Source organism: Varanus komodoensis, unplaced genomic scaffold (assembly GCF_004798865.1).
Source record: "Varanus komodoensis strain SLA01 unplaced genomic scaffold, ASM479886v1 scaffold8, whole genome shotgun sequence".
Taxonomy (NCBI): Eukaryota; Metazoa; Chordata; class Lepidosauria; order Squamata; family Varanidae; genus Varanus; species Varanus komodoensis.
Genome location: NW_025336481.1, coordinates 21,602,057 through 21,674,145, shown reverse-complemented (window position 1 = coordinate 21,674,145; position 72,089 = coordinate 21,602,057). Strand labels below are relative to the sequence as shown.

Sequence of the window (72,089 nt, the reverse complement as noted above, 5' to 3'; positions counted from 1 at the left end):
CACTGGAAAGAAGCAGGTTGGCTACCACATCTTTCTGTGGTAAGTTCATTGGATTTGAGATTTTACAATGGATTTAATAAAACACCATGCTGACTTGAAAACATAGAGATCTTTAATTGCTCATCATTTCCTGACATTGGCCTACTTCAGGCATTGAGAGGCACGATCTCATTCTTAGAGGATTTCTCCTAAAATCTTTTTATTTGCCCTGTCATTAGTTTCTTTCAAAATGGAGTCAAGGGTAAAGTGCTCTCTGTCATATCTCATTTCAGTAGGTATTATTCCCACTTTCTTTCCCCTTATAATAGCAATTTTAATCATGAAATAAATTGGATCTAATTCTCTCTCTCTAGTTTAATATCTCTCAATTTTAATGTTCCATACTTCATTGCCAATTCACATTTTGCTGGGTGGATTTTTACTTATAAAACATATCACTAATCACATCCACATAAATATTACATCAAGCTTATATTGAAACATTTAGTTTCTGTCTTGTCTCTCTGTGTTTCAGTGCATTTCCATTCTGGATTACAGCAGAAAAGCTAGGAGCCTTCTGTCTGGAAACAGACCACATCCTCTCACATTTACCTCCCTCAGTCTCTCTTGGCAGCCTCTTCCTATAATATTTTCAGGCTTCTTTTGAGTTTGGATTGCTTGCCTCTTATAGTGCTTTCCTCACTTGCCCTTCAGTATATTCTAGAGCTCCAATTTGTTTGCATGCAGACTGAATATTAGACTGGATGTAGGGTCTTTTTCTTCATTAACACATGTACAGTGTAACATTTGGCTAATGTCTTTAGGCCACACTACATTCCTGAAGCATGGGTAATCACAAGTTGCTGATGAATTATTCCAAGGGCAGCCAAGAGTGAACTGTTCTCAGCATGCTCAGTGGTGGTTCATGCATAGGTTAACTGTTCATTAACAAAGTATGAACTGATGTCAAATGAGGAAAAGAAGAACACCTGAGTCTGGTCATCTCTCAGAATAATTCATCAGCAACAACTGCTAGATGCCATACTAGAATTTCATGGTTTGTCTGCATGAGCTCTCAATAGGATCCAAACACCATTTATTTTCTCAAATCTTTTAGCGTGGGCATTCTTTTTCTTAATAACTGAGTTGAATAGTAGCCCCTGAATTGCATTTTCCTTACATTTTATGGTACTAGAGAGTAACCAACTTCAGGAAAGGAATTTTTCTATTTGAGAATAGAGAAGATGACATCTCACAGATGCAAGCTTGCTCATTCCAATACAGCAGTGAAGAACTGTGCCTGCTGAATGTCCTTGAGCCTCAACCATCTCAGAGAGAAACTCTTTTTCTTTTGGCATATGCTCACCCCATCTGCAGCACTAAAAAGTCATCTGAAGCACTAAACTCCTGAGACATTTGCTTTGGTTTTCACACTGCTGCTGATGTTGATAAAACCTCAGATATGTCTTGGATTATGTAAGCTTTTCCAACCTGGGACAGGGAAGTCTTCTGTGTAAAAACTGGAGGCTACTGGTTGATTGTTTAGAAGATAGTCAGCAGCTATAACTGGAAAGAACCAGCAATTTTCAGGTAGTGATTCAAGGAAGAGGTAAGAACATAAGAAGATCTGTACAGGAGATTACCAAGGATCCATCTATTCCAGAGATCTGTTCACACAGTGGCCAACCAGCTGCCCACTTGATCCCACAAGCAGGGCAGCAACAGCCTCTTCCCACCCAAGTTTCCCTGCAACTAGTGCTCACCTCTACACTGCCTTGAATACTGGAGGCAGCATGCAGCTTTTTGTGGAAATATCATGTCACCCTACCAAGTGAGGAAGGCTGCCATCAATGCTCCAGAACTCCGTTCTGAGAGATGCTAGTGCAGCTTCCTTATCATTCCAAAGATGTTTGGCAGCCTTTTCAGAAAGCATTTGAGACCTGACTACAATAATGTATTGTTCTGATCATCCTTTGCTGCTGCTGCTGCTTACTGTCATTTTGTGTGTGCTGACTAAATCAATTCATTAATTGGTTGGATGTGGTGGAACACAGTTGTTGACCCAAATACACTTGCTTTTATTCTGCAGGTTCTTATGCTGGGGCAGTGGTTGCCATGCCACTGGCAGGTATATTAGTGCAATACATAGGATGGTCATCTGTCTTTTATATATATGGTAAGTTGCCCAGTGAATAAAACTGAATACAGTCAAAGCAGTAAAACACAATTCTAAAAAAAAATATAATGTTCCCTCTTTGAACAAGGAAATTTCATTATTTTAGCTTTATGACAAATATTTTTATGGGTTATACCCAACGTTATGCGACCAAAAATGGACAGGAACTGATGCTGCTTGCAGTAGGGCTAGCCGAAAAAGCAGTTTTGCAGAAGAGCAGTTAGTCTAATGATGTTGTGATAAGATGTACAGCATCTTGTGCAATATGAGCTGGATTTAATAACCACTCAAGGATAACTAAGTGGTTTCCACAAATGATAGAAGCTTTGTGCAAGCTCAGTGACACTATTCGTACAACTCAATATTCCTATATGACTGGCTTTAAAATATTCAAAAAGTTCTATATTTCTGTATTCATATGATTTTATACTACGTTATTATACTGTATTTAAAGGGTTAAGGTTAGGGTTTTTGTGAATTTCCGGGACAGTGATTTATAAAACTTCCTTCTCTTCTATACCACTATTGAGGAGTATAGAGCAGTATTTATTTATTTAAAGTTTTTCTATGCTGTTCCATTACTAAAAAAAAGTCTTTGGATGGCTTACAATACAGTAATGAATTGAATGACTTTGTTGAAAGTATTGCCAAACACTTGCAGTTTTCCATGATTTGTTGAAAAATTTGGCATGATGTACTTTTGACAAGGCATGTCTTCCTGTCTCTACAGGAATGTTTGGGATTATCTGGTACGTGTTCTGGCTTTTGCATGCCTATGAGAGTCCTGCTGCTCATCCAACAATTACCACTGAGGAAAAAACATACATAGAAACAAGTATAGGAGGAGCTAATTTAGTCAGTGCCAGTGTAAGTAGAATTTACTGGAATCATAACTTCATGACTATCTCCTCTTTGATTCATTGCTCATATAAACATGTCAATTTACTGTTCATGGTAGGAACATATCAACATTGGAGGGGATTAAGAGAATTTGTCATAATATGTGACATTTTAAATGCAAGCTGATTATTACTGTCATAATAATATGCAACTTATAATGTGAAATTTGACACCCAGTGTGTTCAATTACTCCAGTTGTGCCAGTATGTCGTAATGCCCTTGTACCACTCGTGTGATGGTGATGCCATACTCTTACCTTGATGCAGATTACTCTTAACATCTCTGTAATTTTCCAGTCATTCTAAGGCTTTCTCATTCTCTCTTCTAGAGATTTAATACTCCATGGAAGCAGTTTTTCACTTCAATGCCAGTTTATGCAATCATTGTGGCAAACTTTTGCAGAAGCTGGACTTTCTACTTACTGCTGATAAGTCAGCCTGCATACTTTGAGGAGGTCTTTGGATTTGCAATAAGCAAGGTACATACATGAGCCCAGGGTCTTCCTCTTACAGCATGATGATTAAGGGCTGAGTGATTCCTTTGAGATGAGTGAGGCTGATGATTTCCAGATATAGGTATCTTTGACTTTTCCATTAGTATTATTGTTACTTGTAGATAATATAATTTATTTATTATATTTATATTCCATCCTTTTGACGTGTCAAGGCACTCAAGGCAGCTTACATAATCCTCCTCCCATCAATCTTATTCTTACAATAACAACAACCCTGTGAGGTAGGTTGGGCTCAGTTACTTCCATGGTAGAACGGGGACTAGAACCCAGATCTCTTGAGTTCAGCTCCCACATTCTTAACCACTGCACCACACTGGCTCTCATATCTGACATATAGCTAACAAAAAACTACCATCTAGATTAAAGAAAAAGAGGCAAAACTTCTTATCAACACAATTATAGTGAAAATGTCAATTCTATCATGTGTTCTATCGTTTCAGGTTGGCCTTTTGTCTGCTGTTCCTCATATGGTCATGACCATTATCGTGCCCATTGGAGGCCAGCTGGCTGATTGTTTACGCAGCAGAAGAATTTTAACCACCACTGCAGTAAGAAAAATCATGAATTGTGGAGGTATGATTAGATTTTCTGATAAAATATTTGAATTATGTGTTACTACCTAAAATAAAACTCTGCTTTGCTGGTAGCCAGGTGTGATTAATAGAACAAAATAAAATTAAACTTTTCATGCCATTTTGAAAGCTTTATTCTGAAATGCAGAATCTGCATTTGAGGTCATTCTCTGAGCCCCCTCTGAAGGAAACAAAGAGGGTATCTACCGGGAGAAGGACCTTCTTAGTCCTTCTTAGCACCCCAACTTTGGAACCAGCTTCTCAAAGAGGTTCACCTGGTGCTTTCTCTTTACTCCTTTTGGCATAAGGCAAATACCTTTTTAATTATCCAATATTTTAATACTAAATGTAATTTAAAGAGATTTTATGGTATTTCTAGTGGTTTAGTGTTATTGTGCCTTTGCCCTTGGTGTAATAAATGGAAGATATTAATCGTTGGGTTTTTTGTAGTTCTCTGTGTTTTTATTATTGATGTATATATGCCAATTTAATATTATTGTTTTTATTGTGTTTGTTGTTGTTATTATATTATATATTGTGTAGTCCACCCAGAGAGTCATCTTGGCTAATGGGTGAGATAGAAATTTAATAGATAAATACATGCAGGAGAGAAATATTTACATATTTAGAACCACAGGCCCCAGGTTCAGTATCTAGAATCTCCAGGTAAGGATAAGAAACCTTGGAAAGCTTCTGTCAGTCAGTGTAGACTGAAATGAACTAGATGGACCATTTATCTGATCTGGTATAAGTTGGAAGTGCTTCCCAAGTTGATACAGACTGAAATGCTCACATTAGTGTGTATGCGTTTAAAGATATAGAGCAAAGAAAAAGGAATCTCATTAATCAAAATAATTGAACTTGCAGTTTGGAGTTGCTGTCTTTCTTTTAAACCTCTTTCAAACAAAGATCCTAGGTTTACTTTCTTGAAAATGTTGTGCATTCTTGCTGAAAAAAGTCTATTTCGAATTCTTACACAAATAATATTTTTACTGTCTAAGAATGGTTATTCTGGTTTAAATCTGGCTTAAATTTAGGATGTGTGACTTAGTCAACATTCTTTATAAATCTGTGTTTTTAAAGGGGTTATCAAGCCAAGCAGGCACATTTTGTTTTCATTTGCTGCTTGGAATTGCCACTTTGCTGTAACTTTAACAGCACATTGAATTGCTTAAGAAAAGAGTCTCTACCATTTTAAAAGCTAAAGGAAAATGGCTATTCATGTGCATTTTTAAGAGGAGAGAGGAATCTGTTTTACAGTAACAAGTACCTATTGCCTAAAAACTGTTTGAATAATTCCTTAAGATATTTGTAAATTTTACTGTAAATTGAGGAATCAATTGCCAGCAAGGTCAACTGTGAAACTAATCTTTCAAAACATTCTTGATTGAGGCTGGACAGAATCTAGAGATGGTTTTGGTATCTCCTGAAGCAGTAAATTTTAAATAAGTGACTTTCAACTTGTATTTCACTTGCAGGTTTTGGTATGGAAGCAACTTTACTTTTGGTGGTTGGCTACTCTCAAACAAGAGGTGTGGCAATATCTTTCTTGGTTTTGGCAGTGGGCTTTAGTGGATTTGCTATTTCAGGTAGGCTTAAACATTACTTTGATGCAGGTTGGGGAAACTGTTTATAAGGTTGGTAGTCTTGTTATGATTGTTGAATCAGATAGTTCTGCATTCTGTGGGAAGTATGACAAACATGAGAGAACCACACAGTAGAATGAACCCATGAGAGAACTATTTTGCAAATATAAAAGGGTCCAGCCCAAATGATATCAGACCCTACCACTTTGTTACTGAACAACAATAAAGGGGTTAGCTTTAAAAGTTGAATTTGCTGGTCTACATGTATTGGGATGCAGAAATTTCATCCAGAAGAAAAGAAAATGTAGCTAGTTATCCAGTGCAGATTTTAAGGTCTCCTATTTAAATAGTCCAGAGAAAGGAAAATACTACAACTTCTCCCAGATTTATAGTGAGAAAAGCCGCATCTTGTAAGCCGTCCTGAGGCTTTTGCAAAGGACGGTATATAAATATCCTAAATAAATAAATAAAACTTATGCAACTTCTACTCAGGAGCCACCACAAGGCTACAGGGTTGAAGCTCTGGTGCTCCAGGAGATTAGATACCTTTTGCAACTGGAATCCAGGTCCAGCTCAGGAGCATATGTCATCCTGGTGTCTTACCCTTGACAGACAAGTTCTGTAAATGTTTGCACTTTTCTCAGTATTTACTTTTGCACTATCTTAGCCAAACTCTTCACCCTCTTCATGCTCTTGAACTTTGGTTGGCAACTGGAAGCATTGCCAAAGAACCTTTGTGCAAATTTTCCTTTGTCTTCCTATTATGAGCTTCTTCAAGACTGATCTTCAGATATTGTCCTTGATATTTCTTAGTGGTTCCAGTAAGAATCTGTATGTATGTGCCAGCTACACTAATCATAATGGTGGCAATCACAATTGTATATCATATAGAATTCTAAAAGCAATTCAGAAAAAATGTCCTACAATTCCGAGCATTCCCCAGTCAACTGGGAATTGCAGGACTCTTTTCTATCTAAACACCCTAAAGCTCTATCCTTATAAGTTCATTGTAAGTACAATGCAATTTAAAATTAATTTCTTCCTTCTGTGAATCTTGGATATATTTTCAGTATTCTTGCTTCTGAAATAAGTGGGCTTCCTCTGCTCTGCTTATCAGTCCGCTAGACCAGGGGGAATCAATTTCTGGCTCTCCAGACTTTATACCTTACACATTCAATGAAGTCTTAGCATTGGTTATCCTGGCTAGGGCTGATGGGAATTGTAGGCCAATAATCTGGAGTGATGTGAATTGCCCATCCTTGCTCTCAGAAGTATGTACTGGAGTGGAAAGCCAGATTTATTTGTATTTCCTTTGAATTTTGTTCTGCTTGAATCACTTTTACTATGATGAATAGTCCCACAAAAACCGTACTGCTAATGGATTTTGTGTGTTATAGGATTTAATGTCAACCATCTAGACATTGCACCCCGTTATGCCAGCATCCTCATGGGCATCTCTAACGGAGTGGGGACATTGTCAGGAATGGTGTGTCCTCTCATTGTAGGTGCGATGACTAAACATAAGGTAAAGTGTTTTTACCCTTGACAACTTTCGCATATATTGCAAACCGTTGTGATGGTTGCTGTTTTTTTTTAACCAGGTCATTCCCTTGCCAACACCAAACCAATCCCTAGTCACTTTGAAAGCTGGCAAGGGCTGAGTCTTTTTCTCAGCAAGTATAATTGGGCATTGGTGAAGAAAACAATATTAGATATGTTGCTTCTTGTAGAAGGCTGAAAAGGTCCTTCTTTAATCTTCACTCACATATTCTCCTGAGAAAAGATTGTAGTACGGATAATTCTGTAAATGTTTCTGGATACATATCTGGAACTAGAGGTAGACTGAGGACACTTGAAAAGATCTTTGCCTGCAGCACTGCTGTGGGCTGGTGCTATCCCCAAAGCAGCATCCCGGTGGCCCATCAGCAGCACAGTGCTGAGGACCTACTTGGTGCTGGCCCTGCACAGGGTGCAATTGCACCATTATAGGAATGTGATAATGTTGATGGAATATGCTAAATAGACAGAATTAGCTTGCATTTTGCTGCACAGAAGAAAATATATTCTTTAAAAAGAACCAAATTAGGAATCAGGATGGATCGCAATCAGTTCTGTTTCATAGTTTCTGATCTAGATGTTTTTATCTTCTTTTAGTACTGAAAGTATACCCTTTCCCCTATCATTCCTTTAGACCCGTGAAGAATGGCAAAATGTTTTCTTAATAGCTGCCCTAGTTCATTATAGTGGCGTGATATTTTATGCCATCTTTGCTTCTGGTGAGAAGCAACAATGGGCTGATCCAGAAAACCTGAATGAAGAAAAATGTGGAATAATTGGCCAAGATGAACTGGCTGAAGAGACTGAACTGAACAACGATAGTTTTGTTAGCTCAAAGAGAACATACGGTGCTACCATTCAAAATGACGAAGTACGAAGGAAAGAATTGCAGAAGCAAAAGGACGTGATACACAATGTAGAACAGACTTCCTACCAGTATGAAAATGGAAACTTTCAAGATTCATCATAAATTAAATCATGTGTAATTTGCGTGACCATTCCCATCCCTGTACAAAACCCAGCAGTATCTATATTTCTTAGTTATTATTTTTGTGGATAACCATGCCAAATGACTAATTGCAAGACACAGTCATTTTCAAATGGTTTAATAAAAACAAAACTGGGGTGTGTGTGTCTCTGTTCAACCTTTGGACTCAAATCTCTGTCTGAAGGCCATGATCCTTTATATCATGTTGCTTTCACTAACAGTAATGAAGTTCTGTACAACATCATTCTTTAGCAATATAATCATGGTTGTGGCATGAGCATTGTGGATGTGTACCCCTTTAGCAGACATTTCTGCTAAATGAATATTTATGAATATTTATAATATCCTGCAACAGGGAATGTACTGTGGTGGAGGCATGATGCAACCTATAACCAAAGACTAGATTGTTAACAATGAAGGCCATTAATTAGGTACAGTTTTTCTAACTCCACTGAACATTTTTGTTATTGCTAGCAGAGAGAGTATATAGATCCCCGAGACAGGGATCCTTCTTGGAGATTATCTCAGCATATTATACTCATAGTTATATTGCTGATACATAGCTGTGAGTGTATGGTTTTCTTTAGCAAATATCTATATGCCCCCTTTCTGTCAATATTTTATTTCATTGTATTTCTATGTTGCCCAATAGCTAAATATCCCTAAGGCTTCTGGCAATACTAAATCAGGCAATATTGAAACACAGCTTCAAAATAAGCAAGAACAGCACAGGAGCAAACACAGTTGGTCAAGAATCTTGCCAGTAGTCACCCTAAACATTAGTCACTCAGCCCCTGCCCTGGTCATCTCAAATATGTTGAATTTTCACCAGCCACTGAACGGTGAACAATGATCAGGACAGGGAGGGCTTATGGATAAACAGAGTCATAGGACACCTTAAAGGCTAATAAATTCATTTGGATGTATGGACTAGAGCCCACTTCATCAAAAGTGAATTACAGTCCAAGAAAACAGGTCAGAATAAACTTGTTAGTCTTTAAAGTTTTCATAAGACTCCTTGCTATAGGAGCTTTGCAGCTATAGGCTAACACAACTACCCTCAGGAAAGTGTTCCTTGGTAAAGCATTCCATATGTGCCATGGATGAAAAGGTCCTGTCACGTGACTATTCACCATACCTCAGACAGTAGCTGAATATGGAACAGTGCTTCTGATGCTGACCTGTGTGCTTGGGTGATGCCATATGGTCTCAGCTAATGTGGTCTTAAACTGTTTAGGGTGATGATGGCTCATATTTGGGTCTGCAAAAGTTGAGCAGAAGCAGTTCAGGCCGAATGGCTTTCCTTGCCTTTGAAGCTTCTGTTATACACTTGCTTGTAAGACAGCGACCTGGCTAATGGGAACAGGTGAAAACTCCATAAAAATTCCATTATAATTATCCCTTGGTTTAGGAGAACAGATGTAATCCTGTTCATCTCTCATTCATGTCAATGGGCCTTGCTTGAATGATTGTATCATTAGACTGAATTCTGCATATCTAATATAATGCAATCTGGGGAATTAGTAATTCATTATTTAAAAAGGAATGTGTTGGTTGTTGAAGCTCTTACAATAATTTTGTTACATCCAGCAATGCATGGAATATGACCTGTTCTCTGACAACCATGTAGGAATCATGCTGCGTCACTTTGCCACGGCTGGTGGCTTTGCAAAGCTCTCAGTGTTCTCCACGGGAAGAATTTCAGCAGATTATAGATGTGTTTTTACTTTGTTGCTATCTCAGTAAAATTCAAGTGAAATCTTATTGTTACATTGTGATTCTTACTGAGTCTGTCATATTGTGCACCTGCCTCGTTTTGGTTAAAAGTAGGAAATCAACCTGCATAGCAATATGAGAAATCTATAGCAGCAGAAGTCCGCAGGTTAGCTATTCCATTTTTTTGGGATCTTGCTTTCTAGTTTCTCCATGTTTTTTTCTACTTTTGCGTCTCTAGATTGCATCATATTAATTACATTTTTGTGCAACCTGTGTTATTAGCTACCCTAATTCAATAGACAGTACTATCCTTTAACCTTGATCTGCCAATTCATCCATAAACTCTTTGAGTGGCTTGGGCAAGTATCTTTTACCCTCAGTTTGCCATTTGTAAAATGGAAAGTATCTCACAGGCTTGATTGTCCTGTTTTGAGAGGACAAGCAAAATGAAGACAGCACAGCATTTGACACATTAAGAATCCCATATACATAAGAGATCATAGTGCCCTTTGAATATTTAACATTACTGTGCATGGATAAATACCAATTTTTTTCAGTTTCCCCTTTCTTAAAAAGACTGGAGTATCACAAAACTAATTATTTTTCATCTTTGGGCTGATAATAAGGCTTCGTCCCGACAAGGAGATCTGCTCTGGTTTTCATTAATCATAAGATTTCTGCCTTCTCTTCTCTGAAGTGTTTATATTATTCAGCATATGGTGTTTTAAAAATCTCCTTATCTTCCAGATTATACAAAAAAACAAAAAACCCCTTGAAACATCATTACTAGAAACATTGTTATAATTCTTTGGCTAGGTTTTCAGTACATGCACGCTTTTGAAGATACATCTTACACCAGTAGTTGTTTGGTGGGGGGGGGTGCATGCCTGCGTGTGTGTAATGAAGATTTATTAATTCCCTAATATGCAAATGTTGACCACAGATATTAGCGTGTGTGCACACGTGTGCATGTGTGCACACACACACTGTCCTTCAGTCCAAAACATGTTGCGTTGGACTAAGACAATTTTAGTGCTTGTTTCACTAGTGTCTTGAAGGCCAACCAAAAGGAGACATTAGAGCTCTCAACTGTCTCTTCAATGTAGCAGTGGGAGAGGGAATTGAACTGGAGAAAGACTCTGGGGAATAAATCCAGTTTTTCCTTCTTCATTCTTTTCCCAGTCTACTTCCACTCCACCCTACCAGCTGATATTTGCCCATTAGGGAAAAAGTATAGAAGGATGAAAAGTTCTCAGCAAAGAGAAAGCTGAGTGGAGGAAGTGTAGAATCGGGATTGACAGAGCTGGTGTAGCTCATGGATGTGTGTTATCCTTGATTAGCAAGGACAAAAGAAGAGAAAGAGAGAACAGAGTTGGCTTACTATTTTGTTCTCCCACTGGATGAGAACATGAATTAAGACAACAAATTAAAGTAATGTTCTAGGATTGCATAAAAGGGGAATAGTCAGTTGGGAGAGTGGATCAAACAGCTCTTGAGTTAAGGTAAGAAAAGAGATGATATAAAGGCTGTAATTGTACAAGAAACAACCAGGAAGAAAAAGCTGACAAACATGAGTAAGCTAATGTGGCAAGGGAAGAATTTAGGAAGACAAAAGGAGAGGCAGGTGGATTAGACAGTTAATTAACAAGAAACCTGGTTTGTATGTAACAGCAACCTTGAATATAGGCTGACATGTATGTTATCATACCACATGACTTGCACATAATGAGAACTGATTATCTGTAACTATCAGACAACCCAGGAAGAGAAATCATGGTTTGTTGCTTGGTTGGGACTCTCACTTGCTTGTTTTAAGAACAATCAGTTGGAGACACTACTGAGTTAGTATATAATGACAATGCAAGATTCAACAACAATCAACCTATGCTTAACCTGTAGTCTGGGTTGCCATTATATGCAAACCAGGTCAATATCACTAAGCAGCAAAATAGGGATGCCTGCTAAAGGTCTAAGATGCAAGGTGAGAAGGGAATACATTCTGCTCATCTCCTAGTACACATTTTCTGGGGTTCCCATTATTTGAATGCCATCTTCACTCTCAGGAGCACAAGGTTGCTCCTTGTAAACTGGATAACATTATCCAATTTTATCCTCCAAACAGGCCTACATTGCATTCTAGGACTCTACTGATCCTCAGATCTTGTTAAAGCTGAGTGATGCATCAAGTAATGGAGATACCACTCCCCCAAATATTCAGAGTCATTTTGGAATGAGGAAGGAGTGGAAATGAGCTCCAATGAGTCCATTTGATGCTCTCCTTCTCTGGAATATGAAGTGAAAGTCAACTAGAGTTTCAGAAAGTCCATGTGGACTGAAGGATGCAAGTGTCTTTGATCGTAAGAGGGCAATGAGTAATCTCATGATACTTGCTAATATAGGTGCACCTTATCAGGGAAAGAATCTAAAATACTGACACTTTTTTATCACGGCACAATAATTGATGGCAATTTTCATTTTATTGTTATATGGCCTTCAGTAAAGCTCTATTGTAAGTGATATGAGACATACATTTATTAGTAAGTTTTATTACCAATGATTCTTCAGTTAAGTGATAAATATGAATCTTTGGAAAGGCACCCAGGCCACCAGTACTGATGACAACTTCTCAAGGTCTTCCTACCTCTCCTCTTCTGGTAAGGGAGCAATAGACAGAGGAATAGAATGAGTCTTCGCTGAAGCAGTGGAAATTTTATGCACTGGAAATTCTATGTGTTGTTTCAGCTTAGGTGGCCAGATCTTCCCACCTTCTTGTTCCTTGGAAACACCCATCTGTTCCATTCTGTGGAGCTAAGGCACTATGCTGAACATACCCCTATCTTCAAATACTTCCAAAATAATCAGGGTAGCAGACCTCAATGAATTAGTTAGTTTGTTGGAGAGACCGTTTTTCTTTTAGATCAGTGGACACATTTGGAATGTTGTGAGTATTGTGGGCATTCTCTCAAAATGGCTGCCATGGAACAGGTTTGCCCATATACAAAACGGCTGTTATGATGGCCACCGCAGCTTACAAAAAACCCATTTCCCAGAAGGCAAACTAGTGAAACTAAGTTCACATGCCTCCAAACTGAAGCATAAGATTGGATGGGATTTGAGCTCCAAAACCACTGCTTTGAACCCCCAGTGCTCTGCTGCAACATTCATTTCACTGCAAACTGGTGTGGCTCAGAAATGTGGCATTCCTGGAATAAAAATGGGAGCTGATATTTCATGGTACAGCATGCTGGATATTAAAGTAATAAATATATGAAGACACAGGGAACCTTGAGACTCCAGAGTTAGATGTACTGGTTAATCTCTGCTTTCATCTACTTAAAAGGCACTCCTGATGAATTAGCAGGCAGTTCATTTAAAAAAAAGGTTGAATATTTTCAATCAAGTAAGCATAAAAAGTGTACAAGGTGGGCACCATGTAACAGTGAAGGAAGTGTTATTTTTTCAGATTGATTGGATTGGATCTGATATGTCCACATTTTGAGTAGAGTCTACTCAGTATGCAACTGAATATACAACTGAGTATACAACAGCATGCAATGAAGTATGCAACTTCAATGAATCTAACTGAAGTTCCATTGATTTCCATGGGTCTACTTTGACTAAATCAGATTCCAACCCAGCAGTCTAAACCATACAAAAATGCATACAAATTTACCTGATTAGCTCATTCAGGTCTTCTGCTTCCTCAGAAGACTTTACTCTTTCTTGTTGCCACACTGAGTGTTGAGAACTCTGTCTCAGAAAGTGAAACCATTTCTCTTCCTTCCTCCAAATCACTTATCAGAACTCTTTCAGGGAGCTTTTGGCACAATCCCTTATTTCCCATACCCCACTGTAAGTAAGCCTGTAACCAAACCTAAGTATCTGCCTCCACTTTGTCTACTGATTGCTTGGTGCTGAGTTTTGATTATAAAATCCCCACAGCAAGGTCCTGTTCTCTTATACTTTGTCAAGTGCCCTGCAAACCAACGGTGTTAGGTCAAGCCATAACTTTCAGTTAGTATTTGATTGTAAACTCATAAGCAGAGACTGTGGAGTGAGCACCATTGCCCTGTTGTTTCTCTTAACAGGTATACTAGCTCGGTAAATGGAATAAATTTAGCTGTTATACCTAATAAGCACAGGTTATTCCTGTCCCTCAGGAATGCATCTAATAAAAAAAAATATATCTGTGTGTCAAACCGTGTGCCACACCACTCAGCATTACATGTTCCTCCAAGCCAAAACAGGGAAGGGGGAGGCTGTAACTCAGGGGAAGGCAACTGCTTTAGGCCACTGGCACATCCAGCCATCTCTCCTAGGTACCACCACAAAATGTCTGCCATGGGAGGTGTGGCAAAGGGCAAGTAATCTGCCTGAAAGACTGAGTACAACAGCCTTACCACAAGACACTAAACACCTCTTTTGAACCCACAGTGTTCAGCACAGCAGTCCCAGCCACTGGTATCTTTTTTTCAAGGTGGAGTGATAGAGCCCCTTGGCAGGCAGCAGGAAAGGTGTGCAAGGAGGCATTGTTGTCTATGGGCACCATGTTATCTACTCCTCATTAGAAACCATTTACCTCCTCTGTGTTCCAATCGGAATTGTCCTGTCTGTGCCTGCTAGACTCAATAGGAGGAAAGCTCTTACAGGAGCTGATGGAAGCTTTGCACCATTGTAAACAGACAACCTGGTAGCAAGCTGATTCCAGTTGGGATATTAGTGGGGGGAAGGTTTAAGGCCCACCTTCTCCCTGGCATGGTCCTAATCTGACTTGCCATCCCTCACACCGATTATTGGTTTATCAAAAGTCATCACACAACACCAAATTACAAACTATACATCTAGTTTGAGCTTAAACTCACAAACAGCACTGCATCAACCAATGGTGAAACTGCGTCAGTTAAGAAGTAGGAAAATGGCTATAAAAATGCTATAACAAAGGCATTGAACTGGAATGCCTATGCACTAGGAAGAAAAAGGCAGCAAGGCAAGGTACAATAGGAATACTACTGAAATTAATCAACTCAGGAAGAAAAAAGATAAAGCACAGATCTATCAAAATTGGAAGACAGTAGAGGAAGCTGCTGTGTGGAACAAAGAAGCAGGACATGATATGAAATGAAACATATCCCTTGTAGAAGAGACTTCAATATCTGGTTAATTCCTAGAAGTAGCAATAATCTTCCAAATCAAACTCGATTAGCTTCTTGGCATATTACTGGTAGGCTGTTCAAAGGTTTCTCATTTAGGAAAGTTACGTAAAATCTTATGCAGCAGTGGGTGACAAAGGTTTTATTTATTTCACATTATTATCTGTTGACTTTAAAGGCCTAAGTACTAAAGAGATGAAGCAATGTTTAGTCAATGATCAAACTGACAAAATAAGCATATACTGTACAGCCTTAAAAAGAGGTTCTTGTACTAAATCTTTCTTTATAAATTCCTAAGTGTCCCTGTTCCATGGAGCATATAATTATAATTTACAGAATACTGTCCTGACAATACATTTTAATGCATATTTCCAGACTATCACTCTCATAATTAATTAACCCTAATAATTCTTTGTACAATTCTGGTTTGATTGTATGTAAAGAGTCTTCAAACTTTAGGTTTTGGTTATCTTTATATTATTGGGAAGTTAATTCCCCTGATCAGTTTCAGTTCTGGCATATAATGAGCACAGGAAATTATTAATTACAAGGAAATAAGATAGGTTCAGTAGTCCTTGGCATACTCTGAATGAAGATAGCCAAACAGCCATTTTTCAGTAAAGGGAATAGCTTGACAGGCACAGGAGAGTCAGTAGAGAACACTGAAGAAACAAATATGGTTACAGTGCTATTTCCAGGAACAGGAAGGAGGAAAACCATGGGAGCTATTGTTTGGCATGAGGAAAGAAGCAAATGGAGGCTTGAAAATGACAGGGGAAATGGTGACATCCAAGAAAAGGTGGGTTGTTTTCACTTGCTTGGGCATCTATCCTAACGAATGCTTCATCTTTAATGCAAATACCGGTGGGGATTGGGGGAAATGCTCTCTGAGTACATACCATCGTGTCTAGCCCGGCCCCTACAATTTCACTAGTTTGTGAATACCTATCTAATGGAATGCACCAGGCAAAGGTCTCTCTATCCTGAGTGTTATTTTGCTCATGCAGTAGATAAATTTTTGTCTGCATACAGCAAGGTACTTCATGATCAATTTTTGCTTATGACAAGAAACAACCTGTTCTATCCTTAATTGCTTAGAAACCTGGGGAAAGAATGGTTGAAGGGGAAAAAAACCCCTTCAGCCATTTATCATGACCATAATTCATTTAACTGGTTTAAATAGTTTTTTTTAAATGCTAATACACTGACTAACTTCACAAGAGGGATTAGACATTGTGTGACTCTTTTATGCTATCAAGTGGACTTTCACATGAGCCCTAATCAATGCAGGTTATGAAACTGATTTAGAAAAGAATGTGCATATATGCACAAAGTTCTCTGTATATATAATTATTGATAAATGTATTCCTTTATCAATATACATTTATTTGACTTATTAAGAATGGCTCATTGTTGTTTTAGTTATGTCCTGTCATCTTCAACTTACGGCAACCTTATGAATGAAAGCCCTCCAAAACGTCCTGTCCTTCATACCCTTGTAAACTCATGGCTGTAGCTTTCTTTATAGAGTTAATCCATTTCATAGTTGGTCTTCTCCTCCTTCTTCTGCTTTCAACTTTCCTAAGCATGATTGCCTTCTCCAATGAGTTTTGTCTTTTCATGATGTGCCCCCAAGTATGACAGCTTCATTTGTGTCCTTTTTGCCTGCAGGGAAAGTTTATTTATTTATTTATTGCATTTGTATGTTGCCCCATAGCCAGAGGCTCCAATCTAAGGCCCACTTGTTTGTCTTTCTGCCACTCCAATGTACTTGCAAAGCTGTCCCGCAGCACCATATTTTGAATTCATCAATTTTCTTCCTGTCAACACTCTTCAGTGTCCAGCTTTCACACCTATACATAAGATCAAGAAGACAATAGTGTGGATGATCATAGCTTGGGTCTCCACTAAAACGTCTTCACACTTGATTATCCTTACACTACTTCCTTCATTCCTGCCCTTCCAAGCCTCAGTCTTCCTTTGATTTCTTGGCTGTAGTTCCTGGCTGAATTGATGATTCAGCAAGATATGCAGATTTTCACAATTCCTATTTCTAGGAGAGTAAAGTTGTGGGATTCTTATGTAGTCATGATTTCTGTTTTCTTAAAATTCACCAGCAGTCTTGTTTTTGCTCTTTCTTCTTTCAGTTCATATTATTGACATATTCTCGCTAGGATTTGGAGCAATGAAGCCTCTGCAGTTTGAATTGTTCTATTGGGATCCTATCTACTTAGATGCCTGATTTAAAGTTTATTTTTTCTTCAGCAGCTGTTGTTGGAATGTAGACTTGAATCATGGTTATGTTGATAGGTTTTCTGAGAATTCCTATTGCTACTATTCAGTCTGACTTTGCATTAATTGTCTTACTGCCTGTACTCTATCTTGTCTCTGTATTAGAGCCACTTCATTTCTTCTGAGTTTGTCATTTCCAGAGTAAAGCACTTTGTGTTTCTCTGTTGTTCCAGCCAGACCACTTTAGTTTACCCAGACCAAATACTGAACATTTAACCTTTCCATTTCTTTCTTTATTGTTTCCAGTTTGCCTTCTTATGTCCATGTTCTACTTGTAAGTGTTGTGTAGAATCAGACTTTCCTTTTGCCTTTGTGTATGTCTGCCAGTGAACTTCCCTTTGGCTTTGATGTAGTTCTGTCCTTAGTAAAAGCTATTCACACTTGTCCTTCGGTCTTCCGCAGTTGCCAGGTAAGAGTCTTCTGATCTAAGCGTCTCATTTACTGGAACCATCTTTTGTTTAATTTTAGATTCTTTCAGCATAGGGTTTACAAAGTAATGTATATTCAGAAATGGGTTCACTTTGCCTTCTTCTGTGCAGTACTAACCAGGGTTTGCTTGAGTGCCATTGTCTGTAAGAGATTCTCCAACAGCGTCACCTTCAACCACTGCCGCTACCCAGAAACTGCCCTCTAGTAGCTTCTCTGCCTCCATCCTCCTCATGGCTCTTCTCATGTTCTTTGCAATATGACCAGACCAATATTTGCTACAACGTGTCTGAAGCTTTGTCATTCTTATCTTGAATAGTTTGTTTTGTATAGGAAACAGCTTTAGCTAGTAAAATTATGTCTCTATCTATGTTCAATGACGTTCATTGTTAATAGGCAACAATTTGTCTATAATACCAAATGTTAAAAATAGAATGCCTTTCTTTATAACAATGTTTCACAGGGTTACTCTCCTTGGTGTCCAATCTTTAATGAAGATTGTGGAAAAATCTTCTTAACAATGATGCAGCTAATAACTAATAACTTTTGTTCACCATTCCGTGAATAAATCCTAACAGAAGAGCATGAAGAAGAGAAGGAGACTGATAACTGTCTCAACTCAAGTGCCCATGTCAATATATCTGCTAGTTTATCTAAAGCTGTGTCACAGTAAGGGCTTTTGAGAGGCTGGGATTGGGAGCTGGCATTTCCCAAGGAACACATGTCTGATTTCTGACATTTCTGATTTCTGGTCATCCTAGTTTTGTATGGTTCTTTCAACAATAATCTAATAATAGACCAAAAAATTATACAAATAAAACAACAACAGCCTCCTGCTGACTCAGAGAAACTTAGGGTGCAACCCTATGCGTATTCAGACAATGCAAAGGACTGCAACTCCCAGTATTCCCAGCATAGCTAGCCAGTGAATACTGAGAGTTTTAGTATCTTTTTCTGACTAAACCTGCATAAGGTTGCACCCTCCGTGTGTTAAACTTTTAAATATACAGTGAATATTGGAAATGATGCAGTATAGGGCTGTGGGAGAATTTTGTCCGGTCTTCATTTTGAGCAGACTGATCCTACAGCCTCTAAACAGCATGTAGGGGACCACAGAATTCTTTGGATTCTCAGAACCAAGGCTGGGAATAGAGCTAGGGGTCCATACCGGGACCCTGCTCCTCCCCCAAGCCAGTGTGGAAAGCACCATGCTGGTTGCTTTTCTGAAACTGTAGGAGGGATCTCTGAGAAGGGAAAGGGGCACTCTGGAGGAGGAAGGGGGCTGATACTGCCAAGACACAGTGTATCTGGAGGCACACCCAACCTCTTCCCTTCCTCATCCAAAGTGCCATAGTTGAACAGCTGAACGCAACCATCTAGTTGAACTGTAGAAAAGGAGCACTGGGGAGGCAAAGCTCACCTCAGAGTTTCTCCTGCTTTGCGTGGGATGTCATAATCTCCAAGTTGGGAGGTATCTGGACATGCCCATTGGATTGTGTTCTAAGTGAGCCCTCCTAACTTGTACTTACTGCATCAATATACTGGTTGGAATACAGTTATCATTTGGAGTGCACACATGGTCATATACTTGCTATACTTCTATCAAGTTAAAAAAATATGTACAAAAATATGAAATTTACAAAATCCCACTCTGTGGTAAATGTGTTAAAACATTACACACTAATGTAGAAATTGCATGAAATGGATGTATGATTGAATGCAGGTGAATCTGACATGGACTGGAAACAGATGCTTGGTCCATCCTTAATTCAGAGTGAATGCATTGCTCATCTTAGTTCAGTGGCAGAGCAGATGCTTTGCTTGCAAATTTCCCAAGTGCAGTTCCTGATATCTCCAGGTAATATCCCATCTGATACCAGGCTTCAGTAGCTGCAAATAACACTGTGCTAAACTGATCAGCAGTCTTATTTGATATGAGCTTGCTTTCTGTATTCTTCTCACTATGCTCACACAAAGTAAATCCTCTATTAGAATGTCTTAATTTGGTTTTTAAAGATTGTTATTAGACTAAGAAGAAGATTCCACCAGACTAACTGGGTTTCATCCTGTGGCCTCGTGCCATGCAGTGCTCTAAGGTGAGACTTGTAAGCAAATAAATTTCCTGGGCAAGATTCAGAATTTCTGGCTAGGTATATGTGCCTGAAGTGTCAGTGATCATTCTTAGTTATATCAGGTCCTGTGTTAAGCCTCGGCTTTCAGCAATACTATTGTGATGACAAATTATGTAAGTTTTCAGAAGGCTAAGGGTACTTGATCACAGTTATGCCATGAAGAGATATTCTTCTTTTTCAGTACCCAGAATGCCTCTTGGTATTGGTCGCAGATGAGCAATGGCAACAAGCTGTTGATTGTCTCAATCAAAACTCAACAATATGCTTTTTAATTGCTGCTGCATAAAAACCTTGGATAGATTACAATAAAAAGTATTTCCTGTCCAGAAGGTTTGCTCTGTTTGGCTTTTATAGAGTTCCAGCACTTCAAGTCTGTTTAGATAGTTTAGTGAAGAAAAATTGTTAATGAGTAATCTTTGTCCACGATGGCCCCGAGCCAATGAAGTGAGAAGGATTATGCCTAAAGCCAGTGTGTTATCCCAGACGGCTTCTGCAAAAGTGAGAAAAGCAAAGCAAAATGTTCCTGTTAGACGATCATTAGGATTTTTAACTGAGTGAAGAACTACTGATTTACAGGACGACTGTCTACTAGAATGCAGCAATAAGACACTGACAGTAAGTTACTATTTTGTGGATATGTTTGAGCAGACTACAATAGAGTATATGGTTTCTCTGAAATATCCCATTGATTGTGCCGCAATGTATTCTATTTGCACTGAATTTAAGTGCTCCATTCAATGCAGAGGTACAAGAGTAAATGATAGAACAACTAAGGTTCTACAGTGTAATGTCTCATAATATGTAATCTCTTGAGGAATAGTACTTTTGGTGGCAAAATATATACAATAAGGTCAAGTAAAGGTAATTGCAGCTTTAGCGTGCCATTAAGTGGAATCTGACTTTTATGATTTCTGTAGGCATATCTGCAATGTGTGTCCTCACCAACTCATTTTAAAATTTTGATTCAATAATGGTTACCTTGGCAATTAATGGCTACAAATTAACTGATTTGCTGTAATTACTTTTTGCACTACAGTTAGTGATAACAAGCATCTAACTGCATGTTTCAAATCAGCATCTAGCTCAGCCTATCTATGCACTGAGGCTAGAGAATGTGCTCTTTTAACAGAGTTACGAATAAATATTTAATTATTAGCATTACTGAAGTACTGGATGTCCCAGCACAGAATCTGATGCCTCTGGTAATAAGTGCCGAGGTGGAGCAGGGAGAAAGAAGCAAGTTGTCCAAGTGTTAGCATTAAAATCCACTGACAAAACTGGACTAAATTTCCACTATACTCATACTTTTTAAAAAGAGAGAAATGAATAAGCACAAATCACTCCACTAAGAATTAGGCTTGAACAGGTTTGGGAATGTCATTACCAGACTGATGCATCTTTGTCATCTTTTTTGCCACATAAAACTTGGATTTAAAATGTTTACATTATTTTACTTTCCCATTATTGTAACTTGTGACTCTTGACAAGCACTGATGACAGCAGCAGTCACACTAGAGGTGACAACTACTATCCAAGAACACTTAGAACAGTATATCAAAATTATGGGAAAATAAAAGAACTTACCAATCATAACTCTTCATGTATCATAGACATGCTTATGGGACCACTAGAATAAAACAGCACAAAACAGAAGCCCACTATCTAATGAAATATTAGAAATATGTGATATACCATATAAACAGTGCGTGTTTGCATAATATATTGGTCAGAAAAAATATAAGCATCCATATTTAATTGGAATTTGAGAGCTTCAGCATAAGAAATAACTGGAAACTACTGCTCCTATATTTTATATATGTATGTGTGTTGTTGTTATTATGTGTTGCTAAGTCATCTCCAACTTATGGCAACCCCATGAATGAAAGTCCTCCAAAATGCCCTGTCCACAACAGCCCACGGAGCTCTTTTAACTTCAAGGATGTGGCTTCCTTACGGATTCATTCCATCTCATATTTGGTCTTCCATTTCTTCTTTCCCTAGCATGATTGTCTCCAGAGAGTCTTGCTTTCTCATGTTGTTATACGTACATACATACATACAAATATGAGATTCCTTCATGGATTTACTGAATATGATTGTACATAATCATAGCCTCCCAGATAACATCAGTGCACTGCTGTTTAGTTGGTTGCTTAAAAGATTTCTAGTTATCTGCTATTTTGTACCATGTGATGCAATTTCTTAAGCAGGTCTTTATGCAGGAATCCAGGGAAATTTGGTCTTCAAAATAATAAAGACCAAAACCAAATAAAGCCTCTCCTGCAGATCTTAAGAGGCGTGACGGCATGTAAGGAAAGAGGCGCTCCTTCAGATATCCTGGTCCCAAGCCATTCAGGGCTTTATAGGTTAAAACCAGCACCTTGAATTGGGCCTGGACTTCAACTGGGAGCCCGTGGAGCTGATAGAGGACCAGCATTATGTGAGAATAATGGCTGGTCCCCATCAGCAGCCTGGCAACTCTGTTCTGTACCAGCTGAAGTATCTGGACTGTTTTCAAGGGCAGCCCCACGTAGAGCACGTTGCAGTAATCCAAGTGGGAAGTAACCAGAGCATGTATCACTGTTGCTAGGGAGTGCTCATCCAGGTAAGGACGCAGCTGATGGATCAGTCAAAGTTGTAGGGAAGCACTGCTTGCTACTGCCGCCACCTGGAACTCCAATGACAGCTCTGGGTCAAGGAGTACCTCCAAGCTGTGGACCCTGTCCTTTACAGGGAGTGCTACCCCATGCAGAACTGGGTCAAAATCACCTAACTGGAGACCCACACCACCCACCAACAGGACCTCTGTCTTATCTGGATTGAGGCTCAGTTTATTGGTCCTCATCCAGCCCATTACCTCAGCCAGGCACCGGTTCAGTACAGCCACCGCCTCACCTGGAGCAGATGCAAATGAGAGGTAGAGCTGAGTGTCATCAGCATACTGATGACTCTGCAGCCCAAACCTCCTGATGACCTCTCCCAGCATTTTCATGTAGATGTTAAATAGCAAGGGGGACAAAATAGAGCCCTGCGGAACTCCATGGAAAAGCTGCCACGACATAGAGCTATAGTCCCCCAGCACCACCTTCTGGAATCGGCCATTGAGATAGGAGCAGAAGGCACTGCAAAGCAGTGCCTTCTACTCCCAATCCCGCTAGCCTATCCAGAAGGATACCATGGTTGATGGTATTGAAAGCCGCTGAGAGGTCCAGGAGGACCAACAGGGATGCACTCCCCCTGTCTCTGTCCCTGCATAGGTCATCATACAGGGCGACCAAGGCAGATTCAGTATCACACCCAGGTCTGAAGCTAGACTGAAATGGGTCCAGATAATCAGTCTCATCCAAGAGTGTTTGGAGTTGTCCCGCAACCACCTGCTCCAACACCTTGCCCAAAAACTGGATGTTGGCCACCGGTCTATAATTGGTGGCCATCTCTGGATCTAGGGATGCCTTCTTTAGGACTGGTTGGACTACCGCCTCCTTTAAAGGAGGAACCTCCAGGATCCAGGTCCCTATCCCATGCTTGGCATTGTTAAGTAGCCAAGATGAGTAAGGGTCCAATAGGCAGATGGTGGGACGTACTTGTCCAAGCACCTTGTCCACATCATCAGGCCGCAATAACTGAAACTCATCCAATAATGTCAGGCCAGATGGAGACATTGGCACCTCCCCTAAGGGCTCTGAATCACTAGTGGAGTCCAGCTCATGACGAATCTGAGCGATTTTCTCCTTAAAATGCTTGGCAAAGTCATCACAGTGGGCTAATGAGGGTGGTACGGGATCTTTCTTAGGGTCTGGATGTACCAGCCCCTGTACCACCCAAAAGAGCTCTGCTGGACGGCATTGTGAGGAGGCAATGGAAGCGGAGAAGAATTTCTTCTTCGCCGCCCTCACCGCCACAGCATAGGCTCGATAGTGAACTCGCAAGTGTGTTTGGTCTCAACATGGAGATTGAAGTTCCTCAGGACCAACATATATGTATATATATATATGCACATGCAACCCACAAGGCAGAATTCTAGAGTGTTTGCACAGATGTTGGACAGGAAATTGGAGCCCATGACAAGCCTTGGCTGGAACATCTAAACTATATTAATAGAAAATCATGAGATCATGCTTCGTAAAAATGTAATCTTTTCATACTTTTGTGAGCTTTAAGAGGCCTTACTGGAATGTAGTAAATGTGACATTCTGCAAGTATGTTTAAGGTTTTAAATAAATTGTTTATTTTATCTGTGCATGGATATCTTCAACCATATTTTAATTAAGGATCCTGGCATTACATTCAGAAAAAAAAAAAGATAATCTTGGAGGATGACTCATCTGTAGAAAAGCAAAACTAATGATTAAATTAGACATAAATTAGATCAAACTCGCAAAAAGGACAGTCTTGTGCAGTGGTTACAGTTGGCATGTTGGAAGTGGAAGACATAAGTTTATGGCCATTAAGATCATTGGGTGAGTTTTGGCCAATCACAGACTTTGCATAACCTACCTCACTCACTATGCCCTACTCAAGATTGTTTACACCTTCTTCAGATGATGCTGCGACCCTCCAGTTTCACTTCTGTTTTTAACAGCACTTTCTGTGAGGTTTTCAGAGCCAGGAAAAATGGTATTAGGCATGAAAGTGAAAGGAAACTGTTTTTCCACTTGTGTGTTTGCATTGTTCTGCTATACTGGAGAAAGGCCATTACAGTTGCTCAAGTAGAGTCACCTGGTTCTGAGGAGGAAGTAGAAGAGCAGAAGATGGGGTCATGGCAGTGATAGTTTCAAGGTTACCTTGTGAATTATGTCAGGCAGAGGGTAAGAAGCAGTATCCATATATTTAATAGATATTTCAGAACTGGAGTGGGACACGATAGAACACAACTGCTTGACTCAGCCAGAAGTTGACAGGTGAAGCTAGCAGACCAGTTACAGGCCCAAAGTTCCCGCCATCTAGCCCCATTTTAAAAAGGCTCTTAAGCTCACATGAATCAAAACTAAGAAGCAGTGCATCTCAACATGGGTTTGCTGCCCATAGAAGTCTGTGAGGAATTGGGAGAGGACTTGAGATATGGATACTTTCCCAAGCAGGCATACTAATGTTTTTATTTTTACTTTTCCTTGTCTTTTTTAGGTTTCCTCTGACATTTAGGTTAACTTGTCACAACTCCAATTGTATTAAAGACTCTATGGCTTCAGAGATGAATCTAGTAGGACATTCCCAGCTACCTCCAGCTGATGGATTTTCTCTTCTGGAAGGTCCTCATTTATTTGGTAAATCAGAAAATATACTAGAATCAAAATAACACAATATCCTACAGAGATATGCTGACATTTTCCTAACAATTTCCTGGAAGCTGTTTACTATTTCTAGAAAACACTCGGGCTTTCTGATCTCACACGAAACCTTGTGATCTCCACAATTAATTTTCTGTTAAATGTTATCACAAAATCCAAATTGTAAGTGGCACAATAACAGCAAAATGAGAAAGCAAAGGAAAGTCTCAGTGACAGAGCATGTGCATTGCAAGCAAAAGGTCTCCATTTCATTTTCAGCATCTTTTTGTAGGGATGAGAAAGATTTCTGTCGGAAACATGGAGGGATACTATAAAGTGTAGTGTAGGCATTATCACGATAAATGGATCAAGGGCCATATTGATCCATCCAATATAAAGCGGTGCCAGTTGTCTTTCATGCACACATCTAGTCATTGAAAATAAAGGGAACACATCCATTCATAAGTTTAAAACTTCCAGAAGTGTTCCTGTGTCCCACAAGGACTCTCCCTTCCTCTCCTCCCTAAGCCAAGACAAATATGCTCTGGAAGGTTCTCCAGCCCTACCAATCTGTTCCAAACTGGGCCCCAGGAGGGAGTAGGAATCAATGCTGCCTTCACTGCCTGTTGTGTTGGATGCCATCCTAAGTCTGTTGCAAGAAAAAAGTGACAATGTTTTTGCAGCATGATGCACTGGATGAATATACTCTGGGACATGAAAGCTCATGGCATAATAAATGTGTTAGATTTTAATGGCACATTCTTATGCACGTTTAGACAGAGAAAAGGCCTATAACTCTCAGTATGTCCCAGTCAGCCCCGCTGGGCACTCCTAGATTCTGCTTAATTTGGTCTCTATGTTCAGTCTTGGTGCATAAATAATGTTACTAAGGTGGCCTGGTGTCCAATTCTGTAAGTTTCTAGCTGTTTAGAAGTTTACGGCTTAGACGTTGCTTAGATGCCTACTGGACACCAGTATTAAATGTCAAGCTTAGTGGATTGTGGATTATATGTCAAGAGGCACAAAGCTGCACTCTTCAGTAGTTGCAGCTTCAACAGTTCAACAGTTGCATACAAAGCTGCCATGGGGAAATCGGCCTGAGTGCTTACAACATAACAACTCATTACAGGTAATGACATGGGTTGTTGTGCCATGCAAAACCAATCAACCTCCCTGGCTCTGTAGTGTCAGTTGTTTATTCAGTTGTCTTTATTGTTTGTTTTTATTCATTTTTTATTGTTTGCCTAATTGTAGTTGGACTCAGAATACACTGAGGATCAAATCACACAGGCAACAACTAGCCTGTTTCCTCATGCAGATCTTTTCTTGTGTATGGAAACTACGTATGACATACACAGGTAGTTTCTACAATCTCGCTTGCACCTTTTGGGCTACTATTTGGAAATATCAAAGGTAAAAAAGAAGACTCACAGAAAACAGATCACATATATTCTTATTCTCCGTATCCATCCCATTACTTTTATAAGAAGTTCTTTGAATGTTTTACCTTCACTTCACCGAATATAGCTGCATTATAACTGCATACTTTCCTGCATTCCTGTGGCAAAGCCAATATACTAATGAGCAGCTGTTGGACTATATAAAAACACATATGGCTAAATGTATGCATTCTTTTTCTGTTTTCAGAAACAATGTCATTCAGTGTCACTTAGCAGAACATAATTCTTTTCATTTTTAAAGGAGTGAGAAAACTTCTGTAATATCATAGTAACTTTACTACACACTATTGCTTGAAATGCATCCCCCTGTGGCTCCTTAGAATCTGGGCTGTCTTGGACTATGCCCTTCTTTCTTCTTTCAAGTAGCTTCTGTGCTTCATGATCGACTGCCTCTTCCCCCTCCTGATCAGGGTCCTCTTATCATGCATCTTGCTGGACATCAGTCCTTTTGGCTTCCACATCCCCTTCCAGGTCTTCTGCCTTACAGGCTCTATTTGAAGAAAAGTTGCACTGCTCGTTTACATTCAACCAAATGCCATGTCATAAGGGAGGTTCACAGCTGGTTCTCCCAATGCACTTTTGTTCTCCAAAAAGGTGTCATACAAGGATAGTGCAAATACTTTGGACTGGAGCCATGATATGTGGAAGAGTGGGAGTGTGACCTTTCAGACTATGGCTTGTCTGCTCTCATAATTGGCTGGAGTATGCTGGAAGTAGTGGTCCTTTTTCAGTCTAAAGGGCTGTGTCCTTAGTATAGGCTAATGTCTGGGATGTGGCAACATGAAGGCAACAACCAGTTTTTAGCCTATGCAAGGTTTTCTGAGATGGCATGTTGTATTAACTAGTAGTGCCCTCTAGTTAGAACTTTATGCTGCTTTTATTCTACCTGTGTTATACATCTGCAAGTGACCAAAAATCCAGCAAAGGAGAGCCAGCTCTATCATGAGGTAGTGTGTAGCAGGTATCTCAGGTAGCGGAGTTTGGCTATTGGTAAAAGACCGCCACTGGTCACAGGTCAGTCATGCAATATATAACAGTATATTTAACTGTTGTAGAGAAGGACTTTTGGAATTTTCCACTTCATGTATCTTGAGCAGGTCTAAGTGAGGACATGGTAAACATTGCTACACCACATGGGCAGACGCTGCAGATGACTGGGCTTTCATATGATGCAGACTGAGGAGTTTCTCTGCACTCCCTTTCTGTGGCTGAATCAGAGCTGAAGGCTTAGCAACTCATATAATGGACAAAAGTAGTTTTCAACAGAAAACTAAAATGATAAGGTGTCTACCACATGTGCGCAGCTTTTGAAAACTGACATATCCTTGGCTCTACAGAGAGGGACTGGAAATGCTGGATTGTTTTCTTAGTTGTACTGAGAAAGAGAGAAAAAATTCTCAAAGGTCAAAAATAATTAAACAATAAGATTATCAGATGAGTTATTTAACTGGTTGGTATCAAGTTGCATCTGGCTGTTTTCATAGTGCAGATAATAAACAAGCTAGAAAGGAAGTTGAAGATCAAAGGAATATAAACCAGCCATATTTCATGTAGCTGAACACTAAAAAAAAAAGCCTGAAAGAAAAGGGATAAACAGATTGCAGTCTCCACCTCCACCTCCACCTAATGAGAAAATACATAAAAAGTGAACGAACAGGGATATGAAGAGCATGTTTCATTGGAATTGGTGCAGTGTAGGGCCACAAAGATGGTGGCTGGATAGCAGGGGAAGACATATGAGGTGAGGCTGAGGGAACTGGGTCTTCATACATGAGGAGACTCTGAGGGGATCTGTTGGTGACATGTAGGTACATGAGGGGGTGTCATGCAGAGATGGACAGCACCATGTTTTCCCCTGTGGAGGAGGGTAGGACCTCCAATGGAGCAAAGCTCAGGGAACCAAGGTTCATCTGGATGCCAGGAAGTACTTCCTGACAGTTAGGACCCCCAGGGTATGGAATGGGCTTCTATAGGAGGTGGTTGAAGCTCCATTCGTGAGGGTGTTCAAGGACAGGTTGGACATGCACATGGTAGGCATGTCATGAGCATAGCTGACTGGAGCCAGGGGTCAGACTATATGACCCAGGAGCCCTCTTCTAACTCACTCTGTTTCTGTTTCTAACTCACAAATATGAAAATTGTCTGTAAGCACAGTCTTTCATTTCAGCTGAAATGGGTTGTGTTGTGTGTTTTTCCCCAGGGCATAAGAGTGTGACACACAAAAGTATTTTGCTGTACAGCTGAGCCCTGGCAGGAATTGAAGGGCTGCATACTGAACGGTTCTTGGGTTTTGCACATTGTCTGCTGGGACACTTTCACCCCCCGCCCCCGGTGTTGATGTCATGGCCAGCCTTTCTGCCTTTTCTCTCAGGCACTCTCTGCCCTCTCCCCCATATGCCCACTTCCTTGCCAGCTGATGCTTTTGGATAGGGGCCCATCTACCCTTTGGCTTCCATTTGCAGAAAGCAGCCACCATCTTAGATCCCCTACATGGGAGCGGCCACTTCATGTGAAATCCAAGCAGCACCCAGAGTAGGCCAAGGGGCAGCACTAATGTACAGCACCGCCCTCCTCTTGCAACAGTTCAGGGCATAGCCCCCTAAGACCCACCTCTACTTACAAACCTTCTTGTATAAAATTATTCGGTGGTAGCATGGAGTGCTTCTACATATTGATCTTCTGTGTTATAGCCCAGGAATCTTCCTATGCCTGCTTTCTACTTGGATTCTGGCTGGCTTGGTTTTAGTGATGCAGCAAAGATCCAGGAAGTACCCAAAACCTACCATATGGTTGTTCTCATAGCAAACTGACCTTTGCTCAGCTGGGGAGACCCTTGGCCCCACCACCCGTGTCAGTGGCCGCTCCAGCTATCCTGGCCACAATGATGCAGCTAAGGATTTCAGCAGGATCACCACTGAGGATTACAGGATGCTGGACCACTGGCTTGTTTCAGTAAAATACGTATTTCTTCATGTAATATGAAAATATACCTATTCACTAAGCATAGCATTATAAATAATCCTCAACAGTTGTCTGAGTGAACATGATGGTCCATTTTTTCTGAGTTGCTCCCTCTGAGAGCAAACAATCTAGATTTTCAATCTATAGTACTGAGGATTTTACATAGCTCTTCTCTCAGACATTTTTCAAATGAGCTCCTCCTTAAAAAGTTAATCAGTAAGCTGTATAACCTCTGGCCTAGTGTTTCCTTAGCTGGTCTTAGAAGAAGTTTTAATTTTTGCTTGTGCGTAAAGTATTGGGAGGTTCAGGAAGCAAGAGAGAGGAACACCATAAAGGCACTGGTTTTTCTGGACCATCTTGTAAGTGGTCAGATTGACATCCCCTAGAAAAGGAAGGATATTTTCTCTGCTCACTTATGGTTTGTGTTTCAAAATACTAGGTAAGATTCTATAAATGGATATTTGGGTGCTGGGACACTCATTATTGTTATGTTGAGCAAACAGATATCTTTATGTTGTATGGTGCACCTTGCTTGCATGGGCCATTATGGCTTGGTCGATTGAGTATTTTCCTTATCCTCCATAGTAATTTCTGGTGTGGCTATGTTGGTTCCTCTTGCTGTGTGCTTATGGTAGACTATTATGAATGAGGAGAGACCTGCTATTTTACAGGACAAGGGTGTGTTCACCATTTTAACATGATCTATGTAAAAAAATTAAACAATGAAATGCCCCAGCTACTGGTGTATGCTAAAAATATAAAACAGTGCATGCCCAGCATATTTTAGTGGCTAGGCAAAACTACTGTGTGTTAAGCAATTTGAATATGCAGTATTAGACCAAAGTCCACCTTGCTTAGCATTCCTTTAAAGAATATCAGCAACCAGCACTCTTTGCTAATTCTTTCTAAATTTCTGGACTGCCTGTCTTTGTCTATCCCTCATAGACAACATTCTCTCCTTATTCATGGGAATGATCTAAGTGAAGACCTAGGACTTGGAAGATAATATTTCCAGACAGGAAGCCAGTGACCCCATCGCCAAGTTGAAGATGTTACAAGTCCCACATACCCTGCCTCAGCTCTGCCCATCCAACTTTCCTCCTCACTGCTTGACCCCAGGAAAAATGACTGGTCCATGAACACAAACTGCTTAAGAGTCAGAAGAAGTTGGATCTGAGCCCTTAATTCCCAAATAATTTATCCTTCATTTACTCTGAAGCATGCATACCTCACATTGCTCTCCGAAAGGAGAGGATCCTCAAGATGGATAACACTGCTATTGAAATAGCAATTGAAGCAGGTTGAATTGTATGCATTTGTAATCTATTTTTTACTCCTGCTGTCTGCTGCCCTGAGAACTTGGTTCTAGAGAAGCATACACATGCATACCAATGAATGAAAATATATCTGCTAGTAAACAATAACAGTAATCTGAGTAGAGCAAAATAGAAAAAAAAAACAGTCATCTATACTAACAAGTACAAATTACTGCTCCTGACCTAAAATTTCCAATAGAATTAGGGCATGCTGTTTTGAATTGCCCACCCACTCCTGACTTCCCATCTTTTCAGACACAAAAGGAAAAACACATTTTGTTTTTCCCTTTCAGGACGCTACGAGAGGGTACTATGAAAGAATCCCAACCCTCCACAGAATTAAGGGTCTATGACCTCCCAGTTTGTCTAAGCATCATGGCTGCTTTTGTGTTCTAACCAAACATTTTAAAAGCCTGAAGGGATTTTTTGAATGTTAAATTAGAACTAGAGAAAAAATCTTTGTGAGACCCACTGCTACTCCAGATACTTCTTCCTGCACCCGAAAACATGGCTTGGGGTAAGGAGGGATGGAAAATGAAGATGGTAGTTGGAGATTTTCTCTGTTGGGTTCTCACAGTGTCCAGCCTGCAGCCTGTGGGGAGCCCATCAACAGGATATGAAGGCAATGTTGTGAGTAAAGGGTTAAGTATGTATCCAGATTGCAGGTTAACCCATAACTTTTATGAAGACTCCTGAATTTGAATAGATCTGTGAATCAGACATGTGCTGAACTTATAATCTTGTTTACATGTGGGTTCAGTGGGGCATGCATATTCATATGGCTTCAGTTCCCAACAGGATCAGGATCCTGAACATTGAAGCAAAAATCTTTTCAACAGAACAACTGTTGAGCAGAACAGAAACTTTTATTAACCATAAAACAACTTTAAATGGCTGAAAAAAGGATAGATGGGTTAACTGAATATTAGTTCATAATGTGTATGGGGAAGTATAAAAAATGACAGTGCTCCCTCCTTAGACTTGCATTTTTTTGTGAGGAAGTTAGTCCTGTGAAAGATAATAGATTGGATTTTGTGTGTACTTCCAGATCCAATGACCTCTCTGGGGCAAGATTCGGATGTATCACCCTATTCACAGTACAACACAGTGCAGTACAACTTTCCCCCTGTGCAGCCGCCAATTTCTTCACCCCCTTATTACTCCAGCCTCAGCTTCTATCCACAACAGCCTGAAGAATGGTACCAACCTGTAGCATATGAGTTTAGGAAAATGCCCTCTGATAACCTTTTCATGAAGGAGCCAGACCTAGGAGGCATGACTGCAACCAAGAAGTCTCGAATGGGCTATTCCTCTGGCAGAATGAAAGGCGAGGAGCTCTGTGTTGTCTGTGGTGACAAGGCATCTGGGTACCATTATAATGCTCTTACTTGTGAAGGCTGCAAAGGTAAGACAAAAAAATGGTTGAAAAGAGAATCTGTGTATAGAAAGTAACATTTAGAGGAATTGGAAGATAAAACAGTTTTCCAAGAGCCTGTATGTGGGTAGACCAGCAGGTGGCCTGGTTTCAAATCCTTGTTCAGTCATCTTTCTGCTTCCCTATCTCACAGGGTTTGGGTAAGTGTACAAGGGGAGGGCCAGGTAAAGTATCCTGAGCTCTTTGAAGGAAAGGTACAGTCAAAAGTTTCTGTTAAAAGATTCCTCCATCATGTAGCTGCCCTTTTCTGTACTTTCTCTGGTCCTACTACATCATACTTGGTTCTAGGTGTTAGAAACAGAAATAATACATATACAGTCAACCTTCATTATTGTTTGCCTTTTTTTGGTAGGTGAGACAGTAATTTGCAGGATTTATTTTGCATATCACAAGATAAATTCAGAGGTCAGAATAATTAATCTTTATAATTACCAGCAGCAGGATTTTAGAAAATTATCATCATCATCATCGAAACTATTGTTGAAATTATTCTGGAAGAGTCATGCTGAAGGTTGCGGTATTACTGAGTCCTCTTTGGTAGAAGACTCTCTACTCATAGGCTACTCAGTCACAACACAACGCAATGAGGAAATCATTCTGTCCTGTAATTCCCTACTCCATATTTCATCTAAGCAGTAAGAAGAAATGTGAAGTAGTTTCATTAAAGGGCTTTCTAGTCTATATGTTAAAATGACTTAAGAATGAGAAGAAGATTAATGTATTTCTTAACACTGGGAACATTTTATAAACATTCTTTTCAGAAAGGTAGTATTAATTTCAATGAGTTTTGCATTACTGAAAGGTTTCAGAAAGTTCATTTTTCTACTTGTCTTGTGCTTTCATGTTAATAAAATATTAGAGATCCCTTTATTCTACTCACAGTATCATCAACTTGCTTGTTGTCAATAAGCAGCTTTTTTGGAGTAATACTGATTTTTCCTGGAACATAGGTTTTCAACAATCATAATCTGAGCTCACATCATCATGTTAAAGAGTTCTAAAGTAGATGAACGTTTCCAAGAGAGTGGGGAAAAAAACCAAAACAAAACCTCAGCTTTAAACCTAACCTCTTCTTTTTCTTCCTTAATATGGAAATGTACTAAACTCCTAGGGAATTATGGAACAGCACATAGGTAGTTTTGAGCAAAAGCACTGAATAATTTGCATTTCAAAAGAGGCTGCCTGTGTCAGTCAAATGTATTTCAATGGAGACGGTACACAAGACAATTTAGATGCAGCTTCAAATGGACGTAGCAAAGAGGCAGCCTTGTTGATAAAAGATGTGGTTTTATTATTCTGTAATGGAAACTGTAACTGGACACTTTAAATGTAAAGGTTGCCTGATCCCACAATTATAAACTGAATTTGCTTTAGAGATGGCATACTTCTATTTTCAAAGTGTATAAATTAAAAGTGATGCAGTTCTAATTGCTGTAGACAAACAACAGTACTTAACACCATCAGAGCTTAACACATTTTCAGCAATGCTGCCAATTACCAGGCACCATTTAATAATTTGTACTGGTTGATTTCAACCCACTGGTTGAAAATTATACATTTGTACTGCTCATGTTTCTAGTGAGCTTGAATCTTGGTTTTATTGATTCTTTATTAATTTTTGGATAGGTTGTGAGTTTCAGAGCTTTTACAATCTACATCTGAAATGTGGGATTTCGGTGCATGCGCTGAATTGATCGTGGAACGCTTTCCGTACAATCTGTAGGAAGGCCAGTTAGAAATAACCAATCAGGAAGGGGTACATAATATGGTAACATATGACTTTATGACACATTACACAACTAAAAACTACATCTTGCAGGATTCAGCTTAATCTTGTGCATGCACAAAAACTCTTAAATACAGTATGAGATCTCAGATGAAAGGAGAATTCTAATCCAAATTTACATGGATGAATTTGTTTTTTTCCTAAGGAAATAGGAAATTCATTTGTGGTAAGTTTATTATTTAATTAATGTCTATGCCTTCCAACAGCTGAAACTCTCTGGGCAGTTCACAAAGTACATTAAAAATAAAATACATTGGCAAGTCTAGTTTTAATATATGAATTAACTGCAGCTTTATTTTAATACAAAAATTAGTATTGATCTGGAATCTCATTCTGTATGTATCTCTGTTCATTCATCAGGCTTCTTCAGAAGAAGTATCACCAAAAATGCTGTATATAAGTGTAAAAACGGAGGGAACTGTGAAATGGACATGTATATGAGGAGGAAGTGTCAAAAGTGCCGTCTACAGAAGTGCAAAGAAGTGGGAATGCTGGCTGAATGTACGTATACTATCTTGGTATCATGTAGTTTTTCATTTCAGTTAGGAAGTCTATGTGGCTTGCATTCAAAAATGTAAAATTTGGGAAAACATCAGTAAAATATAAGATGATCTTTGCTCTATAGTTGAATATAGTTCAAGGCAGTAGATCAGTAATTTCCAACTGTGTAATCACAACAGATTGACAATCCCAAGAAACCACAATCTAGATGAGAATGAAATAACTTCCTGCTAATATGTGGTGGTTGAACATAGGAAGCTACCTGAAACCTACCAAGGTATGTAGGTTTGATGGTCTTGTCTGCCATACAGGCTGAGAGCCAGAGAAAGCACAACTACCATATTCAAACCATGGGTTGATAGCTATAAACAACCCATGAAGACAACCCATGGTTTTTCTGTTGGGTTACGGTTGGATTGTTCACCATAGTTTTCTATCTTGGTTGGGTTCAGGCAACATTGTAGCCCACATTTCAGCAACAAACCACACTCAGACCCTGAGTGTGGGTTATCATGTTATCTGATAACATGATAGTCACTTGTCTAGAGTTTCAAACATCCCCACCTGAAGACTGAAAATGTGACTTGTTTCATGCCATGGTCTTTCCTAAAGTGAACTGTAAAGGATGGCAAGAGCATAGCATCTCGAAATAATGTAGAAAAGTGGATTGCTAGTAACAGAAGGCATATCACTCAGTATTGAGGAGTGTATGATGAAAGCAATCTTAAATGACTGCTACCCATAAAGTGGTCTGAAAAGGGATTCTTGTATTGTTAGAAGTACTGATCGAAGCTGTCCTTGAGGGAAATGGATGACAGAACGGGAAAGTGGTGGGTCTGGATGAATTTTGAACTGCTGTCATTGGCTTTCTGAGTAGAAATTTTATCATGCTCCCCCCACCTTAAATTATTCAGGAATTCAGATATACAAACTCATATTTTCAGTCCTTCAGCTCACTATATCTTCTGCTTGAAAAGCTTTCATAAAAGCTTTGTTTTTCCCCTCTCACATGTTAAGATTCTGCAGCACAGATGTACTGAGTGAGAATGCATTCCTCCCCTCCTGTATCATGTTATTTACTTAATTCACACTGCAAGGGTAAACACAAGTACCCCTAAATCTGCAAGTTAGCCTTCTTTTTTAAAGTTGCAGATCAGTTACAGATCTCCTACATAATGTATAGTTTGGTCTTCAGACTCCGGGTATTACTTAACTAACTGTGGCATAAATAACTTAGTTAAAACTTATTTTTGCATCTGAAAAATGGTGCAAAGATAGGATTAGGACTGTATTTTATGTTCTGACTTGATGGCTCCAATCATCTTAGCATAACTGTAGTGTCACACCAATTTAAGTTTATACCGGAAATTAATCTACTCTGGCTTTTTAATATGCTTCTATCCTCCAATCTGATTATGAGATGCTATATTAACTGTTAGGCTTTGTGGAAAACAACAGGCTCTGTCAGTGTTTGGAATTCATGCAAAAATTATAATATAATTAATCTTTCATTTTGTAAATTTAGCAGACCACAGAGATCTTGAGATATGCCCTATTTCCATCCAGTGCATAAAGACACAAACAAATCATGGTGCCAAAGTGGTGAGAATGCTCAATGAATTCATAGGTGGTGCATAAAAATAAGTTGAATTCAGCGTTGCCTGTTCCCCAATGTGTGTGTGAGAGAGGGGTGGGGGGAGGAAAAGAGAGTGGGGGAAGTGTGTGCAAGTATATGCAGCTTCTGGTACCTAATAATAGACTGCACAGAAAAAATAGGCCAGTGTAAATAATACTGACGAAGGAAAATGGGATGGAAACTTTAAAAGTAGCCGATCATTTCCCAGATTGCCCTGTATGAAACAAAGGCCAATAATAGGTGCTGCCACTTGAATCTTCCTCTGCAATGGAAACCTGTACTTTGTTACTGTGAGGCTCATATATCTCATAATTTAAACATAAGCGTGCTCTTGTAAAGTGCCAAAGTGAGGACATTTTGCAAGCTGTTTGCCTAACAAGCCTCACACAAGGAGTGGTGCTGTACATTTTCAGGGTTGTGTTTTCTTTGTTTCTAAACTCAAGGTTGGCCAGAGTGGTTAAACTTACAACTCCAATTTGTAAATTGACTTGAAGTGAATTGGTTTCTTTAAGACTGTCTTTGCCTTGGACTTTGATTCATTTACACATACTACAGTGCTGCAATTATCCCAAGGAATTTCTTATATTGCAAAAAAGAGAAGGCAATCATATGAATATTGATGAACTCAGGTGCTCCTGATTCATCATGTGCCAGAGCAACACTGATAGGTAACCATTTGTATGTGTATGCATAAAATGCAGCATTTTATCAGAATGTAACCCCCCCCCCCAAAAAAAAACCCCGAAAAACAAAAACCAGCAGCTTTTGAAAATGCAGCTTTCCTGGGTACATGTCACCTAATGCAAGAAAAGCCACGGTATTCTCTGGAAGTCACATCAAAAATTTTATGGTTGTGAGCCGCCCCGAGACTTTGGCGAATGGGGCGGCATAGAAGTCCCCTAAATAAAATAAAATAAATAAAATGAAAATAAAACTGCCAATATCACAATGCTTTTATACAAATGTATGGTTGATTTCACATGGAATTCTATCTATCGTTCTGGTTCCTGCACCTCAAAAAGTTATTGTGGAACTGAAAAGAAATACAGAAAAGCACAAACAAGGTGATCAAGCAGCTGGAGCAATGCCACTGTAGGATTAAAATAGATTAAAAGTTCTGAGACTCTTTAGCTTTAGGAAAAAAGGCAAGTAAGGGAAACATGACACACACACACAAAATATGCACAATGTGGTGGTAATGGACTGAGATACAGTTCTCTCACACACACTTAATATTAAAAGGGTTTGTTCAATCCTGAATGGATAAAATTATTAGCTAGTCATGATGATTCTACATTACCTCCATTACTGGAGGCAGTATTCCTCTGAAAACCAATTGTTGGGGAACATGGGCAGAAGAATGCTATACCTCCTTCTTGTGAAGATACAAGCACACTTAGAACAAGAGGTTGGGCTTAGGGGGCCCTTAGTCTGAACCAGCAGGCTTTCCTTATGTTCGTAGTCCTTCCCTGGGTGTCCTCACTGTGCAGATTAGGCTGATGGCTACTGGAGAGAAGAGTGTTTCACTGATTGTGATTCACTAGCTCCATGCCTGCCTCCCTCTTTCTTTCTTTCTTTCTTTCTTTCTTTCTTTCTTTCTTTCTTTCTTCTATACCACTTGGCACCCCTAGTGGTTTGCATAAAAACATGTATGATGCAATATAAAAAACAACGTAAAGCAATAAATAAAGGTTAATTAGAACACTGTCACAAGCTATTACAACTGAGGGAAACTTAAGTGAAGAAATATGAAGAATCATTTGAGTTTCCAAATGCAGGGACGATGTTCCAGAGGGTACGTGCCATTACAGAAAGGCCCACTTATGTGCATTGCCTGTCATAAGCAACCAGTAAAGCCACTTCGGAATATCTCAGGGCTTAATATGCTGCATATAAGGGAAGGAAGTTCCCTTCCTTAGTATTCTTTAGGGAGCAGGAAAGTCTGTTCTGCAAGACTGGCTTTGGGTGAGTAGGGATTCTGGCCAGAGGTAAAATTGGATCCCTGCTGCAACCCAGGAAAAGCTCTGTAAGGTCAGAGTAGGGACTCGTTCTTTGGATGCCCTCCCTTTGTCCTTGCCGCTGGTGTGGATCTTTCTGGGCCAGCTGCAGCTTCCAAGGCAGAAGGCTGTGCTTGGGAAGGCACAGGGGAGCATTGCAGGAGGGAAGGAGTGAGGCACATGCCTCCATTCCTTCTCCTCCTGAGTAGGGGCAAAACATCGGACAGTGGAAATCAGCCACCTAAATGCTTTGGAGGATAAGGGGAGTATGGAGGGAAGCCTAGCCTCTGTGCCCCTCTTGTCCTTGACTGGATGCCCCATAACCTTTCAAGCTCGACAGGCTACTGGCAGCCTCATAGGACAGCGCCCTAAATTGGTTCGTGTCTTGTGCTGATATGATGATTCATTGCTATCATTTATGCGAGCACGATACTCTGATTTTATCAGCTATTTTCTATTTTTAGTATTCTCGCATTTATATGAGGCTATTAGGCAGCTTTGAAGGCACCTATGGCCAACTTTTATTAAAACAGCCAGCCAGACAAATAAAACAACTCCTAGTCCTTCCGCTGCACGTCATCATGATAACCACTATCATGTGGGGGAGGTGGAGATATATTTCAAAGCATGAAGCCAACACCCAGGGGAGAGCTCTTTGTTGGTATCTGCAACATGATTTTAGATGCAGTTTCCCCCCACTGTTTGCCACAGACACACTCCACAAACTATGTACAAACAAGAGCAGCTTTTTCCAATAATGTATGAACTGGCCATGATATTTTAGTATTGTTGATTATTCATATGGTGTCAAGCAAAAAACACCCAACCCACCAGTAGTGAAATGATGGGCGTTAGCACCAACTTTAGTGTCTGTGTCATTATCATAAATACTATTTTACTCCTTCATGATATTATGTGGGACTGTTATTTTAATGCTTTAAATTTCCTCTTCTTTCAGTGATAGAGGAAACTTGCTTTCTATGGTGCATAATTTTATAATATACAGGATATTAAAAGCATTCACCAGTGAATTAGGCATTTTCATTGATATCTTCCTCAACATTATCTAGACTCTGAACAAAGCTATTTTCCTGTTCTTTAGCTTCAAAAATAGGGCACTCAGGTGACTCTGCTTTTTTAAACTTAATAAGTTGCTATTGTGGTTATGTCCTTGATCAACATTTGCCTGCTTCTTTGTCAGCAACAGAATGTCTTCTGAAGTTCAGACAGCCCTTTTTGATACATTATAATGAAAGACACAATACTCCATATTAAAGAAAACATTGGATTTTACACCATTTAATATTTCTAAGAAGTAGTAGCACAAAGATCTGCCCATGTGTAACAATATGATTTAATGTTGTTGTTGTTGTTGTTGTTGTTGCATCCAAACTTGGAACTATGTGATAACTATAGGATGTTGTCAGGAGCAAGGGGGATGGTGGCCCTGGGCAAGCATTCCCATGGGCTATCAGCCTCATCAAAGATGCTTATTCAGATTCGGAGGAGGAGGAGGAGGAAGAAGAGGAGGAATGTCTCAGCGAGATTGGGGAGCTTGGGTTGGGTCAAGGTCCTGGGATACAACAGGAGGAGGAGCAGCAGGAGCAGAAAATGATTGTCTAAAGGCCGCCCACATCACAGCACCAACCCATTCTTGTGAGCAGCCTCCTTTCCTCTCACTGCTCATCTGATTGGGCCCCTTGCCTCTGCTGGGGCCTAGCCATGGGATCCAGCTTGTAGGGGAGGGTTTGAGTCACGCCTGGCAATTCCTCCTTCCCTACAGCTCCTCCCACTCAAGCCACTCTCAGGAGTGGTCTGGTGCAGTGATGTGGACAGTCTTGGACAATCATCGCCTTCTCCTCCTCTTCTGAACGACAAATAACCAGTGAAGGGAATCCAAGGTTTTTATAGGCTTAATTGTGGGTTGTTGAAACCCTGGGTTGTTGTTACATCTGAACCCAAAATGGGGGGGGGGTTCATGGTTGTTTCACCAGGCTACTGAGGTAGTTGGGAAGAATGGAAAACAAGAACAAATCAATCAATGTGTCAGCATTGCAAAGCTGCAAAAGCATTTCAGGTACAGAGCAGAAGTTGGAGAAGTTACGAGGGAAACAAAGAACCCAGGGACTGAGAAAACAAACTATAGTTTGTTCAGTCATCTGCCTAGAAACGAAGACCAAATCTGCCTAGAAAACAAGATGAAAAACATTTGTGCAAATTTGGGGCACATTTTTAAAAGGGGTGTGGAACCAGTGAGAGTCTTCCAATGCATTGCTTGGGCACGCTGAAGGGGCCTCAAAGGTGCACAAAGGTTTCTGGGGTCAAGTGAGGGATCGTGAAAAGTGATCTCTGAAAAATTAAGTGGGGAAAGAGGGAAGAAAGCAACTGTGAATACAAAGGGTATTGATGGCAATAGCTCCACCTCCTTCTTGGGCATCGATGGCTGGTCATTTCTGAGACCTGGCTGAACTTGGAAAGAGCAGCAAGAGGCTCACTCGCTGTTTCCCTCCATGCACAATGGGGATGGCTGCCAGGGTTCACATGACACACCTAGGGCTGAAACAACCCCTAATACAAGCCATGGATTGTCAGGGTCATTTGTGCACCATGAATAAGCCACCCTGTGGGAAACAGTCCAGATTCACACAACACAACAACCCACTGCAGCTTGTCATCCACAATGGGTTGACATCTCTTGTTAATCCAATTGTTAGGTACATGTGAGCAGAAGTTTGTTTCTAATCTGGTTCACACACATGCTGGTGAGTCAGATTCTAGATATTAATTCAGTATGCTGTTTCAGGTTTGTTAACAGAAATACAATGTAAATCAAAACGGCTAAGAAAAAATACAACACACTCTGTGGATCATACAACAGGTGAAGATATTGAGGGACCTGACATGAAACAAGTGTCATCTACAACAAAATTCTACAAGGTAATAAAATTATTGTAACATTTCACAGATTACAATTTTCTATATTTGATACAACTTTGCGGGCCAGGTTAAATGAGAATATTATTGTGTTAATAACTTCCAGTCATTTTATAGATTAATCACTGAGTTTTTGATCATTTCTGCTGATAATTAGATAAGTTATTTAGCAGTTAAGATTAAAGGTGTGGTCCTTGTGTACAGTTCTGAAGATCACAATGAGACAATATTACTGTATTTTCAGACTTCATAGTATTTGACTTGCATTTAATTCACATAATAGTACCCAAATGTCTTGTTAATGATGATCAGATGAAATATCAATTTGCACAGGAATGTCATAATGTTTGGCTTATGGTTTATAATAATGTCTTGGTGCAGCACTGGGTATGGTTTGTCCTAAGCACCAAACATGTCTTATTATAGCACTTTTAATTTCCTCACTCCCTTTATATACCTTGATTGGCTATCTAGTATCACCTTTAGAAATACTGTTATAGCCTCCATTGTATGAATCCATTGTAAAATGTATTCATGCCATACTTAGCATAAAGGAACATTTTATTTATTTATTTATGTTTCGATTTATGTCCTGCCTTTTTTCCTACAAAGGGCTCAAGGCAGCTTACATCATTCTCCTCTCCCATCTTATCCCCACAACTACAACCCTGTGAGGTAGGTTGGGCTGATAGTCTGTGACTGGCCCAAAGTCACCCAGTTGGCTCCATGGCTGAGCGGGGACTAGAACCCAGATCATCTGGGTATCAGTCCCACGCTTTTAACCACTACACCACACTGGCTCTTATTTGCTATATTTTTGTTAGGTTTATATGCATTTGTAACTTAAAACTTTTCTATATGAGGCATTTATTGTGTGTGTGGTTGTTTATTCATTCTGTTTGTAAACAGCACTTTCAACGTCCTCTCCCTCTTCCGATACATAGGAAAAGGGGGTACTCTATCTGGTAGAAGAAAGAAAACATTTCTACTGATGTATTTGCATTACTCTGGCACACCACAGTGCCACCTAGAGGTTATGTAGTAGAAGAATAAGAAAAAGAAAAGCTTCTTGGGGGTATCATTGTATCTCAATTTTATGACAAAAATGAAAGTTGGTTTAATGGATGAATAGCCTTGCATAGAAAAGCACTGATTTTGTGAATGAGATCAAAGTGCTCAGATCTGTGCAGTACACTGAAATATGAGAGACAAAACTTAGTTACTGAAGCTTATGGTTCATTATTGCCAGTATAGGAGAAAGTAGAACTAACCCCAGAAGAGCAGCATCTTCTACACTATATCATGGATTCATATAACAAGCAACGATTTCCTCCTGAGGTTTCTAAAAAGCTTGTAAGTATACAATTTAATACAATACTCAAACAGTTAAATAGTTGAACAGTTAAATTGTGTTTTCCCCCAAACATTTCCAGTAGAATTTCTGCTTAAAAGTCTTCCAGTGTACAGTCATTTTCCCAGTAGGAATGCTAGATATTGCCTGAACACAATTCTGTTCTCTGGGTGCAGACAGGCAGATGTGGAGGCTCATGTGCATGAATGACTGTATGGTAGGAGAGAGCAGAATAGCTGTTTGCTTCTAACTTTACTCCATCATCACTGAGCTGGCAGGCTGGGGTAAACCTGCAAAGTAAGCAAAGTTATTCATGATCTGGTTTATCTGCTTACATGAGCATGAGGATCTAAACTGGAGCAAACTGGTTACATGTACTATCATAAAGAACATGTGGATTGTGCAGGAGTGTGGAAACTGTGGTCCTGCAGATATTGTTACCTGTGGCACACAAGTTCCTACAAGCCCCAGCCAGCATGGGCAATTGCCAGGCATAACGGTAGTGATAGTTCAACAACATCTGTGGGGGGTGGGCAGAGAGCAAAGGTGCTTGACACATTTATAGTTTGATAAGTCAAGTTCCTGACTTAAAATGTTCAAATGTGGGCAATGAATGCTGCAGGCCCCATTATATTCATCACCCCACCTGCTCCTGTTGAGCACAGCATGCATCTGTAGAATTTAGGTTTGTTTTTGACCTCATAAGTGGAGCAGAGGACCTCCAGCAATTGTGCAATGGCAAGATATGATATGGCATGAGAAACCATATTCCACCCAAAAAGAGCTGGGTCACGACCCTTGGTTTATCTTCTTCTCATGTGACAACAATGTGCTTCAATCTGCTTTAAAAAGCACTTTAAAGCAAACATGCTTTCTTTTCTTCTCTAACCATTTGTTCTCTCTTGTTGAGACTTCGCATAATTGGTTTTCTCAGCCTTTTACAATCAACATCATCTAATTCAGCTGCATGATGAATCATCAACTCCTATAAATTCTCTTTAGAGGTCAGAGGATAAAAATGGATGAGTATTAGTATTCCTACCATCACTTGAACTATCACTATTATTAATAATAACATAATTTCTTTTTAATGCTCAGTTACAAGAGGCATTTACTGCTGAGGAGAATTTCCTCATCTTAACAGAAATGGCCACCAGTCATGTACAGGTTCTAGTGGAATTCACCAAAAGACTACCAGGTATGATGACTATTTCTCATCTGCATTTAGTTAGAGAGGTTAACAGCTCTAAATTTATATGTCATCACAGCTGTCTTATAGTATTATGTAGGACAGAACAACAACAAAGGCACCACACTAGATCAGTAAAGTTTTAATACTTTTTTTATAAACCTTAAAACCTTGCCAGATACACACTGTTATTTCACCACAATGTTCACAAACCTTTCCTGTTATGTATTTCCATGCAGACCTCTCACTGCTAGTAAAACTCATGCTATAATAGGAGAAATAGTCAAGCTTTTCTATCTCTTGGAGGAGTATACTGGTGTCTATAAAATTACCATGAGAAGCTACCACATGTGGTTTTTCTATTCAAGATATTTATAGTGCTCTTATAATTCTTCACATAGTTTGTGAAGCTTGTGATTCTTTTTCAATGACAATACTCCTGGCCTTTCTCAATTTTTTCATTCATTTCACAGCTACACAGCTATACAACATCTGTCCTTCCTTCCTTCTTTATTTTGAGCAAGAAAAGTCTAGCATTTTACTAGACAGTCCCAGTATTCTATATATTACACCAGTGTATTCCTGCAATTCCATTATATACCACACCTTCTTGTGTTGTGAAATGGAACATCTAGAAAGGCAGAGAGGTGAAACCCCGGGTAGGGGACAGGGGAGCCTTGAGGATGCTCTAATCCTTCTGCTGAGAAAACAGAAGTCATCTTGGTGAAGATCTGGGTTATATGCCACATGTAGAGAGGTCCTTGCCTAAATGAATAATGTATGGTCCTTCATGGAAGGCAAGCCCTTGCAAGATGGATACCAAGATTCCCCTGCCCCCAACATTCCTTGCACATCTCTTTTTAGAAATTGTTTTCAGATCTCTATGAAGATGTCTGTGAGGAATTGTTTTTCCAGGCAGGCTTCCCTCTGTCTGAACCCCTAAACTGCACTGTAAAACACAACAGTGTCCAAGATTCATCTCTTATGTGGCTGCAAAAGAAAAAAAAAACAGTCCAAGCAAAGGTAACATTAAAGCAGCAGCCAGATATTCCAAACCATTGCTCACCCATCATTCAGTCCAGGCACCAGCATGCTAATTCACTGACCAGAGGGTGGAGGTCCCTGCCACACTTCCAAATCCATGATCTGTCAACAGAACCATGAAAATCAGTTTGAGACCTGTCAATGTTCCCTTCCTATTCCTTGTTGTTTCTCCTGTTCCCATTGCTTCTTTGTGATCAGAAAAGACCCTTGCACATAAATATTCCCTTATACCATTAGGCTTCCTTGCTTGCTTGCTTGCTTCCATCTGTCCGTCCTTCCTTCCTTCCTTCCTAGCCACAGAACCTTCTTGCAAAACGTTCTTTATTGACCAAAGTGTTTTCCAGATACACAAACACCTAGACTAAATCTCTGAACATTCACCAAGTGGCTGTTGAACACAATATAGTATTCACCTTCAGGAACAGTCCTTAGGAGCATGTCTGCCCCACATTTCTTTGGAAAGGGCCTTTTGGAAAATGGGAATGGCTCCTCTCTGCACATCTATCTTCTAATTGGGCTCCCTTTCTCTGCTCATGACATGCCACTGGGTCAACAACCACCATGTCTGTGTCTGAGAAACTCCCCTGCTCCAAGTACCCTCCCACCAATTCTGCATCTTGGTTATTTCCAGAGACTGACTGCCCATCTGGGGAGTCTGGCCTTGAGATAAGTGTCTCCACTTCTCTCATCTCAGTATCTGGGAATGACCCACATTCCCTGACCCTCCTGCACCTCTCTTCCTCCTCCTCCTCCTCCTGATTCCAATTCTTCTGGAGACCAACCAGCAGCCCTGAAGAATGTGTGGCCAAAGCAACCATCTTTCTCACACCCAACAGAGGCGGCCTATGTCAACCATGACATGTATTGTAAGGAGGCTGATAGGAAAGGACTGCCTGCAGGGGGAAGTGGCAGCCTAACCTTGATGGAATAGTGCCACATGCATTCTGATGGACCATTCTCCACTAATATTTAAGTGCATCTACTTTGGTTGTCCCAGCTCTTCTCCAGATCAGTCTTTGGCATGCCCCCCCTCCCGTGCCCTTTTGTGCTTTTGTTCCCTTGGGCTGACATTTTAAAAAATGTAGATAAGATGAAACATATTAACACAACTCCTGTGGGGTTATTTTGTGATCTGTGTCAGCTGGACACTGGTCAGGAAGAATGTCTTCAGTGGAAAGCAGCCATCATAAAAAGAAGAAACACATTATCCTTCTGTCCTTCACATAATTATATGGACAAACATATGTATACATTGTTCTTTCACCTATATGCTCATCTATTTTTTCCACATAGTATTATTTTTTTTCAGTTTACTTCTTTTCGGTAACATGAGCACAACAAAGAATAGGAAAATCAGGACAGTTGGAAGGTGTCTAGCACTGAAAGATGATCATGCAACCAGAACCCTTTTACTACAAAGTAGAATTTTAATTTGCAAAATGCTAATCAAGTCAAAAGCAATCATCCTGCTATCTTAAATAAGATTACAGGCACATGCCCATGTGAGGAAGCTAGGTGGATTTTTGACTTGCAAAAGAAAACAGAACACACGCCAAATATAATGTCTTGTAATTAGATAGTCAGCTGATTTTGTTGCCAATCCTTCAGACATATCAGCTCTCTTTTGCTGCCACTGCCTCCCATCCCCTGTACAAGACTCTTCGTTAGTGGAAAGATGTTAGTTTCTAGCTTGATATTTTCACATTTACTCCAGGTTTTCAAACCCTTGACCATGAGGATCAGATTGCTTTGCTAAAGGGTTCAGCTGTGGAAGCCATGTTCCTTCGGTCAGCTGAGATCTTCAACAGGAAACTTCCTGAAGGGCATGCTGACCTCCTGGAAGAAAGAATTCGCAACAGTGGTAGGTGCCTTTGGTTAATAGCAAAAATAGCAACACTAGTTCTTGAAATGTCAGGCAAAAAACGCATCCGTTATGTGCATGTCATGTTTCTCAGCATTCAGTAGAAAGCCACTCAGTCAACTTTGAATCCAAAGGTTATCAATTAAATGCTTAATCTGAAAAATATAAGTTCTGAGAATGCAACTGTTCCATTACAAGCAACTATATTTGTTCAAATATATGCATAAATAAATCAGGGCAATGAAACATACTTCTATAACATTTATTCCAATAAAATTATCTCGACCCCTTCGGTTATTACAAATGGTTCAATAATGACCGTGCAATGTGCCACTGCTAATGTATATGCTTGAGAGAGGATTCCAAGGTTAGTAGGTAAATGGGTTTTCTTTGGAATAAATTATGCAGAGTTATAACAGGTTTGTTTTATCTTTGGCTTCATATGAAATATTAGATTTCTAGTGCTATGCTATGTATGGATAGTTTATTATTACTATTATTTATCATTTTGCAGTTTCTTTGTGTATATGAAATGCATTTTAATTATCATTAACAAATCTATGTGCCACCTTAAATAACCTAGTTAGTGACTTTCCTAAGGCCACCCAGTAATCTTCATAGGTGTATTAGGATTTAAACCCATGTTCAAGTTCAAAACTTTGGGTGAAATCCAGTTGTATTCATCTACTGATGGAATAAAGGAATGCTTTCTCTGCCCCGTTATGCTCCCCCCACATCTGTTCTGGCGGTTAGGAGACCCTCTAGGGCAGATCCCCTGGGCAGGTAGAGGGCCCAGAGGGGGAGAGCACAGGAAAGGTCTATTATGTGAGCAACCATCTGTATCTAGCCCTCAGTTGCTTTCATTTTGATGGCAATACTATTAAAGGAAGGGAGATGTATCAACTGATATACAAATACAGGGAGGTGTCCAACTGAGTCAGTCAGATATCCATAGTGATGCTAATACTGCCTATTTTGGTTTCATGATCCCAAAGAGAAAGTGGCTCCTCTTTTGCAACCAGGCAGACACCACTGGGCGGAGGCACAATGATTGCTTCTGATGGATCTTCATATGCATGTTTACCTGGGAGTAAATCCAGTTGCCCTGCATTTGCACTTAATTTCATATGCAAGAGGATATTTTAGCTGATGTTCTTTTTCAGAGTTTTACAGTCAATGCTACTGCTATTAAAAAGAGAGATTCATTTGAACTGAGGGGAAATTTCTCACACTCAACTAAGTGGATCATCTGTTCAGTTTAGAAAAGGCTGGATTTCATACCAGAAGAGCTAGAAGCTCCATTCCAGTGCCAGGCAAGGTTGAAGAGAAAAGGAGCATGGCTAAAGATATTAGCATATTTTAGCTTGAAGCTATCAATACCAGTAACTATGCCTTAGGAGAAGCATTTCAACCTCTTAGAATTGGGGAAAAACTGCACTAAACCTGGAAAACCATCACCTGATCAGTGGTCACGGAAAGGCAGGGTGGCCAAAAGAAGGGGTGTGCCGTGGGAACCCCAAGCAGGGAACCCAGGAGGGCTCAATCTGACTCACAGACCTGATGTTCTGTACCCACAGTTTAGCTGCACCCCTTGGCATTATATCTGTTAGTTCTAGTAACTTGTCCTAATCCTTATGACTGGATCAGGGGTATAACTGGCTCGATCATGCTTGTGGAGTAGTGGGAATACATAAGAGTAAGCAGCAACAGTAATCTACTCTCAGCTAGCTCCCTTTGAACATCCTAATGTCCTAATTCCCAAAACATTGTTTCATTTGTGAAGGTACTGTAAGCATAAATATTGGCAAAGCATAAATATATCCAGGACTGGATCTATTTTGAAAAATTGGTAGCCTTTGCTCCAGTGAATGTTTCCCATTTTCTACTCTAATCAGGGAATTACACTTTCCCTTAATAGTGTAACTGTAGCATATGCTTTCAGTTTTACCTACATGTTTACAAATAGCCAATATGTATTGTTTTAAGCCTTTCCTCTATGCTACATACACTATATTTTCTTGTTTACTTAGAATCATACTGACAGGAGTCCCTTACAAAGTACCATCAAGTGTCCTTAATACATAATTACATTCCAGTATAATTGTAACTCATATAGCATTGCCATATTTTCTAACCAAACAATTCTAGAAAAATATTTCACTGCTGTGTGTCAAGGCCGTTTTTATGTCAAGATGAGTGTCAAGCTGTCAGCTAGGTTGTATTGTTGGGCTCTGAGAAATGTAACCACAAAAGCTGAAGGTATGAAAATGCCTAGGAATGTTTATTTACTGTTTTGTCATCTGTCAGAATGCCGACTTCAAAGCTTCTGCCAGCTCTTTAACATTTACTATTGTCCCCTTCCTATCCTATTTTGCACTACAGTTTAGTGTGTGATAAATAAACCAGAGTGATTTAGCAGTGATAACCTTTTAGCATTTTTATTCCTATGTGAATGCAGTTTAGTTTTATTAGTAATGCAAGTGTGCATGAAAAGATTTGTGAAATGTCATTGTATCTTGTCACAGTCTTGAGTTCTTCTCCATAAAGTTAGGCAAATAGGTGTTTCTTACAGGGACACTCTATATGCAACATTTTACCCAAATTATAGCACCTCTTACATTGTTCTCACCTCTAAAGACTTGGCTACTTAACCACTTTCTTGAGACTTACAAAATGAAAGCTAGATTGCTGGAGTGGGGTGGGGAAAGATTTAAGATATCATTAATTTCATCCTTAATTAAACTTTTCAATAACTCAATATATCCATGTTGTTTAAGATGTCAAAAATTTCAGCAGCAAATAATTTCAAATGCTGTACTTCAGTTCTTAATCCAAGCACTTTCTAGGCAGGTTTTGGGAAAATTATAATAAATCCTTACAGGAAATGACCTCTATTGATGTATTTAATTATTTCTATCCTGGCTTACAATTAAATATTGTCACGATGGCTTACATGTTTCAGCAAGGAAATAAGAATATTAAAGTACATCCTTTAAGACACAAAACAGCAGCTGAAGTCATAAAAACAAAAAGCATTATAACATGTCATAATTATGAAAAACCTGGACACATATGAAAGTCATAACTGGTTTTTGCTTAGCACCTAAAACTCATTAAAATGGGCACCTGACTTAAAGCTGTGGGGAGGGAATTCTAAAGAGGCAGCCTCACAGCCAAGAAAGTCCTTTCCCATATCTCCACCAATTTAACAAGGAACCCAAAGACTAATGTCTTTGATGATGACCTAAACAGACTGCAGACTCCTTGGCCTCTCTATAGCTACCAGGGTTCCAAAGCAGAGTGGACTTTGCTGTGCCCAGATATAGGCAAGGAATCCATGCTGTGTAGCTTCTCTTTGCAGATTCAAAGACATTTACAACATATCTGCTGAAGAAGAGCTGTTAGTTCAAAAGCACTAGAAACTGTTGAACAGGTTTTTCAACAAAAAGTATTTCCTTAATTCCTTTACATGTATGGCTTATTGTTGATGGGCCAAATTCAGTTTTGGAGACACTCTTGGGGACTGCATTCCAATGGTGGGCTTGGGGGATTTTTTTTTACTTTTGGAATTGGATGGAGGATATGTGCAAAGTCTGGGAAAGAACCAAAGGACAGGCAGTCAGTGTAAAAGGTTGAGAAAAGGAACTCTGAGAGTCAGGGTGGGACCCTAGGCAGCCCACAGGTCTGAGAGTTGACCTACCAGACTTACTGGGTTACATAATCAGAAGATGCTTGGCAGTGCTTGTTGTAAGATTCATAAGGGTTTGGGGGAATGTAATATAATATTTATAATATATTTATATTATAATAATCATGGTTATATTGAAATACAATTGAACTGAAGTTTCTAATGAAAGGTTTAGAATTGAGAAAACATCTTGGATAGATAAGATATTGTGAAACAAAGTATAATGAAATGAGTAATTAATATGTTTATTTCCCAGTTCATTTATTATTTGATTTAATATCCACAGGCAGTTTCAAGCCTATCCAGATGAGGATCTCTTCATCCATATTAACAACAGTCTTAGTCATAATAATTAGTACAAAGCTTTGTCTCTCACAGCTGTTGCTCCTTCCTTTAAATTTAAACATCTAGCTGTTGTAAATATGCAAGTCTAATCTTTATTACTGGAGAGGGGAAGTTTACAATTAGATATGAACTTATGAGTGTGAGTTTTAAAGGATAGGTGGCTTGGTACCATGGAAAGAAATAAAAACTTAGGCAGCAATCTTATGTACACTTATCTGGGAGTAAATTCAATAGTCAACCTGCTTACTTCTGAATAGGGTTATACTGGGTATCTGGCATTCACTTAGTGTGCAATCTAAGATCACCTCCCAGAATTTCCCAGCCAATATTAATTTGTTCCTGTCGAAACATGCATAGGATTATATCTTTAAGGCTTGAATCTACTGTAACACTGAGAGAATGTCCCACTGCCCATAATTATGCCCATAATTATCCTCACTTCTTCATGGAGGTTTCCCTACATGTCTCCCAGTGTGTATGAAGAGCAATGCAAACCCATTTCTAGGAACAAAACAGACTCTTCAGATTGAAATTGTTAAAATTAAGAAAATCAGAGCCATTCAAAAGGAAACAATATGCAGAATAAACGAGAGTATAAAGGACCTACTGTTGTTAGACCCTTCACAATATCCAGTGGATATTGGATATTGTACATTATACATATTTATGTCATTGTGCGTCTCTGGTGGACTATTATTTATTTATTTATTTTAAACCTTTGTATACTGTATCATTTGGGATGCTTTTTTCAGTCTCTCCCCCTCTTCTCTTTCATTGATAGAACAGGCCCAGATTGGGGGGGGGGGTATTTATTTGCCTGTGGGAGGGCCACTGTCCCCTCATACCCTGCCCTCCTGCATTCAAGCCTGAGACAAAATAATACGCATGAATGTTTTAGCACAAGAATACTCCTGTGAATTGGCTACTCTGAGCACATGGGACATGCTGAGTCACCATATAATTTGTTCAAGAAGCAGGGAAGCTCAGCATGGTATATGTATTTCTAAGCTAAAACAGAAAGCTGTACTTACATCTCACTCTTTCATGAGGCTGCTAGGAGCCTCTTATGCAGTGAACAGACCCAAATTTACTTGGCTTTAAAAATGTTGTAGTATCAAACCCTCCCAAATCATTTATTGGGTCCTAATTAAATCTATCTTTTAGCAGGGAAGCAGGTACTCTTATTGCCTTCCCTCAGGTATACCTGCAGGCAATATAAAGGAATATTTCTGGGCAAATGGTGTCCAATTACAAATCATCCCGAAGATGAAAATAGTGTTGTATGTATGCTTGTATTTAATAAATATTTAGATCCCAGCTTTCCTCCAAGGAGCCCCAGGCGGTACACACAATCCCCTTCTTTCTCCATTTTATTTTCACAACAATCCTGTGAGATAGGTTAGGCTGAGAGTGAGTGACTGGCCCAAAGGCACCTGGTGACCTTCCTTGCCAAGTCAGGTCTCCCCAGGCCAGTCCAACATTAGCTGCTACAGCACACCAGAGCAACTCACACACAATCCATTCGTGCATTTGGTGTATATCTCAGTACATCCATGCATCTGTGATGTGCTGCAGCATTTCAGACACGCATCAGTTGGTACACTGAAGCTATACAATATTAGCTGGGCAAAGTGTTATGCTTTGCCTTCTTGCTTTCATTCTCATTCGCATCACAGGGCTGTGCTGACACTTGTTTCTTTTTGTTTATTTGTCTTTTTGCAACCTGTTATGACTGAAATGGAGATTCCTCCCCCTCCACCAAAATATATTCTTTTTTATTAATGAAATCATAAAACAATAACTCTCTGATTTATAAAACTAGCATCATAGCAAAAGCTTATCATAATATGAACAGAATAGCAGCAATGGAAGGGGGGAACTGTTTATGGAAATTATAAATTATATCTGATACCTATTCTTGCTGAATAAGAGCAGGAAAAGCAGCTTGGTTTGGAAATATACAGTTGCCTAATATCAGAGTGTTGATCCCTTCCAAATAGGAAACTTATAGAAATCTTCCTCTTGATCAAACAGAAGTGGTCCACTACGAAGCATCAAGCCACAGATCCAAAGTTGAAATGTTGTACTTATGTTTGCCATATTCTTTATGTATTGGAATGTAATGCTGCTGTGGTGCTGGTGTGAACACTATCCAGTTCAGCTGGGTGTGCTTCCTATAGAGCTTTGTATACCTTTCTATATTCCAGCTTTCTACAGACAGCAAATCCAGCTGCTATGATGAAGCTAAGACTGGATTCTGTTAGATTCCATGAGCTCCTCTGTAGCTCCTTATTAGCTCCACCAGCTCCTCTGGTAGAACCTGGGCGTTCTACCAAGAAGTGAGTCCTTTCACCACCACCAGGATGTGGGTTCTTGGGAACTGGCAGGTGTGTGTACACATTGAAAAGTATTGCAATGTTACAAATACAGTAAACAATACTAGTGATAAGCTTTTTATGACTTAGTTAAGCAGGGATGAAGAACCTGTGGCCCACCAGATGCTGTTGAATTCCAACTCCATCAGCCCCAGTCAGCATGACTGATGGCAACTGATGATAGAGATTGTATTCCAAGCACATATGGATGGCCACAGGTTCTCCATTTGTGCCATTAAGTGAATCAATTTTACAACCTGAATGCACTACATGAGATGGGGAAAAAGACATCAAACAAGTAAATAATATAATTTCCCCCTCTGATGTTTATTGATGAGAATTGCTGAACAGCCATTGGACTACTTTGCATCACACAGGAAAATAGCACCCTCTTGTGATGAAAAAGAGATGTCAGCATGTGGTGAAACTGATCTGAATAAAACACATCAGAAAAGGTGTGTGTGCCTGTGGGAAAGAAAACACTTTCCCACTCATTTCATCTTTGTTAGGTTTCAGGCTCTTGCTTAACCTGAGTGTTGAATCATGTTGAGTTTCAGTTATTCTGTATTGCAACATCCTGCCACTGAGATGTTTCTGCTATGCTCTCTCCTCATCCTGCATTTGCCACTAGATGAGGGTAGCAAGTGTTATTGCTGAAACAAATACAAGCCTCTGTTATGGAATTACAGTGGTGGGTGGCCTCTTTCACAAAATCCTTTTCATTTTAAATCTACTTTCAGGCATTACTTAAGATTCAAAAAAGCTTCAATTTTCCTCTTGAAACTCAAACTGGGAAATCACCAAATGCAGCCTTTTTTAAATGTAGCCCAGAGAAAGTAAATTTCAATTATGTCCATTGAAAATTAATGTAGTTGCTGTGTATCTGCAATTAATTTAAATTAAAGCCAAGCTATGCAGGTAAACTTTAAAAAATAACCACTGTTGTTTTAAGCTAGTGTGGACTTCTGGACAGAGCCTTAGGCTTGGACCTGAGTGCAAAGGTTGGATCAGCCATGGACATTTTGGTTGCACCTTGAAGCTGCATTTCCCCATCTGCTAAAGGAAATAACATTGGCCTGACAAGCAGAAGATGAAAGACAGGCATGACCAAATGCCCTCTGTGTCAAATGTGACAATAAGAAATGGTGCTCTGTTTGTTTAGCTGATGATTGACTATATACGTAGTAGCACACTTACTGTTTAATGAAGTTTTACTTAAGCACTTCTCCATATTTTGTAACACAGGTATCTCAGATGAATATATAACACCCATGTTCCAGTTCTATAAAAGCATGGCAGAACTGAAGATGACACAAGAAGAATATGCTCTACTTACAGCAATAGTTATCTTATCTCCAGGTAATTTCAGCTGCTATACCTCATGGTGAAAGGAAAGTCAGGAGAGTAACAAAAAGATAAGATTGCTATATTCAACAGTCATTAAAAAGCAATTTTAATGATGCAATTGAATTATCAAAGACAATATTTGCTACTTTTCTGCAGTGTAGGAACTACCATGATTTTATTTCAAATCTTGCCATTTTAAGTGTTTCATTAAAATAATCCTAGCACTATACCAAAGTGAAGTCTGGAGAAAACTATCAGTTACATTAAATGAGTATTCATTTTAAATAGTAGCCACTAGAAATCTTGATCCAAATTGGAACTGTGACATGCAGGGTGAGCAGTATTAACTTTCCCTCTCTGTGTAGCAATCAAAGCAAAAAAAGCATCATCCACCATCTATTTACTGTTGAAGGGAAGCTGTGGCTATTTGCCCTTTAAAAACACATCAAAACACCCACACCCCTGAATACACATTTAATCTAATGGCCTTTAGGCTTCAAACTCAAGTTTGTTGACACTAAATGGCTAACATGACAACACTGGATGTGTTGCCTACTTGGAGGTAAGCCTCACTTGAAATCAGCGGGTCTTATTCCCAAGCAAGTGGAGGGATGGCTAAACCATTTGTATTCATGGCACATTTGTCAAACCCAGCAGTGGGAGCCAGGAGAGTGCCAATCACAAAAATGTAGGGAGTACCCCCATATGTTTGTTTGTGTACACCCTATGTGTGCTGCTCATTTTGACTTGTCAAAGGTCTTGGGGAAGGAGATGTCTCCCTCTGCCATCCATTTTTCAGCAAGGGAGGCTTCCTTAGCCCTGTGCAAGTGAATTGAGAAATGCCTCTTCACTTGGGGGTGGGGGATGGGTTGGCAGACATCTTAGCCAATTCTTTGGGGAAAGGCCTTTCACTGGGAGGAACCGCCATTGTATATAGTAGCCATCCAATTGGGAATAGGTTGAGTATGGGTATAGTATTAAGCATAGGTATAGGTTCATTAAGGACATAACAGTGCAATCCTCTCCATGCCTACTCAGAAGAAGTCCTATTGAATTCAGTGGGATTTACTCCCACATTTGGGTGTACTGTTTTGCTAGAGTAAGATTAATCCGCAAGCAACTAAACTTATGATTCAAAATAAATCCTTACAATGAGGAGGGAACATGGATGATTTGTCAGCCCTGTGGCTTGCCCATCAAATTTAATCATGATTTCTAAAGGGAAAAAAACCTTCCTTGCCAACAATACAAGAAGTCTAAACTTCATGGATATGAGCACTTCCTTGTTTAGGACAGGCTGGTTGCAGGATAAAAGCCTTGATTAGAAGCACTTGCAGTTATGGTTTTCTTTACAAACTGACCCCTGTTTGGAAGTAGGAGAGCCAGAATCTTCCTCCAAAAGGAATGCCATGCAGTCAACCCTGACTGCCTTCTTTTTGGTGGGAGTGAACAGATCCTTGTACAAAACATTTTATGCACAATACTGTATACAAGGATCTATGGACAGATGTAGGAAGTGGTAGGCTTTAGGAAAAGCTTCTTCGTGGTACAAGCCTATGGCCACTAAGGCACTCTAGCCTCAGCTCCAACCTTGGAAGACTGACCTTGGAGCTGGTGTTGGGGAAGCATCAGAGGTACAGCCAGGGTGAATGAGGTCCTTAATGCACCGTGTTTAGGTAAGTGTCAGGTAGCATGCATGTTCCTGCCTAATATTTTTATTTTGCAAGAAAATACAGTCAGTGGAACAGAAGGCAGATTCCTTAATTAAATCAGTGCAGGCTTTTGCACATGCACAACCTGGTCCTACTATTGTATACTTATGAAGACAATTTGGCACATGAAATGAGAATTTGATTACAGTCAGACACTGCAAATTGGCTAATTAAAAATAACACTGGTATTTGTTTTCTTCCTATCTGTCCATTTCTCTGAAATACAAAACCAGACCGGCCATACATCCAGGACAGAGACTCTGTGGAAAGGCTTCAAGAGCCTCTGCTTGGTGTTCTGCAAAAAATCTGCAAGCTTTATCACGCAGAGAATCCTCAACATTTTGCCTGCCTCCTGGGTCGTCTTACAGAACTGCGGACTTTTAATCACCATCACGCAGATATGCTGATGTCTTGGAGAGTTAATGATCACAAGTTTACACCTCTCCTTTGTGAAATATGGGATGTGCAGTGATTACAATGGGGTGGATTGTCATCCTCTCATTTCATTGGAACATATTCCATGTAAATATATTCAGGATCGGATTGTTTTGTAATTTTTAATGCATTGATAAGCATTCATAGTACATTTTCTGTATTGGGATTTGTTTTGTTTACTATTTTTCAAATGTTACGCGAAAGGCTTTTTATATGTGAAACTAGACCAACTGCCTTTGTACCTAAACTTCTTGAAACAAAATCCAACTACTTCTGAAGCAGATATCTTGTTGTTCCTGAAACTAACCTAATTATATCTCCATTTCTTCCTTTCAAATGATATTTCCATATTTGTTCATCAACACACACTATTTAATAGGCAATGTTGTAGCTGCTGTAAGCATTAAGTAAAAATGACTCTGTCTAAACATGTTTTCTTCTTTCTAGCATAGCAACAGTACTAATTTGTGATGCTAGGCATATGCTGCTATTAGCTTCCTTTGCCATGGATAGCTCTAGCAAAGGAAAGAAGCTAATCCTAATTAAGTATGAAAGTAAGTCCTAAAAATGTAACCCTAGAACTATCATTCAAGTAATTTTGATTAATTTAAAACTGCCTTTACAATTCTTGTTTTTGTTGTGTAGGGCTTTGTGGTGGGGGAACAAAAAGTCAGACAAAAAAACTGGAGAGTGAATAAGGTGCAAATTTCTTTGCCCACTTTTTCTCCTCAAACTTCTGTGGTGGGAGGTCCAGCTGAGATTATTCAGTGGATTGCAATGGATATTTATGCAATACCATGGAGCAGTGTTGGTCCAGCTGCTACCACTGGGGGGCCTCTGATTACAAAATGGTCAATGACGCTTGAAAGCTTCAAAAATCTTTAACTACAATACGCTTGGTTTTGTGCACATTCCTTTTGCCTTTGGACCCATCCTTGGCCTTCTGGCCTGTGTACTACTAGAATGCAACCCTTGAAACCATCTGCAGAAATGAATTTGGCCCTCAGGCAGGAAGAGGTTCTAACCGCCAAGGTTACAGCCACATTGGACATAGCAAACAGACCTTGTTGGAAGCACTATTATATTGATCCCTTAATGTGGATAGTAATGCAAACTTCAGATGGAAAGGAAAACCACTCAGGCCTGTTCATATCTGTATATGCATCTGCTGATTTGTCTACACTTGATGCCTGGGAGGTGAAAGTGGACTTAACACCATTAAAATGTATTATGCTTTGTGTGATATGGAAGTTCTGCACATATAACTATCAGAAATAAGAACATCAAGGAAGTGGTAGGTCCACTGCTTAGAGATGATGGTGAATTGTTAACTGGTGTGGGAGAAACGGAAACTACTCAGTTCCTAGCTTGCCTCAGTCTTCCCCAAGAAGGGAAGCTGTGTTTAACCTGGAAAAGGAAAACAAAGAATGCAGAGATGGATTTGCAAGCATAATGATTAAGGAAATGGTTGAAGAGCACTTTGCTACTTTTAAGGTTGCTATTGTTTCAAGAGACAAATGAATTACATCTCTGCGTGCTTAAGGAACTTGTGGGCACTGTTTTAGAGTTGCTGCCTTTAATCTCAGAGAACTCCAGGAGAACAGCTGAAGTACTAGAAGAATGGAGACAGGCAATTGTTGTCTTTATCTTCAGGAAGGGAATATGTCAATCCAGGAAATGACATATCAGTCATCTTGAACCCACTACTAAGCAAAATTCTCTCACAAACGAATAAATAAATGTAAGCACCTAGAAAATAATGGGTTGATTACTAGGGGTCATCATGGGTTCACTGGGGATAAATCATACCAGACCAGCCTTATCTCCTTTATTTGATCAAGTCTCTAGTGTGGTAGGTCTTAGGAATGCTGTTAATGTAGTACACCTTGGTTTCAGAAAAGACGTATTTCCCATTATAACCTTGTGGACAGACTGGGAAAAGGTGAGTTGGTGAATACTACTGTTAGGTGGATCCACAGTTGGTTGAACAGCCATACTCGGCAATTGCTAATTAATGGTTCAGCATCCTCCTGAAGGGAGAGGTCTTAAGCACAGCATAGCTCTGTCCTAAGCCCTACATTGTTAAGCAGTTTTATATTGACTCGGATGAGGGGAGCAGAGGGATTGTTTATCAAGCTGTAACTGATGCAAAACTAGGAGGAGCAGTCAGCATCAAAATCCAAAAGACTCTAGACAGGCTGCAACAATAGGCCAAATCTAACAATATACATTTTATCAGAGATAAGGGTAAAGACTTGCATTGAAAGATAAAAATATAGAGTGTGGGACATAACCTTGGCTTGGATATTATACATTTGAATGGGATCTAGGTGGCTTCCAAGATGAATATAAGCCAACAATATTGAGCTGCATGAGTGTAATGGGACATAAATAACAGTTCTTCATTTAATTCTGAGTGCCTCATTTTAAGGAGTTCATTGACAAATGGGAAATCCAAGAATGTCATTTGAGGAATGGCTGAAAGAACTGGGTTTCTTTCTCCTACAGAAGGAGAAGCATGATAGCAGACTTCAGATATCTGAAAGATGATTCTTTGTTGCTCCAGGGTAGGAGTAGAATCAATAGTAGGAAATTGCTGGGAAGCAGATTTCAGCCAAATGTCCAAAGAAGCGTCCTAACAGAGGCAACTCCTCATCCCTACAGAGCCTGCACTGAGTGGGCAGTTGGACTACATGATCTCCAAGGTCTCTTCCAACTCTGTGATTCTATGACCAATTCACACACAACCACAATTCACAATCACTGATTGCTGCTGTCTTCAAATGATTGCCATGTCTGCGTGGATCAACTGTAACTGCACATAAAACAAGTTTCCTACACAGATGGGAAGTATCAGAATCCCATCTATATAGAGAATCCCACGTGTGCTTTGTGTGCAATGCAGACACTCAAACATGTAATTCTTACTACTGCTAACTCTGTCAGTACAGCAGAATGGATCCATCTAGGCACATTTATCACATATATCAAGCCATATACATGTAACAGACTACATACAGAAACCAGGTAACATACTCCTAAAGAGCATTTCATGCATGTCCCTAGCATGTAAATGCAAGAGCTAGATCCATGATTTGCCTCCTGTGAAAGGAAGGAAATGCCAGTGAAAGAAAGGGCTCTATTCCCAGAAAATCCCTTTGCTCATGTGGGGTGGATTCTCTACCCCCACACACTCCACAGCTACCCCCATTTGCTAATCCTTTTCAGTACTGTCAGGGGGCTGGAGGGATTACTATCAGAAGGACGGAGTGGAGAAAACCACGTCCATCAGCCCAGTATGTATGAGGTACTAACACAGTGGGGGTGAACCTATGGCATGTGTGCCACAGCGGGCATGCAGAGCCCTCTCTGTTGGCACACAAGCCAGGCCGCCCCAGCATCACCCCAGCAGCCGAGCATTGGATAACAGCACACATAGGGGCCATGAGCATGCTCGGAAAGCAGTAGTGCCAGGCGATGACATCACGAGCTGTGACTCATTCGCCATGACTCATCTGAGCTTTCCCATGGCCAGTCAGTGCACTGCCTAGTACATATACATATATATTTGTTGTGACTGGCTGTGAGTTGTTTCTTCTAAACTAAAACCTCAGTTTTCAGGTTTTATTGCAGTGTTGGCACTTTGCGATAAATAGGTGGGTTTTGGGTTGCAGTTTGGGCACTCGGTCTCTAAAAGGTTTACCAGCACTGGGTTAGGGTTAGAAAAACAAGGTATCCTGGTATGATTTTGATGGTTGGAATGTGTTTAGAAGGGGTAGAAATGATAAGCTCGGCAGAAAAAGCTACTCAAGGAAGGCTTTTTTCAAAATTGTATTATTTTCAATGTTATTTCACCCCGATATTAGTGTTAGGGGTGTGCACCAGGGCAGGGTTAGGGTTAGAAAAACAAGGTGTCCTGGCATGATTTTGATGGCTGGAATGTGTTTAGAATGGGCAGAAATGATGAGCTGTGCAGAAGCAGCTACGCAAGGAAGGCTTTTTCAAAATTGCCCCTTTCAATGGAACTTTAACCCTATATTAGGGTTAGGAAAGTGCACCAGGGTAGGGTTAGGCCAGTGCTGGCAAGCCTCTGGCACGTGTGCCACAGCGGGCATGCAGAGCCCTGTCGGCCCATGAGCCAAGTCACACCAGCAGCACCCCAGCAGCCGAGCATCGGATAACGGGCCATGCGCATGCTTGGAAAGGAGTAGTGGCGCCAGGCAATGAGCCTTGACTCATTAGCTGCACCTCGTCTGAGCTTTTGGTCTGCGCACTACCAAGGATATATATGTATTTGCTTGAACTGGCTGTGAATTGTTTTTTCTAAACTAAAACCTCCGTTTTCAGGTTTTATTGCAGTGTTGGCACTTTGTTATAAATAAGTGGGTTTTGGGTCGCAGTTTGGGCACTCTGTCCCTAAAAGGTTCGCCATCACTGTGCTAGCAGATACCATTGGTGGGTACGCAACTGGTAGGCTAACACTTCAAATAAATGGGTCAGATCACAGTAGGCATATGGGTAATGCATACAGACTGTTCATTTTGCACCAAAATTGTCTATATGCTTATCTACCCAGAGGCGAGTCCCGTTGAGTTCAATGAGTCTTACTCCTAGGTGGGCATGGCACTGGAGCCTTTGAGTATCAACTAGATGGAACATGCGTCCGAGTCCACCTTTTTTGCAGCGTTCCAGTTCGCTTCGAGGCCTTTTTCCAAATCCTATGGGGGGCATTTAAAAGGCACAACTACCCGCCCTCCCTGAATCTAGAACAGGCTGTATCCTCAGGCTAAGGCTTTGCAATGAGGCTTCCACTGCAGCAGCCTCTCTCTCCTTGTCCTCTCTTTTGATGCCTGACAGTCTGCCTGGCGAGGCGGCCGGCCGAGCATAGACGAGAGCCTGTCACTGGACGAGACAGCACCCCACAGCGGCTGCCACCCGCGAAGCGGCCGCGCCACGCTGCTCCGCAGCCGAGCGGCCCGGCGAGCGCGCCCACGCGACGGGTCACGCCAAGACCGCGGGCAATTGCCCGCGCTCCGCGCCTCACCTAGCCCCGCCTTCCCCTCGAGTTTGGCCCCGCCTCGCGCCGCCTGATTGGCCCTTTCGAACTATGAGGGCGGACGCAAGTGGAATGAATCAGGGAAGGCGCTGGAGCCGGAGGGGTCCTGGCTGCCGTAATCGCGAGGGTGCCTGGCGGATGGTGCATGCGGGAATCTGAGTCGAGCGGAGACTGCCGCGTGCTTCGCCGTTTCCCCTGCTAGGTAGGACGGCTGCGGAAACGTAGCTGCCTCCGGCTGCAGCGCGGCGCTTCCCCGCAAACACCCAGGAGCGCCCAAGGGACTGTTCTGATGGTGACAGCCTTCAGGCCACTTCGCCATGCTGCGGGCGCGGAGGCTTTCCATTCCCAGGGCATTGCCAGAAGCCGTTGCCCTCCAGATGCTTTGGACGACCGCTCCCCACATTCCCGCACCATTGGCCTGGCTGCTGGGGCAGATAGGAGTTGTCTCCAACACCTGGAAGACACCAGCTTGGGGAAACCAGCTCCGGCATGGCTTTGTATACTGGGGCGCATTTTCTCCCTCCATCTCTTTGGGGCTTCCTATGGCCCGGGAAAGGGGGAAAAAACCAGTGGTTATGTATGCAATGGTGGTGACGGTGAATCATTTGAGTTTTGTCTTGTGTCCCAGTTCGTTTTTCCTTTTCAGTCATATGAGGTAGAGGGTGTGATGTGGTGCGAACGTAATGCACAGCTTCCTAAAGGTTTTTAGGGCCAGCTGTGAAATAAGGACACTTTTCCTATGTAAGTATAGGATGTGCGATACCTGTGTGGTACCCTTATCTCTGTCTCCCTTCCCTAACGGGCTTTCAATTACGCAGTTTTTGAATTAGCACGGCCTTGTAGCAGGCAGCTTTTTAACGCGTTTTAAGCTGGCGTGTCATTATTCATTAGTTCAAACTTGCATAGCAGAATTTAAGGAAGTTCATCTAGTTGCATGAAAGATAGTTGCTAGGATCCTTGTGTATGTAGTTTAAAGCACGTGAGTTGAGAGTTACCACAGGATGAATCAGTTTTGCTATCTAGACAAGTTATGAATGTGTGTTTCAAAGTTAGCCCACAGCAGTGGAAATCTTGCAGCAAACTTGAGGTGTGGAGCAGTTACTCATCACATGTTCATGTAATGTTGGGCACTTCATGGGGAATGAAATCCAAGTTACTACTAGAGGTAGACTTTTCAGGAGTTTCATTTCTAAATGCAGTAGATTTCCAGTGGCAATCAGACCAACTAGTCTTGATCACCAGTTTCAAATGCAACAGAGTTACTTTACAAACAACATAGGGTACTTCTAAGTAACCTCTTTAATACCAGTGGGACATACCTATGGGTAAACCTTTTACATGGGTATGGAATGGGCTTCCGTGGGAGGTGGTTGAAACCCCATCGGTGAGGGTGTTCAAGGATAGGCTTGCCATGCACATGGTAGGCATGTTGTGAGCAGAGCCGGCTAGAGCCGGGGGTCAGACTAGATGGCCCAGGAGACCCCTTCTGACTCGCTCTGTTTCTATGTTTCTACATTATCACCATCATTTGGGTGCCAGGGATTTTTTGGTAAAAGGTGCAGAAGGCTGAGATTCTATCGATTCAGCCTGCATGGAAATCCTGATGTCACAATTCAGGTTGTAATCGTATACATAGGTAAGTCCCTTTGTGTGGGGCTCCCCTTAAAGACAGTGCAAAAGCTGCAGCCTGTGCAAAATGTGGCAGCCAGACTACTAACGGACTGAACACACCACCCCAGTTCTGGCCTGCTTACACTGGCTGCATATACACTTCCAATCCTGTTTCAGGGTGCTGGTCTTAACCTGTGAAGTCCTACATGGGTTGGGACTATGAGACTTCACAGAACTTCTGTCCAAGTGTAATCTGCCCTGATGCTATGCTCCACATCTGAGGCCTTCCCCCAGGAGGTAGTTTGGTAACCACAAGGAGAAGGGCCTTCACCTTGGTAGCTCCCAAATTTTGGAATGATCTCCCAACCAAGGCCCTTCATGGTGCCAGACTTCCTAAGTTAAGAACTAAGTTAAGACTACCATCTTTGCTGAGGCATTTACCAACTCCAAATAGTTTTGTGGGGGTGTGTTTTTAGTTTATCTTAATTTGTTAAAACATGGTGTAAAATCTCAGTGAAATTTAATGATTTTTTGAGTTATTTATATTGTATATTATTTTTATTCAAAGTTGTATATTTCTCTGATAACTTCGACTGTTGGGTGGTATAGACATTGAATAAATAAAGGTGATTCATCTAAGCAGATATGTATAGATTTGCAGTGAAAGATGTTTGACAAGATCTGGGATCTGCAAAGGCACACTGAGCTACAGTTCCTGTTTTAACTATGACTTTCACCTGATTCTAAAACATGTTGCAGCAGCAAATAAGCATTTTGGATACAGAGTATCAAGGGCAGTGGTAGCCACAATAGGATGTGAGCAATTTGCTTGAGTAAATGCTTGGAATTCACACTGAGGTTTTCCCATGGGCAGCTGCTGAGCTGGAAGCATTATGTCTGAATACAGTATACTGCACCTTAAAAAACTTGAAACTGAAGTATTGTGTAAAACAGTTCAAGAGAAATCACTGTAATTTAGGCAAAGTGTCTTATAAGAAATGGGTGTCATCATGCTAAAGATCTGTCCTTTCTGTTGCTTACTGAGAATCAAGACTTCCAAGCAATGCTCAGTGAAGACTATGTTGGTGTCATAAAGTTTTAAGTGAATTAGGTTCTGAGTATCTAAGACTACACTCCTAAGGAAATTGGAAACCCTACAGTCCTAAAGATACTTATTACAAAATTGGACATAATAATTGAAGTTACTTCTGGGTAAACATGCATAGAAATGTACTGTTGGAAGCCAGCTTAAATATTGGTCTTACAGTCATTTGAGAATAAAAGTCCTCACATTATCATGTATGTTTAGTAGAAATGATGAACGCAAAGATATGTATTCTCTCTCTCTCTTCCAGAGTTTACCAAAACTCAGTATTTGTAAGGGCTAATACTTGGTAACTGGAAAACTAAAGGCCATGACCTATACCTTCATTCCAAATCAGTCAGTCCAATAGCTTACATAGACAACAGTAAAACATCAATAAACAGTACAATTTAAACATAAAATGACAGAAAGCAGAGTGTGTGAGGATATTGGATGAGAACCAGGTTCAGGTCCTTCCCCAGGTTTCAGAACATTATGACATTCAGTGGTTCCCCCAGTAAGCTGAAGCTGTGTAAGATGCTTACATAGAAAGTTATGTACAATAGATTAAATCTAACTATGGTATTCAATATCAGATGATACATTGAGCTGTAGAAACATGGTGTAGGATTCGAATATCCTATTCAAATATCCTACAAAACACAAATGCTTGCAATTTGCAAGAACTAGTTTCATTTAGTGAAACTACAGAGTGACCTGTTTCTGCTGTAAGGTTCTCATTACGGTGGTGTCCATCGTTTTGAATATTCAAGCCATCGCAGGGGTGCTCAATGCAAACCTGAGAGGGTAGGTTGTTTGGGTAGTTAAGAATCCAACTGCATCCCTAAATAGCTCATAGGTTCTAGATGCCTTGTTCCTTTGTCCTTGAGTGCCAGATCTTCTAGATTGTAAGTCTGGGCAGGAGCTGCTTTTTACTGATTTGTATACAAGCCTATTCAGGAGCCATTTTGGCTGAGAAGTGGGATAAAAATAATTTAGACAATGTGCTACATTTGAACTCTGGATAGACTAATTCTGTTCTACACTCTAGCTGTCTAAATTCTTCAAACAGAATGATATTTAAAACCAAACAAGTTGTTTCCTTTATAAATGGAGAAACACATACCATAGCATTCTGTATACATGTTGACGTGTATGGGGGCTCTTCCTATAGGACCCTTGTCATGGTTGGCTCACTTCCTGTTGAGTTTTAGACTCACAACAGCTATTTTACCCTGGGGTATTTACAGGAAAAGGGTTCACCCTAGGAGATTTCTGGGGTCCAGAACTCTGCCTTGTCTTGTCTTATTGGATGAATTAAATTCTTGAGGCATAAAGATGTGAATAAGTTGCTTATAATAAGTGCCATCCTCTTCCTGTGCACTTAATTCTTGACTTTTAGATTGAGGAAGAAGTTACTGACCAGTTGGGTCCATAAGGGCTCCCTGAGATGGTCAGCTTCAGGAGCTTTCTCTGGCTTTCCCTTCCAATATTATCTTTGTTGCAATGGGAGATGTATTGCATATTGTATATTGCAAAATATAACTATGCAATACCAGTTCCTGGGTGATCCAGTGAAGCTGCATAGTGGAATTTTTATCTCTTGTTGTAACCAGTTTTATGGAAAAGCAGACTATACATAGTACAAACAAATAAAGAAATCACCACTGAGCAATATTAAGGAATAGGAAAACTCAGAAAGAAATTAGATGGTGTTTTATGGCCTAACAAGTTTATTTTGGCTTAAGCTTTCATGGAAATCAGATGAAATAGTCCATGAAAACTTAGGTATTTGTTAGGTTTCAAGGTGCTACCTATGCTTTTTGTCAGGTTTGCCATAACAGAATGACCTGGGTATTAATGGTTATTGCATCTGATGTGCGAATGTATATATTTGTGATGTGCAGTCTAGAAAAGGTGGGCTACAGTCTTACAAGTTTACCCCATAGTTTTCCCACTATATGCATAGGGCTTATTCAGGAAAAATGTACATAGGATTGCTATTTTAGCTATGCAATAAATCAGATTTAGTGTAATTTGTCCAGTGATTTTAAATGGGCTTAGCCATGCCAACATTTCTCAGCACTGTGCTTCACAGAAATATGACCACTCAAACTTTCATAGCATTGTAAGAAACTTTCCACTAGTTGCATCTATTTGTAGCTTCAACCTATATTTAGAGAGGCTGTCTACATCTGTTTCTTTGTGTATGTGCTTGCATACTTGTCATACATTTAAAATATGATTGAGGCCACACATTTCTAAATCAGAGGGTTAATTCGCTATACTGCAATTCCTAATGGCTGCTGAATTGAACACCTGTCCAATGCCTGATTCCTTGTGGGTTACTTGCTATTTAAGGCATAATATTAGAGTGAAAAGCTGCAGCTTTAATTTTTAAAATTGTTTCATGTTCTAAATTGTAAGTTGCTGTGGTGATCCTGTCTGGTCTTGAAAGGTAACTCAGAAATAGTTTTATACACATGCAAAAACGTATTAATAGATGATGGCAAGAGGCACTGACCCAGCATGCATGACATGTCAGCCTCAACCTTAGTTGTTTAGAGTAGTGTATGCTGGACACCATTTTGAGTATGCAGTCCCTAATGAGGAGATTGACTATGTTGTGTGAACCCAGCCACCATGGGTTATTCAGGAGTTAAACAACCTTTGCAGAGCCCTATTACAAACTGAGGGTTCTATGAAGGCTCTTTAATGCTCAAACAACCCACAGAGGCCATTGAATACTTTTGGCCAGGGCGTTTTTTGTCATAGAACGCACTGGAATGGCATTCCGGCACCTTTTTTTCCAATGGATTTTATGAAGTGATTTTGAATCGCCTGTTGGCGTAGCAGGTCAGCAGCAAACATCATTGACATAGTGCCTGTGAGCTGCTTTTGTGTCCGCTCTGCCCGGCTTGGGGCGCTGCTCGGCTTGGGATTGGTGTGTGTGGTCGTGTGCTCAGCGCTTACCGCCAGCGGCGACGTGAGTTCTGGCACTTTTTTTTTTTTTTTTTTAACAAAAAAAGCATTGCTTTTGGTCATTCAGAATCCAAAGGCAGACAGGATCCAAACAAGGGCAGATAATCCTTATTACTGGGCTTATATGTATTAGTGGAAAATAGACTTTTCTGTTGCACAGATTTCCTCTTCAACCAGGAATGTTCAACATTCATTTGAAGCAATGGCCTAGCCTTGCTGGAACACGAATCCTTGACACAAAATCTGCAATGAAAATGTGTGTGGATGGAGAAAAGGGTGCAAATCAAGATGAATGAGTCAGCCCATGTGCTTTATCGGGAACTGCACACTTCCTTCTCTCAGGCCTGTGAAAGCTCAGTCTTTGGTTTGCTAAACTGTGGTCTCTCTGATTTTCTATTTTTGAGGAACAGTATAACAGCATGATTTTTTTTTCCCACAGGGAGGAGGGGACATTTGTCCTCTGCATTTCTTACCAACAAGGCTCTTAATAGCACCTACTGAGAGATGTAGCCACTGGAATTCAGTGAGGAAGTGAGACAGGTTTCCCTTGGAAAGGAGTTCCTCTGCTAAGGTGCATCCACTGAAAAGGCCCTGCCCCTAGGATCCTATTAGGCATGTGCCCAGGTTAGCTGGGACAGTAGGAACAGAAGCACTGTGTTAAATTTGTTTCAGTGTTTTATAGATTGCCAGGCATTTTGTTGTATTGTCCACTCACTGAGAGAATCAAATGTTGTACAAATGCTTTCATATAAAAGGTAAAGGTAAAGGTTTTCCCTTGACATTACGTCCAGTCATGCCTGACTCTAGGGGGCAGTGCTCATCTTCGTTTCCTTGCCAAGGGAGCCAACGTTTGTCCGTAGACAGTCTTCGTGGTCATGTGGCTGGCATGACTAAACACCAAAGTGCACGGAACACTGTTACCTGCCCACCAAAGTGGTACCTTTTTATCTACATGCATTTGCATGCTTTCGAACTGCAAGGTTGGCGGGAGCGGGGACGGAGCAACGGGAACTCACTCCGTTGCGCAGAGTCGAACCGGCGACCTTTCGATCAACCAGCCCAGCAGTACAGTGGTTTAAACCACTGCGCCACCTGCATATACATTTGTGCACAAGTTTGCATTTTCCAAAATATGCAGGTATCCTCAAAATGTTCAAATCCCCCAAATGTAGATTTTCATGATTTAGTCCATGGAGGAGAAATGTGACTTTCAGTCATTTCTTAAAATTTGTTTGTTAGAAAGTTTAAAAATATTCCACAAATCCGTGGAATATGTGCAGCTCAGGAAAAGCTGGTGTGCTGTGGAATCTGTGGGTAGGAGTCATAGAAATCTGTACGTATTTGAAACATTTTTTCTGAGATTCTAATGGAACATACAAGAATGCCTCCATAGTATCTCAGTAGGACAGGCAGTCCTTCAAATTTTCCAATCCTAAACCATTAAGGTCTTTCAAGGTCATCACTGGGAGTTTGCATTGTACTTGCAAACACACTGAAAGCTGGTGCTGCTATTTCAGCAAGACAGCAACATGCTCTGTATAAGTGGTTTCTGTTAAAAATCAGCTACTATATTGTGGAGCAACTGCAGTATCTGAATACTCAAATGATTTCATAAAATGTGATGTGATACAGCCAGGAGATCACTAGAAAATCACTAGGATTAACTGGTTGCCATGCCTTCAAGGCTTCAGATATTTTGCCTTGAAGAGACTGTTCTTTAGCATTGCCCAGGGGACACGTGTGACTGAAGGAATGTCACAGATGTGAACAGTCATTGTCCCCCGTTGTGATGTGACTGTGCCATACGATAAATAAATAAATACTCAAATGATCACTATAAGGTGCTAATTATTTGGAACTACTATGTAGTCCAGTCCTTCGTATGTTTATTGACATTAGGTTGCCTGTGTTCAGTGGGATATTCCTCCCAAATAAATCTATGTTTGCTCATATATAGGTTCCACTGAACTCAGGGCAGTTAATTTCTGAGTTGGCATGCACAAGGTGGTCACATTGCAAGACCACCTATACAGTCTAAGCCTGCATTCAGATATTACATTGCCTATAATCCAAACCATGGTCTGGGGGATAGGAACAAGCTACAGGTCTATGTGCTTTCTCTTCCCTGTCCTTCGTCTGTGCTTTCTCTCATTTTACTAGAAAATTTCCTAGTTTCCTCAATGATGGGTACTTTCTCCTCATGATGGCATTGGAGGGAGCATGTCCTCCAATCTGTGAACTGAAATGCAGCATCCAGCCTATAATGCTGAGGAGATGAATCCCAAAGAGTTAATTGTCCAATTGCAGCCCATTTCATAATTGTATTGCAACAGATTTCTGGGTCAGATGTAATGTTATCAAGTGAACTGGTACAAAAGGACTTGACATTTTCCTTCAAATGCACATTTTCTCCTCTAAGACATATATTTTACGAGGCATTTTTGGAAAATGAAGCTGTTGGACATTCTTCTAATAATTCCTTTTTGAATATTTCACTTTGTTCGAGCTTTGAGCATGCCTCTCAAATTAGGCTGGCTTTTGTTCTTTCTGTGGCAGTTAGCATGTTAAGGCCCTTGTTGGATTGTTTGGGGCTCCTTATTTTAATGAGAGCATCTTCTTTGCTAGCTACTTCAGCCATATTTTTCCTTCTAGAAAGTCAATGAACCCTCTTGCTTTAGTTCATTGTTAGGACAAAGGGCTTTTTATGCTAAAGGAAATTTATTCCATGGGACCAACTCGTGGGAAGCATAATGCATTCATTAATAATGGCCTGTACTCTGCCCTTTTTGTGCTCTGTGCAGAAGGGAAATACTCATCGCACATGTGTTGCTAAGATTCAAGGGAGAAGTCAGGAACTTGTGCATTGACACACATGATTTGTTCTTATGTGTGCCTTCAAATTACCTGTGCTTAGGATTCCAAATAAAACTCTGATGCAGTTCGACATCTGCTTTATGAATAATATTGATGCTGCTGCTTGATGTGAAGGTGAATTTAGAACCAAAATATGCTTTTGCTCTAAACACTGAAAACCCAGAGTTGGGGAATGATTGAGATTATGATATACAGTACAATGGTATTGAGCAAAGTAGATAATGCTATTTGTAGATTGCTATGGATACATTATTAATAATGAATGCTATTTATTATTTCTTAAACTTTATTTCCAACATCACATTTGATGACCTTTCTCTAAAGGATTAGTAATCTCCATCCCTTTCTGTAATCCCTTTCTGTAATGGATTTATGATCTCAACCAGACTATTATGTACATCACAATTTTTCCACACTATGTTGGCTGAGGATTGTGGGAGTTGTAGTGCAGTGAAGCTGGAAGGCACTAAGTTGGGTAAGACTGGCACATATGTTTATCTTGTAAATAACCACTTGTCTGATCACCTACAGTGCTTAAGAATGATCTTCAGGTGTCTAGGCAAGAATATTCTGATCCAGTTCATTAGGCATGATCAAGTCCCAAGCCACCATGTTCTTATTTTGAAATTTATGTTCACAAATGTGAAGAAATTGAGTCAAATTTGGAAAATATTGCTTATGGCACAGACATTCTGAGGGCAATTTGTTGGTGGTGGTGCCGTAAATACTACATTTTTAGCTCTTTCTTTTTTTCAGCGCTCCTTGTTCTCAATCTTTGACATTTTAGCTATTATAATTTAAAGCTTAGCTGTGCAATCATATGGACCACATTTTTGACTGCGTTCAACAGGCTTCACATATGTACCTTGAGGAGTATATGAAGCCTATGAACTGTAGGCTGTCACCTATACTTTGCCTGATGAAATGGTTTGACTGTAGATATAAGATGACATATATATGCTTTAGCATTCTATTTTGTTGCACTAAATCTGTAGATCCTGGAGGGGCTCCAATTCAAATACATTAAAGTTTCTCCCCTTTTCATTCCTAGGAAAGTAGAGACACCATGCAGCATGCAGTTCAGGTAGGCAAAATGAAATATCAAAACCATATTTACACTTATTATATTGTTGCTCATCTCAAACACAAATCTGAGAGTACATCTATGTTGATTTAACATGCTACTGCTATGAAGTGTCATAACTTACGTTTCATAAACTTGTGAGTGTGTGTATGAGAATGGGAACTTGAATTTTCTGAATATGCTATCCAGAAAACCAGCAACTACAACTGTTAAAAGTGTCACTCTAAAAGAATTATGAATAATTTGGGTGACACTATTATTGTCTTATTACTCTTCTATTTTATTGTAGGGCTGCAGGGTAAGAAATGGTGTGTCATTGTCATCTTTTGCACTGTACTAATCAGAGTCCTCCTGAGTGTAACTTCCAATGCCTGTGAAAGATCCTTTGCCAGTGTTGCCTTCAGTATCACCATTAGAGATATCCATTACTATCTGCTGATGTGACTGTTACTCCTGAAGTATAACATCCACCTTGAAGAGCAGAGATGCATCTTAGATAGGTGTCTTTGGGGTGACCCAGCTAGTAAACAAAACTGGTGAGAGAATCTGGCCTCTTGGCAGCATTGCTCTCAGCTTTCTTGGCACTCTCAAACCCACTCACTACGTTAAGAGGGGAATGAAGTGGAAGAGTATAAAGTCAGTAATATGTTACCCAAACAATTTACATTTTTTAGAGTAATTCCATTAAAAGCTGAGATTGCTGGATTTCTGGACACATATATTGTAATTTAAGACAGTTGATCAGATGGGCATTGCCAGACAGCCAATAC

The 72,089-nt window shown here is 40.2% G+C and overlaps 3 protein-coding genes across 5 annotated transcripts in view; all 3 read left to right on the top strand.

Annotated features, from left to right (window-relative positions):
* The window catches only part of SLC17A8 (solute carrier family 17 member 8), an 18,330-nt gene extending 10,076 nt beyond the window's left edge, over nt 1-8,254 (top strand). The window contains exons 5-12 of the mRNA XM_044455381.1: nt 1-39; nt 2,069-2,155; nt 2,886-3,022; nt 3,384-3,533; nt 4,010-4,142; nt 5,620-5,730; nt 7,125-7,252; nt 7,919-8,254. The exon at nt 1-39 is cut by the window's left edge and continues 49 nt beyond it. Coding sequence (XP_044311316.1) covers nt 1-39; nt 2,069-2,155; nt 2,886-3,022; nt 3,384-3,533; nt 4,010-4,142; nt 5,620-5,730; nt 7,125-7,252; nt 7,919-8,254 — 1,121 coding nt within the window. The remainder of the gene's footprint in view (nt 40-2,068; nt 2,156-2,885; nt 3,023-3,383; nt 3,534-4,009; nt 4,143-5,619; nt 5,731-7,124; nt 7,253-7,918) is intronic.
* Nucleotides 8,255-25,147: 16,893 nt separating this feature from the next.
* Nucleotides 25,148-57,012, top strand: NR1H4 (nuclear receptor subfamily 1 group H member 4). Of its 3 annotated transcripts, none has more exons than XM_044455432.1 (9): nt 25,148-25,252; nt 32,041-32,397; nt 34,574-34,714; nt 41,151-41,284; nt 42,536-42,634; nt 43,731-43,830; nt 46,580-46,726; nt 54,380-54,493; nt 56,427-57,012. In XM_044455432.1, the coding sequence occupies exons 1-9, from the start codon at nt 25,168-25,170 to the stop codon at nt 56,663-56,665; spliced, it is 1,416 nt and encodes a 471-aa protein (XP_044311367.1). In that variant the 5' UTR covers nt 25,148-25,167; the 3' UTR covers nt 56,666-57,012. The 3 variants fall into 3 exon arrangements, with proteins under 3 accessions (XP_044311367.1, XP_044311368.1, XP_044311369.1); XM_044455433.1 differs by having other exon boundaries at nt 25,168-25,252; nt 32,029-32,397; XM_044455434.1 differs by having other exon boundaries at nt 25,168-25,255; nt 32,032-32,397.
* A 14,289-nt stretch (nt 57,013-71,301) lies between these two features.
* Nucleotides 71,302-72,089, top strand: part of GAS2L3 (growth arrest specific 2 like 3) — a 16,708-nt gene continuing 15,920 nt past the window's right edge. The window contains exon 1 of the mRNA XM_044455556.1: nt 71,302-71,319. Coding sequence (XP_044311491.1) covers nt 71,302-71,319 — 18 coding nt within the window. The remainder of the gene's footprint in view (nt 71,320-72,089) is intronic.

Excerpts from the sequence above, each read along its gene's own strand:
- NR1H4 (XM_044455433.1), top strand. The coding sequence starts at position 25,168 with ATGGCTTCAGAGATGAATCTAGTAGGACATTCCCAGCTACCTCCAGCT. Across the intron at positions 41,285-42,535 it reads CTACAACAAAATTCTACAAG|GAGAAAGTAGAACTAACCCC; the intron begins GTAATAAAATTA and ends TTGCCAGTATAG. Across the intron at positions 42,635-43,730 it reads CTGAGGTTTCTAAAAAGCTT|TTACAAGAGGCATTTACTGC; the intron begins GTAAGTATACAA and ends TTTAATGCTCAG.